The sequence below is a fragment of the Plecotus auritus genome (genome assembly GCF_963455305.1).
Source record: "Plecotus auritus genome assembly, chromosome: 4".
Taxonomy (NCBI): Eukaryota; Metazoa; Chordata; class Mammalia; order Chiroptera; family Vespertilionidae; genus Plecotus; species Plecotus auritus.
The window spans coordinates 176,617,200-176,689,288 of NC_137775.1; the positions used below are offsets into that span (position 1 = coordinate 176,617,200).

At 38.1% G+C, this 72,089-nt stretch overlaps 1 protein-coding gene across 1 annotated transcript; it reads right to left on the minus strand.

Annotated features, from left to right (window-relative positions):
* Nucleotides 1–2,667: 2,667 nt before the first annotated feature.
* Nucleotides 2,668–57,329, minus strand: MACC1 (MET transcriptional regulator MACC1). Its single transcript, XM_080664172.1, is given in 6 exon segments — nt 2,668–3,507; nt 25,047–25,235; nt 29,730–31,762; nt 34,494–34,569; nt 34,573–34,616; nt 57,203–57,329. Coding segments are annotated over 5 exon segments (2,547 nt in total). The 5' UTR covers nt 34,609–34,616; nt 57,203–57,329; the 3' UTR covers nt 2,668–3,294.
* Nucleotides 57,330–72,089: the final 14,760 nt, after the last annotated feature.

Below are 72,089 nucleotides of genomic sequence, written 5' to 3' on the forward strand. Positions count from 1 at the left end.
CTATAAGGCTGTCTCCAGCACCGAACTTCTCCCAGCATAGACACAGCTGATCCTTACAGCCAACTGGCCCGGAGGTCAATTCTTCCCAGTGATACCAACAACAATAAAGACTTAATTACAACAAGGCTGTACACACAGTCCACAAAGGGGTGCACCAAGAGTGTCCACCTCAGGTTAACTGGGGAAGCAGACCCACTGGGCCATATTGGAAACCTAGCACAAATATCTACCTTACCAACTCAGGGAATCAGTGAAAATGCGGGGTCAAAGAATCAGATCACAAACGAAAGAAATGGAGGAAAACAAACGACTGGATATAGAATTCAAAACCACGGTTATAAGACTTTTTAAGAATATCCTAGAAAAGGCCGATAAATATAACGAGACCCTCGAAGATATGAAAAAGGACCAACTAGAAATTAAACATACACTGACTGAAATAAAAAATATTATACAGAGACCCAAAAACAGAATAGAGGAACACAAGAATCAAGTCAAAGAATTGAAATACAAAGAAGCAAAAAACACTCAACCGAAAAAGCAAAAAGCAAAAAAAAAAATCCAAAAAGTTGAAGATAATGTAAGAAGACTCTGGGACAACTTCAAGCGTACCAACATCAGAATTATGGGGGTGCCAGAAGAAGAGAGAGAGCAAGATACTGAAAACCTATTTGAAGAAATAATGACCAAAAACTTCCCCCACCTGGTGAAAGAAATAGACTTACAAGTCCAGGAAGCCCACAGAACCCCAAACAAAAGGAATCCAAAGAGGACCACACCAAGACACATCATAATTAAAATGCCAAGAGCAAAAGACAAAGAGAGAATCTTAAAAGCAGCAAGAGAAAAACAGTTAATTACCTACAAGGGAGCACCCATACGACTGTCAGCTGACTTCTCAACAGAAACTATGCAGGCCAGACGGGAGTGGCAAGAAATTTTCAATGTGATGAATAGCAAGAACCTACAACCAAGATTACTCTACCCAGCAAAGCTATCATTCAGAATTGAAGGGCAGATAAAGAGCTTCACAGATAAGAAAAAGCTGAAGGAGTTCATCACCACCAAACCAGTATTATATGAAATGCTGAAAGGTATTCTTAAAGAAGAGGAAGAAGAAAAAAGTAAAGAGAAAAATTATGAACAACAAATACATATCTATCAACAAGCGAACCTAAAAATCAAGTGAATTAAAAACCCGAGGAACAGAATAATCTGGTGAATATAATAGAATCAGGGGCATAGAAAGGGAGTGGACTGATAATTCTCAGGGGGAAAGGGGTATGGAGGGTTCATGAAGAGAATGGACAAAAATCATACACCTATGGATGAGGACAGTGGGGGGGAGGTAAGGGCAGAAGGTGGGGTGGGAAATGGGTGGAGGGGAGCTATGGGGGGAAAAAGGAGAAATAATTGTAATAATCTGAATAAAGATTTATTTAAAAATAAATAAATAAAAATAAAATAAAATAAATTCCATCCTTGAATGTGTGTATGTAACTCCTTGGGCAGGCTTTGTTCTGTTATCATCAAATATAAATATAGAAAGCAGTAGAGATCGTTCTGAAACCCTAATCCAAGTTACCTTTGCCAGCATACCAAATGCCCCAGGGTGGATGTATTAAAAGCTCTGAAAAGATTCTGCTTTTACTTTTCAGCCAAATGGACATGTTTTATTCAGGATCCCCAAACAAAATCCTTATTCAGCTCGTCCACATTACCTTTGAAGGTGTGTCTTTCTTTCCTTCACTCCTTCACCCTTTCAGGCATTCCCTGCCTCGCCTGCACTCCCTCCCGCCGGCGGGCATCAGTGGTCTGAGGAACTCGGTCTTCCACCATCCCCAGACTGGAAGCAATGCCTCCTCCTCCTTCAGGCTCATCATTTCTTTCCCAGGGAAAACTCACTTGATCCCCCTGATTCAGATGATGGCCCCCTACCTGTATCTTTTGGCATCCTAGCCTCTCCATTGCAGCTATTATTACAGATGCCATTTACATTTAACTGTATAAATTTTTATTATTATTATCTGTATCAATCACTTGGCATTCCTGATGTCCGAGATCATGCTGGTTTTATTTTCCCATTATTAACCTCAAGAACCTATGTGCCTACCACAAAAAAAGGAACACTCACTCTATCTATCAATTGAATGACAATAAATGAATGAGCATCCAAAATATATAAATACTGGCAGGTGGCCAGAGGGTTGAACCCATGAGTAAGCACAGACCATTTCTTTCTGAACTCTCTGCCAATAGTTTGCCTTTATACTGGCCCAGATTCCTATATAATCTTTATAAAACACTCTGGTACACAAACACACACATGTGTTTGCATGAGCATGTGAGCACGCACACACACAGGTATCAGTGTTTTGGGTGGTTAAGACTATTACATTCAACAGTGATAAAGGAAGGTTTTATTTTTAAAAATAACACGTTATTAAAAATCCCTGAGACTTAATGAACTATTCTACATTAGGATCCTGAAGAGAGGTCAAGGATTAGCTGGTCCCAAGATGCTGGAAGAAGGTGGTGGAAACTCGTGTCCATGTTTGCAGGCAACAGATTTCTGATAACTCACACAGTCCCTTTGGCAGTCTTTCAAGAGGTGGTGAACAAGAGCAATGAGATTCAATTAGAATGAAATAGCTACCATTTCCCTCTAAGTTTTAATATGCATTTACTATTACATTCTAAATTTTAAAAAAATAAAACCAAGTTTTTCAAAGAGAAAACCTACTTCACACTAGCTTTTAACCTTGAGCATCCTATCCAGTTCTTAGTTTCTTCATATGGAAAATGAGAATAATGCTGGCAAACTCCACTGAGAAATAAGAGATCTGATATAGGAAGCCTGCAGCCCTGTGCACAAAGTGTGTGTTTGTGTCTGCTCTCTCCCTGCCTGCCTCCTGGTAAAACTGCATGGTTCACATTGAGAGCGTCTAGCTTATCTGGGTATCTGGGTAATGTGATTATGCTAATAGTCATTTGTTTTAACTTAAAGAAATTAAAAGTAACTTTGAAAGGGAAAGAGGGTTTTTCTTTCCTTTCTCAACAATAAAGCAGCCCAAATTTGCATCTGAAATAGATACAAAAATATGTCTGGTTATAAAACCCATTTTGGATTTTGTGTTCTGCTGTGCTTTCACATGGGAAATATTTTTTCAAATGGGAAAAATGTAAGTACTATTTTTCTGAGGACTTTCTCTTTCACACACACACACACACACACACACACACACACACGTTCCCCTATTATTCTCCCTCCTCCACAAGACATACCCTTCATTTCTATACTTCTTCCGAAGTGGAGAATGCAGTTGCTCTCAAAACCTCTAAAGAATGTACTAATAGTAAAGCTCCAGTTAAGTCTCGCCATTGTTTGGTCACAGGGTTTTTCATTCTGTCCAAAGCTGATTGAAGGTCTTGTAACACATCTCTGTAGCTATTTCCGTAGTGAGCACCCCAAGTATAGAGAAAATCATAAGCGGGTTTCCACATCATCTATAAAGGAAAAAAAAATAGACTGGAGTAGTGTGGAAGGAAAACAGGGAGTAAAACAGATGCCTAAAAGGGTTCAAAAGCCTCCTAAGAGTTAAAAGAAAATGAAATAGTAATTATACATGGACTTATTTAATGTCATAGAAAACATGTTTTAATAACTATCAGTTTCCTATTATAGCCTTGCAACTCTAAACCAAGGACTACAAGCAGGGTCTTATTTCCTCTTGATCCACCATCTATACATTGCGCCTTGCCTTGATGTGAATATAAAATTATTTGTGCAATATTTTGATGATAACATGTTATTGAGATAATCTTTTCACTCTCTGAGACACTTTTAGGCTTAAAATAATAATTCTTTTACTGTTATATGTATCTGTGTTGAGCTTTATGACCACATATAATAAGAAGGAAATATACAGTATTTCAATGCTTAAAGTCATTTTATTCAAGCAAGTCTATAAACAAGGGAAAATGTAGCTTCATAACCACGTCAAAGGGAAAGCAAAAATCTAATTAAAAATGTAATTTAATAATACATTATATGACCAAAAGAAAGATCAATATTCAATACTTCATTATACTTTCCCTCATTACCCACCCATACCAATGACATCATTGTTTCCATAGAAATAAATGCACGTCAAAGAGGATCTTCGTGCACAGGAGAATATGTAATGGTAACCAGGGCAACCAGGCTGAGAGAGAATAGAGACAAAGGCTGACCAAATAAGACAAATTGTATAATACACACACACACAGAGACACCTTAAAATAAATTTTCTCTAGGAAAACAACAAAATGAACCATGCAGTTATAATTGGAATCTTTGGAAAATAAACTTTATTACTTGCTACTTATTTGGGCTCACTAAACTAATTCATTTGTAATGTTATCACTTGCAAAATGCAGGAACACAGACTGAGCTAAATATTATGCAGAGTTGCCTTCTTAAAATAGGGCCCCCATTAAGGCCTTGGGATATAATTGTTCACCCTCCTCTGATATCCCCATATATGCTACTATGTAAGTTAAAAGAATGAAAGACCTATATTAAGGAATATCATTATGTTTCAAGTCAATCTATACAAAAGGCCATTCATCAGGCTCAAAAGATCATTTGAAGTTATTTGTCCATACTGGTATTACTTGAGTGTCGTGAACATCCATATCTTTACAAAATTTGATTCTGCAAAGTAGAGAAGGGAAGACAATTATCAAAATTATATCAGATCAAGGTGGTCAATTTGGGAACAGAAATCTTCCCAAATTTTTGTATAAGTTTTTACCCAAACCAACCTACCACTCTGAAAGAATGTGAATGAGTTGTTCTCTCATCTACTTATCTAAGCACTCATTGCAATCAAATCTCCTAAAAGTACTGGCCACCACTAATAGCTCAGCAGTGGGAGATAAGTTGAGGCTCATTAATAGAGCCTTTTTGCCAGACTCAATCTTGTCTGTTACAGCTCAGACGTAAAGAAGCACTAAGACAGCAGATTACTCTGTAGTTGGTAACCCTCTGTAAAAGATTTGACATCTGTATTCTATGTTGCATTCACTTAATTTTCCCTGATGCTCAACTAACTGGTACATTATTTTTCAACTTGTCATGTATTGTTTAAAATAATGGTGTTTACATGTAAAGGCATCTAAGACATTAACTAAGTCCCTTAGTGACAGAGTCTGACAAAAGATGTATTTGAGGATATTTAACAGTAAACAACAACTGAGAGCATTTCAGTACCAAGGTGATAGCAGAGTATCACAGAAAACCGATGTCTCTTAAGAACTGTGGACACAGACAATGAGGTGGTAAGAGTCTGGGGGGAGGAGAGGAGGATGGAAGAGGGCTGGAAGAGGTTAATGAGGGGAAAAGGAGAACCTATGTAATACTTTCAACAATAAATATCTTTAAAAATTAAAAAAAAAAGAATCACAAATGGGTAATTTTCTGGTTGTTCACTATTCTACAGATTCAAAATACCTTCACATCAAAACGGCCCCACTGACATCTCAGGGAGAAAGCTCTGCATCCCATGTCTTGCTGCCGCACATGGATTGCTCTCTATAGACAAGCCTGAGGGATTCTTAACCAGGAAGCAGCCCCAGTGCTGCGGGGAACAGGAAATACACCAAGGTGATGCAGGAGGTGGAGACTTCTAATTCAGAAGTCCATCTATCTACTCAGGCAGAGGGCAAGATAACCTCACTCATTATTCCATTTGTACTCATAGCAGGACAGTGTGGCCAGCTCTTACAACTTAGAAAAATGTGGATAGATTACTTCATCCTGACCCTAATTAAGACTTCCGAAAGTATAAAAAGACTTCTCAGAGGTCCCCTCAATGTCTCTGAAATGCAAGGAGGGATGTTGTCCTAAACTCATTGGAGATTTCCTAGAGTCTAAGCCATAAGCGGCCTAGAAATGGATACAATTGCAATGGGCTGAAAATGGTAAACTTCACGATCTGTACTAAAATATGAGCATATTTTGCATCCTATTTTTTTCCTCTTTGCAGCACAGTAGACTTGAATATTTCTTCAGTGCTAAATTTGATTTTCTATATCTATTATCATTGGTTGCTTGCAACACAGATGAAGAAAAGCACTATTGTAGCACAGATACAATGGAACTATTCAAAATACATTGTCGTTCATTATATAATTATTTCACTTTTTAAACCAAAAATTATTGAATACCTAGCAATATAAGTGATTTTGTTACATGAAGGGATAAAATTATTACTATAGTATGGCTCTTGTTTTTAGAAGCTTATAACATAGAAGGGAGATGGGTACTTGAACAAGTGCCCAATGTATAAAAAAACAGTTGGTAGTTAATAACAACTAAGAAAATGCAAAGATTACTTTCATATTTTAATTCAGTGTGAGATAGAAATGATAGTTCCATTAACTGAGGACCTCTATGGTGTTATAGAAAGAGAAATGGGTTTTGGTGTCATACTACCAAAACATGGCTTCACATCTGCATTCCATTGCCTATTGAATGGGTCAATGTGAGTAAATTGATCAAATTATCTGGTTATTTTAATCCATAAAATATGGGTACTAACTTCCAAGTCTTGTGTCCAAGATACTTCATGAAGTGTCTGGCATATAGTAGGAATGTGAGTACTTTTTGGGTGAGGTCAGGATAGAAGTAAAGGAGGGGCTATCTGATAAACTGAAATGTGGAGATGACCTCCAGAGAGCAGTGGAGGCTTTAGCATCACTCATGATAAAGTAATGATAAAAGGCATGAGAGTAGAAGAAAATGCCAAGGAAGAGGATAAAGGGATGAAAAATTTAACTCTCGATTAAGTCTATAATTAGGGGTACAGTATGAAATAAAAACAACAAAAAATGAAGAGAACTAGGAGCCAGAACGATAGAAAATGAAACAGGATGCTACATATTGCAAAGCCAAGGCCTAATAACACTCCAAAAAAAGATGGGCAGTGGTTTGCTGGAGCCAGGTCACACCAGCTCCCCAGAGCCCACCATTCACATAGCCTCCCAACTCCATGTTCAGTGATATATTGGAAGACTAAAATCATCCATGTTGGAGTATTTACACCTTGGAAATTGGCAACAGCTATAATTGAAAAGTAAGTTGTTAAACATCTACCAACACACCACTCACTGAGGACATCCCTTTTCTGTTACCTCCGCTGCTACCCCTAACATCAAGTAATGTGGAAACATGAAGGAAAACTGAAAAAAGCCAGGATTTGGGCAATTAGTCTTTGGAAACTTTGGAGAAGGCATTTTAAAGAGAGAGGTGTAGGGAAGACTTAAGGAATGAATAGGTGTCAAGAAACTAAAAGGCACACAAAAAAATGGGTCACATTTGGAATTTGAAAGTTAAAGAGAGACAAAGCTAGAAGGAGAAGCAGTGAAAAATAAAAGTATTTTTCAAAGGGAAAATATATAAAAAGTAATATTCTACAATGAAAAGGAAGGTTTGTTTTAAATCCTAACTTTGCTAGATGTAAAATTTAGGGTTGCTGAGAATTAAAGTGACAGCATATATAAAACACTCAAAAAAAAAAAAAGAGTTAAATTCCTTTAAGCAGAAAACCAAAGGGAAATATTAAAATTATTACAGAGCAGGGGTAGGTAATTAGGGGGCAAGTATCAAGAAAAAATTGAATGGGAATTGGATCAAAAGTAAATGTTATAGTTATGTATCTTGACACACTGATAAAAAATGTTAAATTTGGGGAACTATGTTTTCCTTTAATAAGCAAATGTCTGTCAGATATGGTAAAAATAACTTTTTCTTTATTGAGATTTGCCTTAACAACGCTTGACAAAGTCCAGCTTTCATCAATGCAATAAACAGTTGTTTATGATATAGATATGACATTTGACCTCAAGCCCTTAAATACTTATATTTTATTTCTTTTGGCATTTCTTATTATCTTATGTCATTTTAGTTTTCTTACTCAGCAAGTAAACATATATTATTAAAGGCAAAGACGCAAGAGGTAACTTGAATGTATTAATTAATTATGCACTTTATAAAGCTACTAGAGGCCCGGTGCACAAAATTTGTGCGCGGGGGGGCGGGGGGGTGTCCCTCAGCCCAGCCTGCATCTCTTCAATCTGGGACTCCTCGAGGGATGTCCGACTGCCCTTTTAGGCCCGATCCTACCAGGATCGGGCCTAAAAGGGCAGTCGGACATCCCTCTCACAATCCAGGACTGCTGGCTCCCAACTACTCGCCTGCCTGCCTTCCTGATTGCCCCTAACCACTTCTGCCTGCCAGGTGGTCACCCCCTAACCATTCCCCTGCCAACCTGATTGATGCCTAACTGCTCCCCTGCCAGCCTGTTTGCCCCCAACTGCCCTCCCCTGCAGGCCTGGTCACCCCTAACTACCCTCCCCTGCAGGCCTGGGTCCCCCCCAACTGCCTTTCCCTGCAGGCCCGGTTGCCCCCAACTTCTCTCCTCTGCCGGCCTGGTCACCCCTAACTGCCCTCCCCTGCTGGCTTGATCACCCCCAACTGCCATCCCTTGCAGGCCTGGTCCCTCCCAACTGCCCTCACTTGTTGGCCATCATGTGGTGGCCATCTTGTGTTCACATGGGGGCAGCCATCTTTGACCACATAGGGGCAGCCATCTTGTGTGTTGGAGTGATGGTCAATTTGCATATTACTCTTATTAGATAGGATGTTGAAAAATACATACACATCAAGGCCACAAAGAGACAACTGCAGCACCCACCGAACAGCTGCGAGCCCCAGAACACCATTCCCCAATTAGCGCAAACACATGGATTCAGAAGAGCTCTACACTCCACCACAGAAAGGTCAGATTTCGCCTGGGATAAGGAGAGAGAGAGCTATATAACCAGACACCCGGAGAAGAAAGACCATGGGGAGACAAAGAAACAGCCCACATATGAAAGAAAAGCAGGCATCACCAGAAAAGGAAGTAAACGAAATGGAGGCAAGCAACCTTCCAGAGAAAGAATTCAGAGAAATGGTCATAAGGTGGCTGTAAAGAATGGAAGACAAATTCGACAATATGAGTAAGAACCAAGAGGAAATGAAGAAGAACCAAGAAGAAATGAAAAATGACATCGCTGCTGTAAAGAACTCAATAGAAAGCATCAACAGTAGACTAGAAGAAGCAGAGGACCACATCAGTGAGCTATAAGACAAGATGGAAAAAAATACCCAAGTAGAGCAGCTTCTAGAAAAAAAAAATTAAAAAGCAGGAGGAGAGCCTAAGGGAACTTTGGGACAACACGAAACAAAACAACATCTGCATAATAGGGGTTCCAGAAGGAAATGAAACTGAGCAAGGAATAGAAAACCTGTTTGAAGAAATAATGACAGAAAACTTCCCTGATATAGGGAAGAAAAAACCCACACAAATCCAAGAAGCTCACAGAGTCCCAAGCAAAATGAACCCCAAAAGACCGACGCCAAGGCACATTATAATTAAATTGGCAAACACCAATGACAAAATAAGAATCTTAAAAGCAGCAAGAGAGAGACAGAAAGTTACATACAAAGGAACCCCCATCAGACTAGCAATGGATTTCTCAACAGAAACTCATCAGGCCAGAAGGGAATGGAATGAAATATACAAAGACATGCAAAGGAAGGGTCTGAATCCAAGAATACTGTACCCAGCAAGGCTATCAATCAAAATTGAAGGTGAAATCAGGAGCTTCACAGACAAAAAAGGACTAAGGGAATTTATTACCACCAAACCAGCAATGCAAGAAATGCTAAAGGGTCTGCTGTAAAAAAAGAAATAGGAAGCAAAGAAGGAACACAGGAGTAAAGAATAAAAATGGTGACAAATAAGTACCTATCAATAATAACTTTAAATGTAAATGGATTAAATGCCCCAATCAAAAGACATAGGGTAACAGATTGGATAAGAAAACAAGACCCATATATCTGCTGTCTACAAGAAACCCACCTCAGAAAAAAAGACGCACACAGACTGAGGGTGAAGGGATGGAAAAAGGTCTTCCAGGCGAATGGAAATGAAAAAAAAGCTGGGGTAGCAATACTTATATCTGACAAATTAGATCTCAAACTGAAGGACATAACAAGAGATAAGGAAGGCTACTTCATAATACTAAAGGGAGCAATCCAACAAGAAGAAATAACTCTGGTAAACATATATGCACCCAATACAGGAGCACCCAAATATATAAAAAATCTCCTGGAGGATATCAAGGGAGAGATTGACAGCAATACAATCATAATAGGAGACTTTAATACCCCACTATCACCAATGGACAAATCCTCTAAACAAAAAATCAGCAAAGAAACATCAATCCTAAATGACTCACTAGACCAGATGGAATTAATTGACATCTTCAGAACATTTCACCCCAAAGCCACAGAATATACATTCTTCTCAAGTGCACATGGGTCATTTTCAAAGATAGACCATATGTTGGGACATAGGCAAAGTCTCTTCAAATTCAAGAAAATAGAAATCATATCAAGCATCTTCTCAGACCACAGTGGCATAAAACTGGAAATCAACTACAATAAAAACAATCCAAAGAAATCAAATACATGGAGACTAAACAGCATGCTATTAAACCATGACTGGGTTACCAGAGAGATCAAGGAAGAAATAAAAAACCTCATGGCAACAAATGACAATGAAAACACAACAATCCAAAATCTATGGGACGCAGCGAAAGCAGTCTTGAGAGGGAAGTTCATAGCTCAACAAGCATACTGCAAAAAAACAAGAAACAATGGTAGTAAATTACCTAACCCTACAACTCAAAGAGTTAGAAAAAGAGCAACAAGAAAAGCCCAGTGTAAGCAGAAGGAAGGAAATAATAAAGATGAGAGTGGAGATAAACGACATAGAGACCAAAGAAACAATACAAAAGATCAACAAAACCAAGAGCTGGTTCTTTGAAAGGATAAACAAGATTGATGAACCTCTAGCCAGGCTCACCAAGAAGCAAAGAGAGAGGACCCAAATAAACAAAATCAGAACTGAAAGAGGTGAAATAACAACAGATCCCGCCAAAATACAAAGGATTGTTAAAAAATACTACGAACAACTCTATTCCAAGAAACTGGACAACCTGGAGGAAATGGACATATTTCTATAAAAACATAACCTTCCAAAACTCAATCAGGAAGAATCTAAACAGCTCAATATGCCAGTAACTATAGAAGAAATTGAAGCAGTCATCAAAAAGCTTCCGGCAAACAAAAGCCCGGGGCCAGATGGCTTCACAGGAGAGTTTTATCAAACATTCAAGGAAGAACTAAAACCTATCCTCCTCAGACTATTCCAAAAAATTCAAGAGGAAGGAACACTTCCAAGATCCTTCTATGAAGCCAGTATCACCCTAATACCAAAACCAGATAAAGACAACACAATGAAGGAGAATTACAGGCCAATATCCCTCATGAACGTAGATGCCAAAATCCTCAACAAAATTCTAGCAAATCGGATCCAGCAGTACATCAGAAAGATCATACACCATGACCAAGTAGGATTTATCCCAGGAATGCAAGGATGGTACAATATCCGCAAATCAATTAACATGATACATCACATAAACAAATTGAGAGATAAAAATCACATAGTCATATCAATTGATGCAGAAAAAGCATTTGACAAAATCCAACACCCTTTCTTGATAAAAACTCTCAACAAGGTGGGAATAGAAGGATCATACCTTAACATAATAAAAGCTATATATGATAAACCCACAGCTAACATCATACTCAATGGGCAAAAACTAAAACCATTTCCCCTAAGAACAGGAACAAGACAGGGATGCCCACTCTAAACACTCCTGTTTGACATAGTACTGGAAGTATTAGCCATTGCAATTAGATAAGAAGAAGAAATAAAAGGCATCCAAATTGAAAAAGAAGAAGTAAAGCTGTCCTTATTTGCAGGTGACATGATATTATACATAAAAACCCGAAAGACTCCATCAAAAAACTAACAGACTTAATAAATGAATTTGGCAATGTAGCAGGATACAAAATTAACGCCAAGAACACTATGGCATTTCTATACACCAATAGTGAACTTACAGAAAGAGAGACTAAAAAAGCAATCCCATTTACCATTGCACCAAAAAAATTAAGATACTTTGGAATAAACTTAACCAAGGAGGTAAAAGACCTATACATGGAAAACTATAGGACACTGGAAAAAGAGATAGAGGAAGATGTAAACAGATGGAAGAACATACCATGTTCATGGATTGGTAGAATAAACATCATTAAAATGTCCATACTACCCAAAGCAATCTATAGATTCAATGCACTCCCCATTAAAATACCAATGGCATATTTCACAGACCTAGAAAGAATTCATCTGGAATAAAAAAAGACCCCAAATAGCCATACCAATCCTGAGAAAGAAGAATAAAGTAGGAGTGATCTCAATACCAGATTTCAAGCTGTATTACAAAGCCACTGTTGTCGAAACAGCCTGGTACTGGCACAAGAACAGACATATAGACCAATGGAATAGAATAGAGAATCCAGATATCGACCCAAACCACTATGTGCAATTAATATTTGACAAAGGAGGCATGACCATACAATGGAGTCAAGACAGTCTCTTCAATAAATGGTGTTGGAAAAATTGGACAGATACATGCAAAAAAATGAAACTAGATCACCAACTTACACCATACACAAAAATAAACTCAAAATGGATACAGGACTTAAACATAAGACTGGAAACCATAAAAATACTAGAGGAATCCACAGGCAGCAAAATCTCAGACATATGCCAAAAGAACTTCTTCACTGATACTGCCCCTAGGGCAATGGAAGCCAAAGAGAAAATAAACAAATGGGACTACATCAAAATAAAAAGCTTTTGCACAGCAAAAGAAACCATCAACAAAACAACAAGAAACCCCACTGTATGGGAGAACATATTTGCAAATGTTATCACTGATAAAGGTTTAATCTCCAACATCTACAGGCAGTTTATACAACTTAATAAAAGGAAGATAAATGATCCAATAAAAAAATGGGCAACGGACCTAAGTAGAATCTTTTTGAAAGAAGACAGAAGGAAGGCCAAAAGACACATAAAAACATGCTCAAAGTCACTAATTATCCGAGAGATGCAAATCAAAACGACAATGCGATACCATCTCACAGCTGTCAGAATGGCTATCATCAACAAATCAACAAACGACAAGTGTTGGCGAGGATGTGGAGAAAAAGGAACCCTCGTGCACTGCTGGTGGGAATGCAGACTGGTGCAGCCACTGTGGAGAACAGTATGGAGTTTCCTCAAAAAACTGAAAATGGAACTCCCATTTGACCCAGTAATCCCACTCCTAGGAATATATCCTAAGAAACTAGAAACACCAATCAGAAAAGATATATGCACCCCTATGTTCATAGCAGCACAATTTACAATAGCTAAGATTTGGAAACAGCCTAGGTGCCCGTCAGCAGATGACTGGATCAGAAAACTATGGCACATCTACACAATGGAATACTATGCTGCCATAAAAAAAGAAGGGATTCTTACCATTTGTAGCAACCTGGATGGAATTGGAGAACATTATGCTAAGTGAAATAATGAAAAGAAAAATACCACATGATCTCACTCATTTGGGGATAATGAAAAACATTATAAACTGATGAACAAAAAGATAGATACAGAGGCAGTAAAGCATCAAACAGACTGTCAAATTACAGCAGGAAGGTTAGGGAGAGGTGGGGGAAATAAGAGATCAACCGAAGGACTTATATGCATGCATATAAGAATAACCAATGGATGCAAAACATTGGGGGGTGAGGGCATGTATGGGAGTGGGGTGGGGAGGGGGCAATGGTAAGATATGTACACATATAATACCTTAATAAAAAAAATATCCAAAAAAAAGATAAAAAAATAAAAAGGCCACAAAGAATTCTAAACTGTGTGGTAAATTAAAGAGAAAATGAAATAATTTTCTCTGGAAATGTTTGAATGGATAAAATGAGTAAAATAAACAATATCCTTTCCAAGGTAGCCTAAGTTACGTCCTCCAAAAGCTGGAAATGAGTGGTGGACTGCCAGGATCTCTTCCAGGTTTATGTTATCATCTGTCTATTCAGTGGTGTTAAAATAGTTCTTCTGGTCTTGCTCAATGTTATGATTTAAGGGAAAATATTCAGAAACTGCACTAATGCTTTGATAACTCAAAAGGAAAGCATGCTCCTGAGGTTTGCTTTAGTAGAATTATTCTTAACCACAAAATAATTCTGCTCAGCCGTCTCACTTCTGTCACAAACATTGGACCCTCAGGCATCATTCTTACCCCTCTACTCTAAGCTTTTTAAATGGTAACTTCATGGTGTTACTGGTTCATCTTTGAATCGGAAGCGTAAGGCTGATCAAAATGCAGAGTTGTTAATTTCTTATTTCTGTGCTTTGATCTCTTTATGGAAAGGGCAGCAGCATCAATAAGCATTTAATCTGAGTTGAGCAGTTTTCCGAAGTCCCAGCATTTGTGTGGGAGGAATATGTGTTGCTTTAGTTTATCTTCTAGGTACTAGAGGACAAAGACAAAGGTAAAGGGGCAATGAAAAAGTGATAAATGGAATAACAAAAGAAAAGAAACATGGATAGAGATTTTAATTTATTTTTTATTTTTTTAAAATAAATCTTTATTCAGATTATTACAAATTGTTTCTCCTTTTCCCCCCCATAGCTCCCCTCCACCCGGTTCCCACCCCACCTTCTGCCCTTACCTCCTCCCCACTGTCCTCATCCATGGGTGTATGATTTTTGTCCAGTCTCTTCCTGAACCCCCCCATACCCTTTTCCCCCTGAGAATTATCAGTCCACTCCCTTTCTATGCCCCTGATTCTATTATATTCACCAGATTATTCTGTTCCTCGGGTTTTTAATTCACTTGATTTTTAGGTTCAGTTGTTGATAGATATGTATTTGTTGTTCATAATTTTTCTCTTTACTTTTTTCTTCTTCCTCTTCTTTAAGAATAACTTTCAGCATTTCATATAATACTGGTTTGGTGGTGATGAACTCCTTTAGCTTTTTCTTATCTGTGAAGCTCTTTATCTGACCTTCAATTCTGAATGATAGCTTTGCTGGGTAGAGTAATCTTGGTTGTAGGTTCTTGCTATTCATCACTTTGAATATTTCTTGTCACTCCCGTCTGGCCTGCATAGTTTCTGTTGAGAAATCAGCTGACGATCATATGGGTGCTCCCTTGTAGGTAATTAACTGTTTTTCTCTTGCTGCTTTTAATATTCTCTCTTTGTCTTTTGCTCTTGGCATTTTAATTATGATGTGTCTTGGTGTGGTCCTCGTTGGATTCCTTTTGTTTGGGGTTCTGTGCGCTTCCTGGACTTGTAAGTTTATTTCTTTCACCAGGTTGGGGAAGTTTTCGGTCATTATTTCTTCAAATAGGTGTTCAGTATCTTGCTCTCTCTCTTCTTCTGGCACCCCCATAATTCGGATGTTGGTACGCTTGAAGTTGTCGCAGAGTCTTCTTACACTATCTTCAACTTTTTGGAATTTTTTTTCTTTTTGCTTTTTTGGTTGAGTGTTTTTTGCTTCTTTGTATTTCAAGTCTTTGACTTGATTCTTGTTTTCCTCTAGTCTGTTGTTGGGTCTCTGTATAATATTTCTTATTTCAGTCAGTGTATGTTTAATTTCTAGTTGGTCCTTTTTCATATCTTCGAGGGTCTCGTTATATTTATCGGCCTTTTCTAGGATATTCTTAAAAAGCCTTATAACCGTGGTTTTGAATTCTATATCCAGTCGTTTGTTTTCCTCCATTTCTTTCATTTGTGATCTGTTTCTTTGACTCCACATTTTCACTGCTTTCCTGAGTTGGTAGGTTAGATTTGTGTGCTAGGTTTCCTATATGACCCAGTGGGTCGGCCTCCCCAGTTAACCTGAGGTGGACACTCTTGGTGCACCCCTTTGTGGACTGTGTGTACAGCCTTGTTGTAGTTAAGTCTTGATTGTTGTTGGTATCACTGGGAGGAATTGACCTCCAGGCCAGTTGGCTGCAAGGATCAGCTGTGTCTACACTGAGAGAAGTTCTGTGCTGGAGACAGCCTTATAGGATTAGACTTGCCAAATTGCAATAGCCTCTGTGCTCAGCTTGGATGGGGTGGAGTCTCAGGGCGGAGCAGACAGTCTTGGCTTCCAGTCAGCCTTGCCCTTGCGTGTGCACGCCCCCAGACCTCTGCCTTCCCCGGCTCCCAAGTCTCTGCCCAAGGGTCCAGATTCCCCCCACAAGAGCATGGGTCCCCAGGGGCTCGCCTGGAACTGGGGTTCAGTGCAGTCAGAACTGGGGCTCAGTGCAGTCAGGAGCTTCTGACTCCCTTCCATTAGGGAAAGCCTGTGGCAACCTCCGCAGCCTTTGTGCGCACTGGCATGCATGTGCCTGCAGACCTCTGCCTTCCCCGGCTCCCAAGTCTCTGCCCGAGAGTCCAGATTCCCCCCCGTAAGAGCACGGGTCCCCAGGGGCTCGCCTGGAACTGGGGTTCAGTGCAGTCAGAATTGGGGTTCAGTGCAGTCAGGAGCTTCGGACTCCCTTCTGCTAGGGAAAGCCTGTGGCAACCTCCGCAGCCTTTGTGCACACTGGTGCGCACGCCTCCAGAACCCTGCCTGCCGGGGCTCTCCCGGGTCTCCCCCGGGTCTCCGAGTCTCCAGGTGCCTTTCTCTCTACCTGACAGTCCAGACTCCCCCTGTATGAACCTGGGTCCATGGGGTTTTGCCCGGGATTGGGGTTCAGTGCAGTCAGAACTGGGGTTCAGTGCGGTCGGGGGCTTCCTTCCCCCTCCCGCCAGAGAAAGTCAGCCAGGCTCTCAGCCACCCTTCCTCTCTGCACGCACAAGGACCCTTTGCCGTACCTCCAATTCTCTGTGAGCTTTTCTCTTTCCTTCTAGTTGTAGAATTTTCACTCAGCCAGCTTTCCTGTGGTTCTGGATGGTGTCCGTTCTGTCTTTTAGTTGTAGTTTTGAAATTGTTGTGCGTGGCAGCAGTTTAGGTGCTTACCTATGCTGCCATCTTGGTTTCTCCTTATGGATAGAGATTTTAAAAATGAAGTTTTCCAAATTTAGAGTGCCTATTCCCAGAAGCCAATAAGATTTTAGGTAATAGTCTAGATAGTGAAATGCAACATGAATAAAAGCAATTCAGATTGGAGCATAACAGCTATGTATTTCTTTTGAGCTTGTAATATATGAATAGCATAAAGAAAGCAATTAGTTTTAACTACCTTTGGATAATTACATTTTACTACATTAAAGGATTAATAATCCACTTACTTTCCTCATAAAACTCTAAAAGCAATGTTCCATTTTTAGTCCAATTAGTTGCAGAGATATTAAGGCACATTTGCCTTAATAATGATTATTTATCATTTACAATTTCCAGGTAGTCCTTCTAGCACCTAATTGGTAAGTTCATAAATGTTGTTGAAGAGGAAGTCGCCATTATCTTCAGAAGAGAACATATTAAGGGTCCCTATTTCCTCAGAGGGAAGATGATATTTGGTTAAAACTTGACATAAGATTCTCTTGGAAAAGACTCTAAGACAACCAAGCTTTGTTCTAGGAATAACCAACCACTTGGAATGCCAGGGGTTAAGAATGAGCCAGAGGAATATGGCAGACCCATTCCTTGTTAGTACATTTGCTCAAAATAATATAACACCATAAGAAAATGTGCTGATCAAACCATTCTCACAAATTCCTAGTTAGGAAGATTCCAGGCTGCTTCCTTGTCAGCCAACCCTCAACCTCCACCACAACTATATATTAGTAGAAACTCTGAAAATCATAGTTTAAAGAAACTGGGCTTCTCTAATCCAATCTTTCAATGTGGAGGTAAAATGAGAGAAAATACAGGGTGTGGCAAAAGTAGGTTTATAGTTGTGAGTACGTGAAACACAGTTTATTCTTGTATTATTATTTATTAGTTATTGCATTATTTTCCATACAAAGAACTGTAAACCTACTTTTGTCCCACCCTGGATAGTGGCAAGAGCTCTGGATTTAAAGAACCACATCATGGGTTTGAATCTAGACTTTTGACTTACTAGCTCTAGGATGTTGGATAAGTTTCAAAACATCTCTACACCCTTATTTCCTCCTACTGTAAAATAGGGGGTGGAGAGGAAGGGTACCTAAAGCCATAAAAGCACTGTCAAGTATACAAAGTAAACAGGCCCGAAGGGTCCTGGCACATACTAGGTGCTTGATTAATGCTAATTGGAGTTTGTACTTGAAATGAAGTTAATTAACAAAGTCGTGGCCAAACATCTAGAAAAGGAATCCAGGTCACCTAGCCATAAATCTAGGGCCATTTCACTAAGGTATTTCCATGCATCTACCTCAATATTAAGCAGTTTCAATAAGCACTGATTTGTGTCTTATACTTAGGTGGACTTTGATTTTCTGAAATTCATTATTGTTTGTGTTCCTTAGTACACCTCAATATAAAAAATCTAAATCAAGTATTAGTGTCTCAAAATCCATTCTAAAATCTCTCCATAATATTTAACCTAACGTGATTATTATTTCTACTTGATATTCAGAGTGGTAATGAGACATTCAATGTATAATTAAATAAAATATCACAGGAATATAATGCTTAACCCCCTTAATTTTACTGTGATCTCTTTTTTTCTTTGTTCCATCATTCCAAATAATGGAGTCTTTTTGGAATTAAAGACTGTAGGAGTAAGACGTAAAGTATTGTAAAAACTAGACAATGGTAATCTAAATATTATGTCACTATGCCAAATCTCTAGTACAAACAACAAAGATTTAGTGAATTGTTATGTACACTGGTAGGTACATTTCCATATAATCCCCTTTTTAAGGAAACTGCAAATATATTGTCTTACTGAGAAGAACAGCGAACTATAGATTTAAGTGCCACGGCTAGAACTGAACCAGTTCCAGCAGACGCAGACAATGCCACGTGTTTGTAAGCAGAATCTGGGAGTTGCCACATGAGCCAAAAAAAACCATACGAGTCCAAGGACATTCCTTTTACTTTTTGCAAGAGATATTTTCCAAGGAAAACGAAATGGTGTTAAGCCAGTAAGAAAAAGCTGAACAGCCAAGACTTTTTCTCATTTGTTTCCATGTATAACCATCCTGCCAGTTTCTCAGAAGACAAGCCTTGAAATAACTGCTGACTTTTCCCTTACCTGCGTTCTTTCTATTGTTACTCTCAGCCATTTTACTAAAAATTACCATTTAGTACCTCATTCTCTTTCCAAAATCACTCAGCGTCACCCAGTTGCCAATCTCACCTCTGCCTCTTAGTCAAAATAACAGATAATAATGTATTTAGTTATTACAATCTGCAAAGCATTGTCCCAAATATTTCACATATATCTTTTAAAATTTTATTTATTTATTTTAGAGAGAGGGAATGAGGGAGGGAGAAAGAGAGAGAGAGGGAGAGAGAGAGAACATTGATTTGTTGTTCCCTTATATATGCATTTATTGGCTGATTCTTGTATGTGTCCTGACCGGGGATCAAACCTGCAACCTTGGTGTGTCAGCATGAAGCTCTAACCAACTGAACTACCTGGCCAGGGCCACATATATTACCTCTTTTAATTTCCAAACATCTGATGAGTTAGAGGTATTATTTGCCTCAATTAAAAAAAGTTGAGTCCTACAAAAGTTAAGTAAATTTCCCAAGTCCTAGAGCTAATAGATGGTAGAGCTGCAATTTGAATCCAGACAAGAAATCTTAACCTCTATGCTGTGGCAATCATTAGAGACTCCTTCCTCCACCAACATAAAAAAAATATATATCTAACCACATATCCCAATAATTATTAGGATAAACTCTACCCTCTAGCCCACATATCCTCCTTAGTGGTCTCGAGAAGTCACTGAAGTCCCCATCTAGTCCTCTCCAATTATTCAACTGCTTCCCATCCTTCAGGATTAGGCTGTGTTCCCTGATGGTTCCTCCCAACTTTGATCTTTTCCATTTAGTTAATTCTGAAAGGAATTATCAGTAGAGCACAGTGGAAAGGACTGTGCATAAAATACCCGAATTTGAATCCTCATTCTGTCACTTAAGACCCACGTTACTCTGAATAACTTACACAAATTCATTCTCTTAGTTTGCATTCCTATAAAAAGCAGATGGTATAATGTCTTCCTTAGAAAGTTTGTTGAAATAAAAGATATTGTAAAGAAAATGTTCATACAATAGTTCATACACAATAAATTGCACAACTATAATCATTCTTATTCTTACTTTCACTTTTTAAAGCATCTAACCATATACTTCTTTCAAATATAATAGTTTATTACAATTCCCAGGCCAAATAAAACTTGGCTTTAAAGAGAAAAATCATATTTTTCATTGTTTGTGTTTTCTGTAACTCCTAATGCTCCAATGCTGAGAACTGAAGTCCCTGGGGATGTGTTAAGTATGGATGAATTAAATACTGAGAGAAAATATACAGAGGGAAAAAATACCAAACAAGCAGGAAGAATTCCATATAGAATTTTTTTTTAACTTATTGAACAATTAATAAAATTAGCTGGTTGAGGTTGACCTACTCTCCCATTTTTTATCTGGACTTAGAATAAAGGGCTCTGAACACTACAGAAGCCAGTCATAAATGAGGAAGGGCAGATTCCAGCTAGAAGATACAACAGAGAATTAGATCCTCCCTGTTTAAGTGTTGACCACAAAAAGACATAAACATACCTTGCCAGTTCTAAATCTATAGGTGAGTGGCTTCTAAGAAGGAAAAAAAAACAAAAACCTATTACAATTAGAAATATTGACTGTGTTGGGGCTTCCGTAGGGAGGGTGGCCCACTCTGGCAGGTCAGATAAGATATCAGCCTCAACTGATGGGTGTCTGTGGTTGAAGCGAGCATTGGTAAAAGGTATCTTAAAGGGGGAAGTGAACTTTTAGTGTCCTTGGTGAATAAGTGTCCATATTGAATAAGATGGAAAGCGCATTGATCTATTCTTAGGCAGGGGGCCAATGCGAGAGCGTTGCTAGGATATGGTCATAATCCCCGGAGGGCTAAGTGAAGAATACCTAATTTAGGCCTGTGAAAAACCCAACTGTTTTTAAAAATATGCTATTTTTCTAATATTTTATTGATTCCTATTTTGTTTAAATGGAAGATTTAAATATCTTCAGAAAAACTCTAATTTTTACTAACTTTCACAAGAAAACCTTGGCAACAATTAAACATCTTCGCATAGCATAAGTGTCTAACAGTCATAGTTCAAGTTTTATAGTTCTGTTTTTATGTAGGAATTGCAATGTCATTAGAACAATAGAGAAAGATTTATTAAAATTTAATTTAGGGAGATGATTAATTTAAAAAGTGACCTTCTCAGAAGTCCCCAGAGATAGACTTTTTTCCCCATCTTATAAAAGAGTAAGAAATGGCCAAAATACTCAACAAAAATCTAACAGACATACTATTAATAATCTCCATTCTTTAACTGGCCTAAGGCTTGAAGAAGATGTTCAGGCAAATTTTAGTAGTATCATAACTTGAAAAAAGGTGAAATGAGATGCTTAAAGCCCCATCCTAACCACATCTACCAGCTCTGTCATTCAGCCACCACACTGGATTGGGAGTGGGTGGGCAGAGTGTAAAGCACAAGGACCCCAAAGTCAAAGGCCTGCTCTCTAAACCTGGTTCCATAACTTTCTCACTACGCATGCTTTTAAGCAAGTCACAGCCTCCCTACATTTTAGATAATATTAGTGCCTACCCATAAGTTTTTGTTCAAAGGATTAAGTTAATCTTTGAAATGTTACCAGAATAATGCCTGGCACAGAGTTAGTGCTGGATAAATGTTAGATACAATAAAAATAGAACAAAGAGAAAAAGGGAAGTTGAAGAGAAAGGAAAGTGAGTGAAAGAGTCGGACTATAGGCATTGGAAATATTCGGAATGTGTGCCTTCTGAAGTGGTGAGATAAAGGAAATTATTATCTCCCAATTCCACTTTCCTTCCTCTGAGTCCCCTACCCAGAACTAATATCACTCTGTTTTCAAATCAACTACTTGTAAATTGATCATATTTAAGAATCATCTCCTTCCTGAGAGAAAAAATTATACAGCCATGTTTTTTCCAGGGGGACGGAAATTAGCATAGATTTACTCTTTAGTTTAAGTGGCCTAACAGGTAAAGCTTCCCACAGATTATTTGGGTGGCTTTAGGCCAATATACTATGGATTATTTTTTAAGAATATAATAACATGGATCAGAATGATGACTGTTAGCATTAACCACGATAAATTAAACATTAGCCCCTCAAAAGACACCTAGGGGCTTTCCTTTCTGCTTTTGAAAATTTATTAGCTTTGGCATAGACTTAGTTATTTGTGATTCGGGCTGTGCAAATGTAAATAATGGAAAAGTAGGCTGTTTGGCCTCCATCAAGATTTGGGGAAAGACAACTATAAACAAGCACAATTAGAGAGAATTCAGATGCTTAACAAAGCTGAGAGAATAAATAACCCTTTGATAAATAACTTACAACAAGACCTTTTTAAAAACAGACTTATTAAGAAAAAAAAATCCTGCTTTCAATTAGACAATTTTTAAAAAGATTTTTTTAGAGACCTTTTAGGTTTAAAGAAAAAGTGAGAGGAAGGTGCAGAGATTTCCCATATACTTCCTGCCCCTCATATGCATAGCCTCCCTATTATCAACAACTATCTCCAGAGGTGGTATATTTGTTACAATTGATGAATCTACAATGATACAGCATAATCACCCAAAGTCCATAGTTTAAATTAGGATTTACTCTTGGTATTGTGCATTCTATGGGTTTGGACAACTGTATAGTGACATATATCCATCATCATAGTATCATTGCCCTAAAAATCATGTGCTCTTCCTATTCATCCCTCCCTCCCAATCCCTGGCAACCACTGATCTTTTTACTATCTTCATAGTTTTGCCTTTTCTAGAATGTCATATATTTGGAATCTTATAGCATGTAGTCTTTTCAGGTTGGCTTATTTTGCTTAGTAATATGCATTCAAGTTTCCTCCATGTCTTTTCATGGATTGATAACTTGTTTCTTTTTAGTGCTGAATGATATTCCAAGTTTATTTTATCCATTCACCTACTGAAGGCATCTTGGTTCCTTCTAAATTTTGGTGATTATATATATTTTATACATATATATTTTATACATATGTGTGTGTATATATATATATATATATATATATATATATATGTTTGTTTTTTTTAACCCTCACCCAAGGGTATTTTCCATTGATTTTTAGAGAGAGTGGAAGAGAGAGGGAAAGACAGAGAGAAATATCAATGTGAGATAAACACATCAATTGGTTGCCTCCTGCATGCTCCCTGACCAAGGCCAGGGCCAGGAAGGAGCCTGCAACCTAGGTATATGCCCTTGACCACAATCGAACCCAGGACCCTTTGATCTGCAGGCCGATGCTCTATCTACTGAGCCAAACCGGCTAGGGCTAAATTTTGGTAATTATAAATAAAGTTGTTATAAACATTCATGTGAAGGTTTTTGTGTAGACATGTTTTCAATGCCTTTGGGTAAATACCAAGGAGCACAGTTGATGGAGGATATGGTAAGAGTATGTTTCATTTGTAAGAAACAGCCAAAGTCCCTTCCAAAGTGACTGTACCATTTTGCATTCTCACCAGCAATGAATGAGGATTCCTGTTGCTCCATATCCTCAGCAGCATTTGGTGTTATTAGTGTTCTGGATTTGTCAATTCGAATAGGTGTGCAGTGGTATCGCAGACAACTTTCTAATCAGTTAACTGAAATATCAGAGCAGCATATCCCTCTAAATGTTGTTGTTCTTGTTTCTTATAAATTCCTCATCTTTCAGCTCATTCAGTAAAAAGTGATTTGTAAGTTGTCAGGCACTTCTTAAGGTACAGAGATAAATGTAGTCGAAGAGGAGGAAATATGTCAGCCTCCAGCTACACTTGGCTGAAAGGTCTTGTTTAAGGGAGAGGTAGGCTCTAGGTTCCCGGAAGCCATGCTGCTGAGACTTCCACTGCACCTGCTGGGATTCAACTGACTTGATTTGACTCTTGTCCCTTCATGGAAAGTTTGCTTTGTCCTGCACACCCAGCTGGCATAGTTGCTTCAAAGTAAGAAGATTTTCTCCAGCTCTATTAATTTCCAGCTCTGTGCCCCAAAAGGAAGTGAAGAACATAGTTTCTGCCTCTTACCAAGTAATCACTAGTAAGAGAGACAATCTTCCCTTAACTAAAATACGTATCTTGAAAATGCTTACACTCATGTGAGAGAAAAACACAGAACATTTTGTAGGTGCTCATCACTGGAATATTTTTAAGTCATAAAAATTGTCACAATTTATTTGCTAAATAGAGCAAATATGTATTAACTTATGCCTAACAGTATACATTTAATATTAATAAAAATTAAATTTTATTTAATTTAATATTTGCAATGATAAATATTTACTTTGTGTTATGTGCTGTCATTCTATATTTGATGTCTATAGTTTCTATTGTACACAAAATTGTCAAGGAGACAAAGAAGCTCTTCGAGATCTTTGTTTATCATTACCATCCACCCTCTTAATGTTTATTGTCACCAAATATTGTTTATCACAAATTACTAAGTCTATGCCTAATGTTGATAAATACTTATCATTATATAATTTTCCCTTGCCCTGAGTCCAGTCTCCTTCCATCAAAGTTATGTGTTCTCTGCCTCAAGTTCTTCTAGGCCCTCCTAATAACTGGCTAGCTATCCAATTTGGTCAATTCATTTGATCAAAGACCATGTTAATATGCAATTCAATAAGATAAGCATCAATATATTTTACAGGCTCTCAATGCATATTTTAAAGGCCTTTAAAGAGTGATATGTGCATATTTCAGATAATATCAATGATTATAGGAACTGTGACTTCAGTTAGGAATCCTCTAGAACACAACCTCAATTTATCCATGTAAGTGGGTCAGGCCTGATTACATTTGATTTACTTAGTCTGCAATTTTTCACTATTGAATTAGACAAACAGAAATATTACCTCTGCAGCAACAGCTCCAGCTTTTCCTCGGTGAGGAATTTCATATGCCTCCACTTGTTGCTTTGTGAATCGTACTAACTTTTGAGCTAGTTCCCTCCAGCCTTTTCCCAGCTTGACAGCTGAAGTCAGGAGCGCAGCCTCTTGGATGATATGCGCTACTATCCCTTGGCAATCCATCTTCAGCAGGGCCTGCAGCAATAATTACATGTCACAATTAATAGCAACTAATGTGGGCTTTTTCCTAGAAATTCAATTTTTCATTACATAGTCTAGAAACTGGCATCCTATTTTTCACCACACATATATTTGAGTTTCCTAAATTTTAAAAAGTTGATTTACTTTTAAGCAAATCCAACCAGCACAGTACAGAGGACACAGCTGGACCAAAATTAGAGGAGATTTAGGACAACTCAGTGGCTAATTATAGGGCCTTGGGTAAACCACTTAACTATTATGTTTCTTAATATCTTTAACTGCAAAAGAAGAATGTTGAACTAGACACTTCTAAAGACATCCTGAGGTTCTAAGGGTCTATAATTGACCAATTCAGGAATGATAATTCACTCTTCAAAAAATAATTCCTTTCCTTATCAGAGGATTGACTACAGTATTTCTCTGTGGAATGAGCACAGTAGTGCCGATAAATATTCGATTTTTCATCAAAATGTGATTTAAAAATTCACAGAATTCTGCCATTGCATGAAAATGAGACACTACCACAACTTTGAACAAAGCTATTGATAACAATAACTTTTAAAAAATTAACCCTCTCCCTTCATCACCAGTGTAATTGTGCCTAATAGAAACCACAAGGTATTAAAGATAAAACATTTAGTCTTCTATAATGCAATATGGAAAATCATCAGACTCTTTCTTCCTTAATTAGGCATCTGAGCCTTGTCAATCATTACACATTTCAAACAAGTCCATGAGTTTCTCTTTGCCTTGAATATATTTTTAAAATATGGGTTTAAATCTATCTATATTTCTTTTTTGTTCACATAAGCAAAAAAAAAAAAACAACAACAACAACAACAAAACAAAAAAAACTAAAAAAACATGTTGGGTGGCCCCTCATCATTTAATAGCACTTAAAAACATTGCCTATCATTATGAAACAATAAGTAAAAATGAATGACCAAATAAGTCAACTATTAAAGTCCATAGATGGTTCTTTCCCATAGAACCATTAGAAGGACTACCCATGGTCTTTATACTAGTACATAGACTATATATTGCTCCATACATTTATGGTGAGGATTTATAATCACAGGGAGAAGTAGTACTGAGCCATCAGGCCCCTAGGGTTCTTTTACTAAACTGTGGAGTGGGATTAGCAATGCTTATCCCAGTTCCTTGTTTCAAAGGGAAAAATCTGCACTTAGAATTGCAAAACCCGAGTTTAAAGACCAGCTCCACATAGTACAGGACTTTAGGTAAATCTCAAAATACCTCTATTTAATGATTTTTAAAATAAATATAGCATTAACACCCCATCTAATTCCTATAATCATTATGAAAGTTGAAGCAGAGGCTCAAGTACTTTGTAGAGTATCAAATTTCAAGCATATAACGACAGTCAGTCTCAATGTCTAGAGATGACTAAAGAGTTTCGAACTCACAATCTTTATCTGCTCCAATTCAGCTACCCCAAATTAGGATACAATCCAAGAAAAATGTATACTTATTTGCAAATTAAGTTTCAAGAGGTGGCCTCTATGCCATTTATTCCCTCATCTTCTAGTCAGACAACCACACCTAAGCCCCTTCCATTCAGAAATTCTGAAGCCTCCCCTGGGGCACCCTGGGAGTTTTTAGGAACTACACCCTTGAATAAGCTCTCCACCAGCACTGTCTAGTTTGTCAGCAAAGCTATTCATGATCATACATCAACACAGTCAGATTTAAACTTTCAGACCATTTGGCCAATATTACATTTTTTGCCACTAAGTTCAACAAAGCAATTTTCAATTCAGATCTTCCAGCAGTACATGAGCTATGAGAGGTAATGAGCTACTGCAAAATACATGTGCAGCTTTGACCTTGTAGATCAGCCAATGACTCTAAATGCCCCAGATTAAGTGATACTGCAGCAAATCACCATAAAACTATACATTCAATTGCATAGGGGGCTTTTAAAATTTAACCCTTTCAGTATCACTGTAGAATCATCAAAATAATTGAAAGAGAAGAAATATTTTAAATATTCCTATTTCTTTATTATACACTGAGTGGCCAGATTATTATGATCTCTGAATGCATAATAATCTGGCCACTCAGTGTATTTGTATCTCAAATGGGTACCAAAGTATTCTAGACTTTTGCTGGATATCAACCACCTATTTGCCCTGAGCTGTCTATCAGCCAGTGCAAAGGGGAAAACTGATCAGGTGCACGATTTATAGTATCTTTGATATCAAATAAATGAGGTACTCAAGAGAAGTACACTGAGTGGCCAGATTATTATGCATTCAGAGATCATAATAATCTGGCCACTCAGTGTATAAATTATTGTTAATGTCATTGAATAAACTCATCTCCAAAAATGTATCTCCTAATTTTGCACCTTGATTAATACTTTGCTCCTCTACAAGAACCTGCCTCATCTACATGACCCACTCATCTCTTACAGGGTACCAACCTTACACAGTTATAATGGTATTTACTACACACACCAACACACATACTTAAACATTTTTACACAAACACAACTTTGTTCCAGAAAGACATAGTGGTTTTAAGCATGGCTTTAGAATCAAAAGTGCTTAAATCTCATCTCTGATACTAACCAACTGTGGACCCTAACTCCTCAAGACTCAATTTCCTTCATCTGCAAGATGAAGACTAGCTATACCTACCCCAGAGAGTTGTTATAATGACTGAATTAGATAGTGTTGATAGAGTGTTCAGCACAGTGCCAAACATATAAAGAACCTTAGAGTAGTGTTAACTATCATTATTATTATTACTAGTGACCTGATGCATGGATTCGTGCACATTGAAAGGAAATTAATTAGAAGGTGGCCGATGGGGCAGGACTGGGCAAGATGGGCCGGACATGCTCTTGAGCCAACCTCCCGCATTTCCTCCCTGGCCAGCCGCACCTGGGATGGCGCTGTGGCTCGAAGGGCGTCTGTGGAGTGAGTGGGGTCCCTCCGACATGTGGGGTCCCTCAGCCTGGCCTGCAGCAATAGGGCCAAATCTGGCTCTCCGACATCCCCCAAGGGGTCCCGGAGTGCGAGAGGGCACTCTGCAAAGTTGCTGTTGTATTGGGTGTGGAATGCAAACACAAGTGTGCAGTAAACCAGATTTGGGCCTGATAGTGCCCCAGCAATAACATAACCCATGGCTGAAGGTGGAATCATGCAGCCCTGTGAGAAATTGGGCTCCCTCCTTTCTGGTTTTGGGGTGCATCATCTGAGAACCACTGCTACCAAGTCACTGCAGCTTGGCAACTCCTGCATTGAGCACCTGCCCCCTGGTGCTCAGTGTGCATCATAGTTACCAATAGGGCAGACACTTAGCATATTAGCCTTTTATATATATAGATTAGAGGCCCAGTGCACGAATTCATGCACCAGTGGGGTCCCTCGGCCTGGCCTGCAGGATTGGGCTGAAACCAGCTCTATGATATCCCCTTAGGGGTCCCAGATTGTGAGAGGGTGCAGGCCAGGCTGAGGGACTCCACCAGTGCACAAGTGGGGCCGGGAAGGTATGCGGGAGATTGGCCAGCCTGGGAGGGATTTTGGGAGGGCTCCAGGGCATGTCCAGCTTGTCTCGCTCATTCCCGATCAGGCAGACCCCAGCAGCAAGCTAACTATGGGTCGGAGCATCTGCGCCTGGTGGTCAGTGAATGTCATAGTGAATGGTTAAGCAGACTTAGCCTATCATTAGCATATTATGCTTTGATTGGTTGAACAGATAACTGGACGACCGGACACTTAGCATATTAGGCTTTTATTATATAGATTATTTATACTTTCACATTTTAGAAATTTTTAGAAGTATGCTTTATTTTTTTTTTATTTTTATAAAATACCAAATTTTCCTTTTAAGGCAAAACAGTTGATCATCTTCTTTATAACTCTCCATGAGCCTTATACTAGGTTGAATGTTATGAGGAGAAAAAAAAATGATCCTGTGAGTCCTACTAAAACATGAGGATTAAGAAGAAAATAAGCAATGTTATTTTGGGGTTATGATGAATCACATACAGAAGAAGAATATTAAATTGCTAAAGTAAAGGACATTGATTATATGTTTTTTAAAAACCACTAAAAAGCAGACCTATAGCAAAGGCCAAGTTCATTAGTTTTGTTTCAGTTTGCTCTCATTCATGTAATTGGAATTTCTGATATTTTAAGAGTTATCCAAATATTTGGGAGAGAAAAAGAATCTCTTAACTATTATGCTCTAGCACAAACAGAAAATTTAATCTTCCTTTAAAAGATGATCCTATGGGACTAGTTTCTGGATCTAAGAAACTAATTATATGGTCTTACAGGAAAAGATATATATATATATATATATATATATATATATATATATATATATTAAAGTGACTTCAAATTATTTGAGAATGCTAAGAATTTTTTATCTTCTCTCATGAGTTTGGTTATAAATATCACCAAATTAATAACGTTTTCTATGGTAAATTAATTACTGTGATCAAGCAATACTCACCACAACAAGCTCATAAAGAAACTTTCTGGTATTCTTGTCTCCATGGCAATCTTCCTTTAACTTCTTTAAAACGTAAGAAACTTTTTCTGATTCTTTGTCTGCATGTGTTTGTTCAAAACCTCCCAGTGCCAGATGTGAGTAACCTAGGACATCAGCTAAAACTTTCCAATCATAAACTTTTTCTGACACCAACGTCAATATAACTGAATAGATATAAGTCAGTTTTTTAAAGGGCAGGACAATTTGTTCAAGAAGGCTCCTGGTTGTGAAGACACGATCTGACATTGATATTACTTGCTCTTTTGCAATCACCTTGACATTTTTGCAGTGTACAAGTCCAATTTTACCTCTCAGGACTCCCACATACCATTCTTTCACTCTGGACTGCCCAATGGCTTTTACCTTACCTTCTCCAAGAAGAGCTATTGTGTCCCCTTTGATATATTCAAGTAAGTAGTCAATCTTGTTTTGTCTTAGCACTGTCTTCAGAGTCACTCCATATTTGGTAAAGTTTAATTTCTTGTCTTGAAATGTGGGGTATTTAACATGCACTGCAGGTAATGAAGGAGCAAACTTGATTTCCTTCTCCTTCTGCAAATTACCTGGCAGATTTAAGTGTCTTTTTAGGTTTGGGGCTGGATCCGGTGTAGTGATAAAGAACTGTGTCACTGGTCTACCATTGGGAGGCCCCAACTGAACCTGGAAAACAAACAAGTGCATTTTTCTGGAGTCAACTAAAGAAAATAAAAATTGCTGATGAACTACTTGACTTGTTTGCAACTGCTTTTGTTTAAGTTCTTTTCTTTTTCCTTCTGTCTTTACTTCAAAACCAGGATCACATGACAAAACAGAAATACTTAAATCTTGTGGCTTGTCAAGTAAGAATGAATGCTTCCCCCAGAGCTGAAACACAACTGGAGAGGTGTTTTTTCCACCCTTCTTAATATCAGAGATTGTAAGCTTTCCCGGCATATAACTGTGTCCACAAACTGTGAAAACAGTAGTGAAACTGGGATGGATATATTTGGGCCCATAAATTCCAATTGAGGTGGTTTTGTGGATATAATCCCAGATGGTGGCAGCTGGTGACTGAGTAGCTTTAGCTTGTGCAGCAACCACTAGATACATCACCTGACTCAAATCTATTAGCTTGACTTGGATGGTGTCTTTATAAATGTAGCAGTTGTTTAACACTGTGAAAGGGCCTTCTTTACTCCGGCTGTGCAAACACACCATTTCTGTCATGACTTGGCTGAAAGGATCCTTTCTCACTTCAGCCCCGATTTTCATCTCCAGCAAAATGGCTTCCATTGTGTTAAGGTTGCCTAACATGATTTCCAACAGTGGGCTTACAGTGCATGAAAGATCATGATTAAGCATTTGTGGAGGATCAAGAAAAACCCTTAGCGATACCTCTTGGAATTCACCCACAGCTACATGACCTTGGGGCACATGAACAGTGATATCTGATTCAGGTAATTGTACTGACCCTCCTTGGTGGTTTAATTTACAAACTACCACAGTCTCCGCAACTTGTGTTTGGGCCCATCCAGGACTCTGATTAATTATATTCAAATCCAGGCAGGAGCGGGCCAGCTGGCGTTGACTTAACCAAGCCATTTTATAAGCCTCTCGATCATTTTGAAGCCATTCTAAGTCGTGTTCCAGGATCTGGTCAGAGTTACGTATACTCTGATGGGCATGTGCTGTGTCACCTAACATATCCAAAAGTTCTGAAACACTTTTAGATCTCACTGATTTCCTTGAGAAAGACTGCCTACACAATTGATGCACATCAAGTTCATCACCAGAGGAATCCAAAGAATTTCCAGTTTCGATTTTTCTTAAAAAAAGAAAAGGATCTTCCTTCAAGATGGAAATATTATCTTTCTTCTGGTTACTTCTTAGCTGAGTTACATCATCCAAAAATGGGTTAGAAGCAGACAGTTCATTCCAGAATGGATTTGTAGCTTTGGAAACATTATTGCTGTGAAGTGTGAAAGCATCTGGCCAATTGAGAAGCAAACTTGAGTCTGGACATTTGTGGCATTTTAGCAAAAACAAAGAAAAAAAAACAAAAGTGATTGTCATTCTGAGATACAATCAAGATTAATTTTATTATAACTTAAAAATTCAGTACTTTTTATTTTGCTTTTTTATTGCCGGTATAATAGGGACTGCAAGGTTAATGTTAAATTTGGATAATTTTTCATGCTGTGAGGAAACAGAACTAGTTCTACCAGTTCATTTTGACCATATGTCATGCTATTTTATCTTAAGACATAATGATTTTTAAATAAATAAATGCTTAACAATTTAGATATCAATTTAACACACTTCCTTCAAAAGGACCCAGACTAGTTATACTTAAGCCTTATAGTTTTGTGTTTGACTTTCACAAAAGAAAACCTCTGAATAAACAGAATAATTCAGTCAATTACCCAGATTTTTTTATAAACATTAAGTAGTTGGTCTCAATATATCTAGATTATTCATTAATTTTTTTCTTTTCTGATAATACTCAATATGTGAAAAATATCAAATATATCTGCTAATAATTAAAATAATTTAAAAATAATAAGCCAAATAGACAGTGCATTTTTCAGATTATTTCCTGACAACTTTGTTGATAAATTTTAATAACATCAAAGCCCGGCCAGCATGACTCAATGGTTGAGCATCAACCTATGAACCAAAAGGTCTCGGTTCCATTACCAGTCGGGGCACATGCCCAGGTTTCGGGCTCAATCCCCAGAGTGGGGTGTGCAGGAGGAGGCTGATCAATGATTCTCTCTCATCATTGATGTTCCTATCTCTCTCTCCCTCTCTCTTCCTCTCTGAAAGCAATAAATACATATTTTAAAAAAATTTTATATACAATAAACATCATATTAGGAATTCATTCAGCTTTGATTTTCAAGTTTAACATGACAAAGAACAGGTTTACCACTATGAAATAAAAACATTACTTTGAAAAGAGAGTATTTTAAGAATCAGCAACACATTAAAATAGTCATATATCAACTGTAAGGAATTTCTACATATCTCACAAATATTGAAGTCCTTTTTATGTTGAGAGCTACTCAGACTTGGTCATTTCTCAATAAACAGTGGTAATGATTCTGTGGACTTTGTGAGCCTAGTACTGCTTTAGGGAAAAATGAAAGCCAAGAGGCCAGCCAAAAGACAAAAATGAGTTTGACTAAACTGTCAGACTTTCTTTTGTTTAACATATATATAGAAATGTCAGACTGTTTTTACTTTAACATTTATAGAATTACTAGAGGCCCGGTGCACAAAATTCGTGCATATGGGGGTTGGGTGTACCTCAGCCCAGCTTGCACCCTCTCCAATCTGGGACATCCCTCTCACAATCCAGGACTGCTGGCTCCCAACTGCTCACCTGCCTGCCTTCCTGATTGCCCCTAACCGCTTCTGCCTGCCAGCCTGATCACCCCCTAACCACTCCCCTGACAGCCTGATTGATGCTCAACTGCTCCCTGCCAGCCTGTTTGCCCCTAACTGCCCTCCCCTGCAGGCCTGGTCACCCCTAACTGCCCTCCCCTGCAGGCCTGGTCCCCCCCAACTGCCCTCCCCTGCAGGCTTGATTGCCCCCAAGTGCCCTCCCTTGCAGGCCTGGTCCCTCCCAACTGCCCTCCCCTGCTGGCCATCTTGTGGCGAAAATCTTGTGTCCACATGGGGGTAGCCATCTTGTGTGTTGGAGTGATGGTCAATTTGCATATTACTCTTTTATTAGATAGGATAGAGGCCTGGTGCATGGGTAGGGGCCAGCTGGTTTGCCCTGAAGGGTGTTCTGGATCAGGGTGGAGGTTCCCTTGGGGCATGGGGCAGCCTGGGCGAGGGGCCTGTGGTGGTTTGCAGGCCGGCCACGCCCCCTGGCGACCCAAGCGGAGGCCTTGGTATCTGGGATTTATTTATCTTCTATAATTGAAACTTTGTGGCCTTGAGCGGAGGCCAAGGCAGGCCAGGGCAGGCCAGGAACTTGGCTTCCTCCATCACCGGGGAAACCCAAGCCTCCTGTTCGCTTTGTGGTTGCCGTCATTTTTGTTGGGATTTATTTATCTTCTATATGTGAAACTTTGTAGCCTTGAGTGGAGGGGGCCAGCCAGGGTGTGTGGAAAGCTTGGCTTCCTCCATTGCTGGGGAAACCCAAGCCTCCTGCTTGATCCATGGCTGCAGCCATCTTGGTTGGGTTAATTTGCATACTTGCTCCTGATTGGCTGGTGGGCATGGCTTGTGTGTAGCAGAAGTTTGGTCAATTTTCATATTACTCTTTTATTAGATAGGATTATCTTGATTGAAATAAGTTATTAGTAGCATATATTAAAATGTAGAAGATGCATTTTGAAAAAAAAAAAGTTGTATTTCCCTTATTTCCATACTTTCATCAAACCAGTTATATCTAACTCTTAAAACTACTTTTCCTCTAAGGATAAATTTAGTTCTTTTATGCTCTATAAAGATTTCATAGCTCACTCCAAACTCTAGAGATGTTTCAACCCCCAAATTCATTATATATTTACTGCATATGCACTCATTTAATAATGAATTTTGCCTCCACATAATATTTATTATAATTTGTTGCCTCTACTATTTTGCTCTTTTTAATGATAGTGTAAATATTTCTATGATAATGTAGGGATTTTCTAATTCTTTTCATCTTTTGTAGCACTTTTCAGAGGTAGACTTGCAATAGCTGCTGGTAATGGATGAAAACATCACAACAATTATACATTCCCATACCTGTGATATTGCAATTTTTTGATGATTTTTGGGCTTCCATGTCTATCAAATTTCCTTCAGATATGCTTTGTGAAATTCATATTAACCAAAAATGGGCTCTTTCACTGGTTAACATTTTTCCACCTACAAAGTGAAAAATAGACCAATATGTGTAAGCATTACATGTTGGCAGAGAAAATAAACTCAAGGTAATCACACATATTTAAATAGAAAAGTACATATAAAAATACTGTTCGTAGGTCCTCTCTTTCTGGTAGGATGCTGAAGTAGATAAGTATCAACACTCCATTGAAAAATACTCAGATCCTGGATTAATGCAAAAAGGAAGACCTAGAAATGCATTTGTAATCCTACAAAAAAGTAGTAATGAAAATCCCAAGGATAATTTTTTTAAAAGCAAAGTGCAAATTTTAATAAATCGACATTCTTTGTTTGATGACTGGAAGATGAAAAAAATCACAAAACTGGAATTCTTCCCCAAATCCTTCTACACATTCAATTCAGTTCCGAAAAAAAAATCACAATGTTATGTGTATATAACATATGACATATATGTGTGTGTGTGTGTTTGTAAGTCCTTATGCTATTTTAAAAGTATATATTTTACCTTGAGAATATTATCCTAATTGAAATAAGTCAGTCAGAGGAAAAGCTAAGAATCATATGACTTCACTCTCATCTATATATATAAAAGCCTAATATGCAAATGGTTCCCTCGGGAGTTTGACTGGGAGACCGGGAGCTCGATCGCTTGCTATGACATGCACTGACCACCAGGGGACAGCTCAGAATGAAGGAAGGCCCCGGCTGGCAGCTGGGGATGGGAGGCTCCAGCTGGCAGCCAGCAGCTGGCATTCAGGGGAAGGAAGGCCATGATCGGTCCTGATCGCTGGCCAGGCCTAGGGCCCCTACCTGTGTACGAATTTCATGCACCACACCTCTAGTGTGGGATATAAAACTGAAATTCATAGACACAGAGGAAGGGTGTTATCAGAGGGAAGGGGGATGGGGGAGTACTAAAGGGTAAAGGGAGCTAAATATATGGTGACAGAAGATTATTTGACTTTGGGTGGTGCACACACAATGCGATATACAGATCACATAGCATAGAAATGTACACTTAAAAACCTATATAATCTTATTACCAGTGTCACTCCAATAAATTTAATAAAAACTAAAAATAAAAAAGATCACAAAACAGAAAAAAAGAAAGCAAAGGGCTAATATTCAAAATAATCCAGAAGATCACGAAAGTAATGTGTACCACAGATAGCAGCATTCATTGTAAATAAGTGCTGAGTAAGACAATATGAAATTGGAACAGAATTAGACTAAGTACACAGAATACTCCCAGAAGTAGACTCACCCTCACAAGGGAAAAAATAGGAGAAGATATACCCATTACATATGACTAGAAAAGAAAAAAGGTCTAAATTCCAAAATATATCAAGGTTTCTACAAATCACTAAGCAAAATAAAAACATTGTAGAAAATTTTTGAGGGAAAATATCTGAACAAGTATTTCTCTCAAAAATTAAACACAATTACCCCTAAATATATAAAATATGCTCTATTTATTAATAATAAGGGAAATGCTAAATAAAACCACATGAGATACAATTACCACCAATCAAATGTGCAAAAATATTTAAATCTGGCAGCACCAATTACTGGCAAAGATGTCAGGCAAAGGGGAACTCTATACACTCCTTTTGGAAGTATCAATAGGCACAACCACATAGAAATCAATCTGGCATTGTCTAGGAAAGATGCTTACAGCCTAGTACCCACAATTCCAATCCCACTTATTTGTTGTAGTAAAACCATGTATATGTTCATTAGAAGAGATATACATAAGTGTTCATTATATTATATTAACAGGAAAGTGAAATCAACCATAATATCTTTTGTTATATGAATAGATAAATAAATTGTGTCTTAATATACAGTAGTGCCATGTAACTGTGAACATGGATAAATTACAACTAAAAGTATCAAAATTTACTAAACTGAAACTTAGCCTAGGTATTTTATGCCTTTGTATGCAATTTAAATGGGATTGTTTTTTAATTTCTCCTTCTGGTTATTCATTATTAGTGTATAGGAATGCAACAAATTTCTGAATATTAATTTTATATCCTGCTAAAAATTTTTTTAAATCAGATGTGAAAATCAGTGTGCAAAAATGAATAGCAGCAATGAGACATAAGTAACCTACAAGATCAAACAGCTGGAATTACTCATACACAGTACAGCTACCCCATAGAGCTGTAACTGGACATTGTAACCCCTTGTCACACTCAAGTATATTCTGAGACTATCAACCTTCTATTTCAAATTTACAGTCATGCTAATTTCCTCACTTCTTGTTCTCCTTCATGTGTTAACCACATGTCTTTCAACGTTGACTCTTCTTTTTTGTCATATTCATCTTTCAAGTGTTTGACATTTTATTTCCAAGAAGTTTATTTCATTTTTAAAAGAAATCAAGCCTTTTCTTGTATAAAGAGCAAATTAAATGAAGAGAAGACAGAAAGGGGAGGAAGGAAAAGGAGAGGAAAGGCATATTTTCCAAACATGATGAATAAGCAAATGCAAAACCTATCTCAGAAGGTGCCATACTTTAAAACATCAAATGGGGCAATAGCAGTTTTTTTTTCCTTTGATAGTTGAAACTACACGGAAAGATTGGGTGAAAAGCCGAATTATGCAATATGCAATTTGCACTGAAACCTCAAGTTTCCTGGCAGATCTTCAAAATTCTGTGGTTGATTTTACCAATTATAATGTCAAAATCTAAGAGTCCTTAGGACACCATAGGTAGCTAAGACTTTGAGATAAGAAAACTATGTTCACATCCTTCAACAAAATTAAGCAAGTAAAATATGAAAAAAATTTTAGATGCAAAAGTATATTTCAAAAAGAGAAAGTACATTTTCAATTGAAAACCAATTTAGATGGATCTACCTAAACTCTAATTTCTTGTGGAGAAATGAGCAGAAAGAAAATTTATAACTAGCATTCCTTTGAGACAAACAGCCCTTGATGTAAAAAATAGTTATGACCCAGTCAAAATAGTTAGGAATCCTCACCCACATAAACACCAGGAACGGTGCCTTATGCAGCTATGATCCTGGAGAATCATAACTTCTCAGAAACGAAGGCACAAATTGATGATTAGCTAAAATTCCTTCTGGTCACCCAAGCAGATCTTCACAATTGTTTAAGCCAGTGGTCCTAAATCTCAGCTGTACCAAAATCACCCGGAGTGCTTGATCAACACCATTTGCTGGACCCATCCCAGTGTTTCTGATCTTGCACCCAAGAATTTGCATTTGTAACAAGTGACCAAGTGGTGTGATGCTGTAGCTCTGGGGGCCATGTTTTGAGCATCACATTTTGAAAACCCCCATGTTAATTTCTTTCCCTGGCTAAGTGGATTTCTCCCTATTTTCTGGCTGCTCCCTCTAGTCTCCTCCCAATCTTTTTATGTACACACACACACACACACACACACACACACACACACACACACACACCTCACAGGACCTCATTCTAAATCTGGTTTTTTTTCCCTATGAATACAGGGAGAGCTGGTATAAGAGGAAAGCCCTTGACCAGAAGGCCCACCTGTGAAGGGCAGTGCTTGTTTACACAGGTGCAAATAGCCAACCACATTTATCATTTCCCTGTGTTTTCTTCCAATTAACTTTATATTCAGTGGCAAATGCTGTCCCTAAATAGAAATGTTTAAAACTTTGTCTAAAGAAGCATGAGTCAGTCTTCGTTGGAATGAGTAAGTGGGAAAAGAGCAGTCTACTACTCACTTAATTGGGAACAACATTCTTGACAATATGCCTTTTACAACAAACTTATTCTGATTCTACATGATTCATTATTTTTTCCATAAAAAGATGAATAAAATTTTGCTTTTCATTTAGTTTACTATTTAAACTAGGCCTTAAAAAACTGAGAACATTCATTAAGTGTACAAATTAGCAAAAAATCTCAGATTTTTTTTTTTTGGGGGGGGGAGGTAGGGGCGTGAGTTTACAAAATAATAACCAGGGAAGCAATACTGTTTAATAGAATTATTTCTTTAAAAGGTATTCTCTTGAAGTCATGTTTATGGTGGTTAGTATATAGTGAAAATTGCTATTTTTAGCTATTCAGTAGGTTCAAAGTATTTTCCAAATAGTCCTTGAATACCTCAGATCTCCTTTATGTTTCTATGATCTGTACTGTTTTTAACTCTTGACCTATGTAGTACTAAAAGTACTTCCATGCAGGCTATAACTCTTTTTTTAAAATATGTTTATTGATTTCAGAGAGGAAGTAAAAGGGAGAGAGAGATAGAAACATCAATGATGAGAGATAATCATTGATCTGCTGCCTCCTGCAGGCTCCCCACTGGGGACCGAGCCTGCAACTCAGGCATGTGCCCTGACCAGGAATCGAACCATAACCTCCTGGATCATAGGTTGATGCTCAACCACTGAGCCATGCCAGCCTGGCACAGGCTCTTATAGGTGACAGCACATGCTAAAATGTCAAAAGAGCAATTATTGGACAGGTGGATTCCTTCATTTTCTGAAGGCCAAACTTAACCAAATAGCTTGGCATTCCCTTGTATATGTAACTGCCTGAGTGGATCACAAAGGAACTATAACCAACTGATGATGTTCCTCTGGTGTGATTTTACTGGATGTTATCATGGTGTGTATGTTCTCATTGGATGTTACTCTAGGGCAGTGGTCGGCAAACTCATTAGTCAACAAAGCGGCAAACCGCGGCTCGCGAGCTGCGGTTTGCCGCGCTGTTGACTAATGAGTTTGCCGACCACTGACCTAGACTCTCGATTCCAATAATTACAGGCTGTTGTTGTTTCTTGTGATTATCCCACTTGCGGCTCGCGAGCTGCGGTTTGCCGACCACTGCTCTAGGGCATCTTCTGATGGGCAAGTGGCACTCTCTGATTGGTAGTGTATATACCCACCACCCGTTTATCACTGGTTGTTATTACTAAAGATTTAAAATACCTAACAGGAAAAATGATAGAAGTCACTTATCTTTTTAAAAGGGGGCTTTATAAGATTTTCCAGGGACCCTGATGCATTAAGCTGTATTAGCAATGCACAATAATTTTTTTAAAATATATTTTATTAATTTTTTACAGAGAGGAAGAGAGAGGAGAGGGATAGAGAGCCAGAAACATCGATGAGAGAGAAACATCGATCAGCTGCCTCCTGCACACCTCCTACTGGGGGTGTGCCCACAACCAAGGTATGTGCCCTTGACCAGAATCGAACCCGGGACCTTTCAGTCCGCAGGCCGATGCTCTATCCACTGAGCCAAACCGGTTTCAGCACAATGCACAATAATTTTGATGATGCCTCCAATCTTGTTAACTCAAAACATTCTGTCAATATGTTATCTTGTTAATATCAGCATGTCAAACTGTCTATCTCTTCCTTCACACTCAGGATCTTTTCATCACTGGCAGAACTGAAATTTGGAAAAATCATAATAACTGTGCAGAATAACATCATATTAGTGGGCACAAATCAGAAACAGAGAAACAGTAGATCAGAAATTATTTGATGTCCAGCTTAATGATGTAGCCAAAGAACCTTCCCAGAAACCTCACTCTGGAAGGGAACATGTAAGGACTCTAACCAGATTCACAAAAGGAACATTTCAGGGCTGTAAAATAACAAAAAAATATCCATCCTAAGGGCTATTATTTAGTGAGTGCTTCCTATATTCCCAGTACCATGCATGCATTTTCTCATTTATAATTTGCAACAATTCTAAAAAATTTGTTCTATCATTATTCCCCTTTTAAAGGTGAAGAAATCAGGTTTAAGGGATTTGCCCAGGATTGGATAGGTGTTAAGCAGCAGAGCCATGGTTTCAATTTAGAGATACCAGACTCTAGACAACAAGCTTTTGAAACCTACACTGCGCTTCCTACGCATAGATCAGACCTTCCCTTCCAAAGGGGAGCATCAAGCCTCATTCGTGATCCCAGGAGATCCTCACCAAGTTCACAGCAGGGCCCGCAACATGAACATGTGATCTGTGCAGTCACACAGGGTCGCATTCTCACAGAGGCTTTATGCTTGGTGTAATGGTCTGCTGTTGCCATCTTGAAATACTTAATATTGTGGTTAAGAAGAAGTCCCATATTTTCCTTTTGTAGTGAGCACGGCAAATTATGTAGCCAGTCCTGATTCATGAAGTTGGAAACCCTTAGCCTTCAGACCCAAGGGAAATGATTACAAGTATAAGTGCTCATGGAGAAAAGCAAAAAGCATTATTATAAAGATGAAGAAAGCTCACTTTACAGACGACAAAGTGAGCTTCAGAAAGACTAAATGAATCGCCCAAGGTAGCAGGTTCAGAAATCAAACTGTCATCTTCTGATCAGAACTTCTTAAGAAGGAGGATATGAGAATAACTAGTTCTACCCATTCCACGAATTCTATAAGAGTAAAATATGAGATCCTTTAAAACTCTGATGCTATTTCATGTCACAATAATAGCTTAGATTTTAAGACTTTGAAGCCTCATGATCCCCTAGAACAGTGGTTCTCAACCTTCCTAATGCCGTGACCCTTTAATACAGTTCCTCCTGTTGTGGTGACCCCCAACCATAAAGTTATTTTTGTTGCTACTTCATGACTGTAATTTTGCTACTGTTATGAATCATAATGTAAATATCTGTTTTCCGATGGCCTTAGGTCGCGACTCACAGGTTGAGAACCGCTAGCAGGGTCGTCTAAGACCATCGGAAAACACAGATAGTTACATTACGATTCATAACAGTAGCAAAATTACAGTCATGAAGTAGCAACGAAAATAACTTTATGGTTGGGGGTCACCACAACAGGAGGAACTGTATTAAAGGGTCGCGGCATTAGGAAGGTTGAGAACCACTGCCATAGAATCATATATCCCACCAAACAAGGACTATCTCCTCTTCCTCACTCTTCAGAGAACATTTTAGCAGCTATTGACATTATTTCTTGGGACAAGAGTGACAAAGGAGGCCCCGAAGTGCAGTAGGAAAAATACAGGCTTTGAAGTTAGACAGATATGGATTCAAAGCAAAGTTTACAAATGAATTCACTGGTCTGAGCATCACTTTTCTCATCAACAGAGTATAAAATATCTACTTTAAATAGTTGTTGCAATGGTATGTGAATTATATCTCAATGGAGCTTTTTGGGAAACATAAATTACTGTAAAGATTAAATTAAATACCATAAATCCCCAGCTAACACCAAATAGCTGCTTAAAATGATAATTTTTATGTTTTATTTTTCACATCTGTGCCAATTCTGTTGATTTTAGCAAGAGTAATGAGTGGCTGCTGACAAAGATGGTTAAGGAATATTATAAAAGAGGAAGAAGAAAAATCACTGTGGAATTTTAATTGCTATTTTAGCTTAATTGATTGTTCAACCTGATAATGTTCTTTTCACTTCTCTAAAGAGGATAATTGAAAACTTACTGTATTATATGGTAACCAATCTTTTCAGTCAACATTTTCCCCACTGCTACTGGATAGAAATAATTATGATTCCCAATAGGCTTTGCCAAGAGAAAAAAACCCTCTGACAAACATTTCGTGTACACCCACAGTCTTCCTTGGTTTGAACTTAGAACACTGGTGTGAATGAATCATTTATATATCATCTGGCAAACGGACCTCTTGACAGAGGATAATTATGAATGGTGAGTCTCTATTAAATGAGAACAGAATGTTCATGCACCAGTAATTACTGTGGGAAGGAGCACAGGAAAAGGTTGGTTGAAACTGATAAGATTAAGGAAAGGAACACACATTATGCCACATCATCCAATGTGTAAAGCAGGAGTTTCCCTTAAATTCTCAACAGTTTATTACATCTAATCTTTAATGGTTCAGGGAATCATAGTGGGTTTTTGTGGTCAATTTCGTAAACTGAGAATTGTGTGCAAAGTGTGAACTGTTTATCAAAGCAAAAACTTGAAAAATACTAATATGTGTTCATATCCGAATATATAGTCAGAGAGATAGGTAGATGTAGGTATAAATGTATGTACATATATTACTTAGCTAAACAAGAATATTTTATTAGTAGTAATGCCTCACTTCTGGAAATTGGGAAGTAAAAGATTACTTCCTTTCTGAGAGATAATTAAGTCTTCAAAATGTCACTTATTTGAAGACAGTATCATGTATTCATGAAGTGCAAAAGAAGTCTGAAGAAGGAAACTAAGAGAGACCAAAATTTTCCTGTGTCAGAAAGGAAACTGACTGAGGGGCTTGGAGGTTCCAACTGTGGGTGACTGAAGCCTGAAAGGGAGAAGGGTAATAAGATATAAGCAAGGAGAATACGCTCAGTGGGACACTGAGAGGTATAATTTGTCAACCCTACCATCTACTTGGCCCATACAGTCTTCAGAAATATTCATATTACTTACTGATGCAAAAAAAGTATAGTGGATAATAAGAGTTGTTGAGGCCTACTCAAAGGCATGAATAACAGGAAAACACAGCTGCTCAAATGAATGAATATAAAACAAAGGGGGATCATCCATCAAGCTGGGTTTGCCCAGGATGGCCTCATTTTGAAACTAAACTCTCTCAACCCAGGGAAAACCAGGGTAATTGGTCACTGTGATTACACATGTAGGGTATAAATACATGGCCATACATTGACGATGTGAAATAGTCAATGTAAATTCCTTCTATTTGAACAAAATTTTTAAATATTTAAAACCACTATGTAGAAATACAGACAGATATATTTGAGTTGTACAGAAATAACTAATTTTAATGTTTAAATTACATTTTTTTCATTCTATTTCAGGTGTTAAATTCTAATACAGCAAATTAAATACAAAGGAAACCATTAGGAATGGAATAAATAAAACTGTCTATCACGGTCTTCTTTATTTTATTGAATCAGTCTGAAAGATTGAGCCCCCTCACTTAGCGGCCCAAAGGAACTTCTAACCTTTCAGAAGGAGTTCCGCCTTTCCCTTCCTCTCCATTTCCTCTTTTTATTTAAAACAGTGAAATATTCAGGTTGGGAGCAGTGTGTCCCTCTGCTGAAACCCACACTGCTCTATGAGAGCTGGTGGATTCCTTGTGTTCAGCTGGAGAAACTTGAAGGAGCCTCAGAGTTGTGTCCACAGCACCTCCTGGTGCCAGGTCGGGACCTCTTGGGCTGCTGCTGTTCCAGAACTTGTGATGGTCTTGCTTCCAGCCCTCTAACCGGTTGCCCTAAGGAGTTTAGTGTTAAGTAGTGGTCCTCAACTAGTCCTCTGCATCAAAATCAACTACAAAACTTTAAAAAAAATACAGATGTCCAGTTTGATCCTAAGACCACAGTGTGGAACCCATGGCAGCTGTTGATCAGCCCTTGCCTCTCTTTCTCTCTGGGCCTTGCCAGCAGCCGGAGATGTTGACTGGCATAGAAACTGACCAATCAGAACCAAATCTGGGTGAATTGTGAGGAGCCAATGGCTGCCTAGGAGGCGGAGTTTTTGACACTGACTGGTATAGAGACTGACCAATCAGAGCCAAATCTGGGTAAACTGCAAAGGCAGAACCTAAGGTGGGGGCTGAGGAGGGATTTTAAGGGCAACAGCTGTTTGGTGTAAGGTGTAAGAAAGTGGCTCAATTTTTTAATGACCTGGTTTGGCAATATAGTGTATATGGCTAGCTATCAGTCCAGATGTAGGGATTATGTATTTTTGTTTGCCAAGAGCATGTTCTCCTGCTGAAAAAGTCTTCCCCTCCCCCCTCCCCATTTAAGCAATCCTATCCTATATAATCTATGCTAATTAGACTGGGTCGACTGGCCATCTTCTGGATGTCTGACTTCCTTCTGGACAAAGCCATGGTGGTGGGGGGCTGAGGCAGAGGCAGTTAGAGGCAATCAGGCTGCCAGGGGAGGGCAGTTGGGGACAAGATCAGGTCGGCAGGGGAGGGCAGTTGGGGGCTAGATCAGGCTGGCCAGGGAGGGCAGTTAGGGGCGATCAGGCAGGCAGAGGCAGTTAGGGGTGATCAGGCTGGCAGGGGAGGGCAGTTGGGAGTGAGATCAGGATGGCAGGGGAGGGCCATTGGAGGAGAGATCAGGCCAGCAGGGGAGGGCAGTTAGGGGAGAGATCAGGCCAGCAGAGGAGGGCAGTTAGGGCGATCAGGCAGGCAGAGGCAATTAGGGGCAATCAGGATGGCAGGGGAGGGCAGTTAGGGGCAATCAAGCAGGCAGGCAGAGGCAGTTAGGGGCGATCAGGCAGGCAGGCAGGTGAGCAGTTAGGAGTCAGCAGTCCCAGATTGCGCGAGGGATGTCCGATTAGAAAGGGTGCAGGCTGGGCTGAGGGACCCCCCCGCCAATGCATGAATTTTGTGCACCAGGCCACTAGTCATAATTATAAAGTGACAGCAATGTATTTGTTTTAGACAAACATATTACTAGACATAATAAAATACATGGCAGCTCAAGATGCCCATCCCTACAAGGCAATCCTTCCAGTGAAGACACTGCCCTAGAATTGGGATTTCAGGGTGATCAATGAAAAACCTTTTCCTGGTATAGCTAGGGATTACATCTAAGACCAGCTTTGCTCTTACGGTTTAGGGACAAATACTATCTCTCTCCGTATAATTTGTTGGATTCATTTTCTCCTTGATTCTTTTTTCTGTTGGAATTATAAGATCTAGATGAAGGCACTTGGGACATTAAGACAATGTAAAAACCCGCTTTTAGCATAAGCCTTGGTTCTGAGTGTTGCTTAGGCAAAAAAAGTTTTCTTATGCTCCAGGTGGCAATTTTTTAGCTCAATAAATAAATAAATAAATACACACACACACACACACACACACACACACACACACACACACACGTATATCCCAAAGAATACCTCCCTAGTTAGCATTTTCCTAGTAAAAGCATCTGGGTTTTTAATACATAAATTTTATATGGTATAAGTATTTCTCTTTTTAATCTATTGGCCAATATCTTTCTAGGCTATATATATATATATATATATATATATATATATATATATATATAATTTCCTGTAAACTCGAGGGAACGTTTTTAGCTAAACAATATTTTAAAAAGCTGAGTTTCCAAATCCAACAAGTAGAACATTAGAATTATAATTAGTCATGTCAAAATCACAATAGTATAGATAAAGGAAATATGAATTTTGAAGCTACTGGAACTAAGCAATATATTTTCTTACACAACTATATTAACTGTATGGTAGTTAGTGTGTGTGGGGGGGGGCTGTTTAGATATACATATAGTGCAATTTTATTTTTCTCACTTAAAAAATTGAGAATTTTAAATTAAAGAACAAATTACTAACTTTACACATGAAATTTCTGAGTCCCTTTGTATCTGTTAGATGAAGTTTTAAAACTGCATTGTTCAAATATACTCTATAATTATTTTACACATTTGGTTATAGTTTCTGCTCTGGGTGTGATAAAACTTCCAACCATGATTTTAAAATTGTAAAATCAGCTTTTCTTGTAATTTGCTCTATTTTTGCTTCATAGGCTCAGAGCTGCTGCTAAAACCATATAAATATGTAAAGATTATGTTTTCTTATTGAGTTTTCTCTTTATTTTCTGTAGCATTTCTCTTCATTCTCACAAATGTTTTCTAATCTAAATTATATGTTGTATTGCCATTCCAACTTCATTTTTATTTATTTATTTATTTATTAAATATATTTTATTGATTTTACAGAGAGAGGAAGGGAGAGAGATAGTTAGAACCATCAATGAGAGAAAAATCAATCAGCTGCCTCCTGCACACACCCTACTGGGGATGTGCCCACAACCAAGGTACATGCCCTTGACCAGAATCGAACCTGGGACCTTTCAGTCCGCAGGCCGACGCTCTATCCACTGAGCCAAACCGGTCAGGGCTCCAACTTCATTTTTATAATTGTATTTATAATTGGTATGACCTGAGTGGTATGATCTGACTGTTTGAAGGAGAAGAGAGTGATAAGCTGTACTGTATTTGTTGATAGGTCAAGTAAAATTGGAAATAATAATTTACTGTTGACTTTGGCAATAGGAAGTCATAGGTGACCTCAACAAGAGCATTTCTGGTGGAGTGGGGAAGTAGGCAAAAATGATCTCATGATGTAAAAAGAAAGGAAGAAAGATATTTTTATGATTGTCTAATGTAGATTAACTTAGATTTGCAGTAATTAATCGTAGCTAACAATTACTGGGCACAGGCAGGGTTATAAGTACTTTACACCTGTTATCTCTTCTCACCAGCACAATAGTGCTGTGGGGTAGAAGATATTGTTGTCTCCACTTGGCAGTTAAGAAAACTGAGATACACAGAGATTAATGAATTTGCCCAATATCATCCATCTGGAAGTAACAGCCAGAAGCCAAAGCCCAAGAATCTTGCCCTGATGTCCATACTGTCAGTGACTACATGCAGAGTAATCAGTGACCCTGAAGACACTAATGTGAAAGGCCTTGAAGATCTTCTGAGGGAACAACTACAAGAATCACCACCATGTGACCCGAGCTCCTGTTACGTCCATAATGGGGCTCCAATTCCTTAGAGTCTTGCTCCTTGGATGCACAGGTTGCTTTTCCTCATGTTGTCTCTCCAAACACCCTGGAATCTTAAAGCATTTTTTATCCTTATAAACGCAAAGCGACCTGCTAACTTGGATGTTTTGTGAGTTTTTCAATATAAATGAGTCATTTACCGACAATATTCTAAATGGTCCTGGAAATTTTCAAAAGAAAATATTGGTCCATAAATATAAAATATTTATTCACTAAATACTTAAATTATTATCTTAATAAAACTATAGGTTCACTGAGTGAATTTATGGCTGTGGTCATGGTGGAGCACCATAAAAAATGTAGCATCATATTGAAAAATGAGAGTAAATAATATAAACAGGAGCCCAAATACTGAAAATATAAAATTAGTCTGCTGTGCTTAAATCCACTGTGAAAATAATTAAAATATTATGTGGAAATTTTGAAAGGATTCACATAAAAAGAACAAAGATGTCTGAAAATTGGTTTGCAGAACTTGAATTATCCTGTTTGAAATAGGAAAGAATAAACTTATAAAGATTCCTTAGGGAATCCAACTAATAATTTTTAAAATTATGCATAAATAAATGTAATAAGCCAAGTAAAATATCCTGTAATGTGGACAAAATTGAGTAAATTATTAAACATACCTCTATTGGAATATTATGCAGTCAGTAAAGATAATCTTGATAAAAGTATGTAACAGCATGAATTATACTTATGAGACTATGATAAGATGAAAAAAATTAAACATGGTACAAAATTAAATGCATAGAATGATTACTATTGTGTTTTAATCAAATCAGAGAAGAAACCAAGATTGGGATGACATATTCAAAAATTACGAGTACTGTATTTAAGTGGTAAGAATCTTTATACTTACTTTCATATTCTTTTTTATATTTTCCAACTTTTACTGAGAGGATATATTTGATTATAAAAATATTATTTTACACAGAGAAATCAATCATGATTAAATCATAGGTAGTTTTTAAAGAGGGAGACATTTATAGAAAACCAGGATAAATAGAAAACCATAATGGGAACAAAAGAAAATTCTTAAAATGAAGATGAACTCTAATATGAATTAACATTTCTTGGCAATCCTTTCACCTTATAGGACCAGCAACTACTAACCCTATGACCTTTTCACTGCCCCTTACCTGCTAACTTTCTCTTTCTATATTCACAGGATAAATGACAGGAAGTCAAATCACCTCTTGCATGCCTCTTTAACTTTCTAAATACTATAAAACTTTCTCCTACTAACTAATGAACCATACATTGGTGAAATCTAACATTCCACCTACTTGTCCTAATACAGAAAGCTGTTGATCTTGCTTCATATTTTATTAACAATTTTCAAAAGAATCATCAGAGAGAACTTCCACCTGTTCGCAACACGTGCCTTGAAGTATTTGGAGCCATGTATTTAGATTTCTTTCCTACTAGAGGCCCGATGCACGAAATTTGTGCAAGAGTAGGCCTTCCTTCCTTCGGCTGCTGGCACTGGCTTCCCTCCAGCACCTGGGACCTGGGCTTCCCTCGCAGCCCCGGCTTTGTCCAGAAGGACTACCTGTCTAATTAGCATATTATGCTTTTATTATTATAGATTACTGTGGTGAGCTTATGGCATAGCCAGCCAAGTCTCCCCTTCTACATGTATGCAGGTCCCATTCCTGCTGACCTACGCAGAGAAAATGCATCAAAAACACTCTTCCATCTTTCCTACATTATAAGTCTATTCCCCTCTTTTGCATCTTTCCCATAAGCATAAAAACATGCTGATGCTTCTGACATCTTAAACAAAAATTCAACCAAACCTGTCTTGATTTTGTTTCACCTCATTGTACCCTTCCCTTTGCAGCCAAAACAGACATACAAAAACAAACAAACAAAAAACTTCTCTCCTTATCTACAAATACTTTCTTCCTTTCTTTTTACATCATGAGATCATTTTTGCCTACTTCCCCACTCCACCAGAAATGCTCTTGTTGAGGTCACCTATGACTTCCTATTGCCAAATTCAACAGTAAATTATTATTTCTAATTTTACTTGACCTATCAACAAACACAGTACAGCTATCACTCCCTTCTCCTTCAAACAGTCAGATCATACCACTCAAATCATACTATTCATCTGTGTTCAAGACCTTGACTTCTCGGCCAAGTAAAAGCCAAAGTCACATGGCCCTACTCAATAGCATCTGGCCCTGTTGCCTGTCTGGGGTCTTTCTCCTTCCTCATATGACTCCAGCCACTCTGGTTACTTGCTGTTCCTTGACTGCACAGGGAACATTCCTGCCTCAGGGCTTTTACACTTGCTGTTTTCCCTTTCACTAGATATTTCAACAACATCTCAGATATTTTTTAAAATATCACCTCATTAATGAGGAGTTGCCTGGCCTCCTATTTAAAAATAATAACTCAACACATATTTCTTGTTGCATTTCTCTGCCTTATTTTTTTCCATACCACTTACAACAGTTAAATATGCTATATATGTGGCTAATTTATTTTGTTATGTCCCATTTTCCCCATACTAGAATGCAATCTCCTTAAGGGTAAAGATTTATTTCTTTGCCTATTTTGTTCACTCTTGTATCCCCAAAACCTACAATAGTTTCTAGTACATAACATCTGTTCAATAAATAATTATACAGTAAACTAGAGGCCTGGTGCATGAAATTCGTGCACTGGGGGGGGGGGAGGGGAATGTCCCTCAGCCCATCCTGCACTCTCTCCTATCTGGGACCCTTCGGGGGATGTCCATATGCCTCAGGGATTGGGCCTAAACCGGTAGTCGGACATCCCTCTGGCAATCCGGGGCTGCTGGCTCCTAACAGCTCGCCTGCCTGCCAGCCTGATCACCCCTAACTGCTCCCCTGCTGGCCTGATTGATGCTTAACTGCTCCCCTGTCGGCCTGATTGCCCCCAACTACCCTCCCCTGCCGACCTGATTGCCCCCAACTGCCCTCCCCTGCCGACCTGATTGCCCCCAACTGCCCTCCCCTGCCGACCTGATTGCCCCCAACTGCCCTCCCCTGATGGCCTGGTCACCCCGGTGGAAGCCATGTGGAGCAGCAGCCAGGACCCACCCCCTGGCGGGGCTGAGGGAATGGCAGAAACCTCACAGAGCAGCAGCTGGCCCTGCCCCCGCTGTGCGCACCGCCATCTTGTGACGGCATTATAGCGTGAGGGTTAATTTGCATATTACCTCTTTATTATGTAGGATGTTGAATAAATTTTATTTCCCCTTGAAAATTGAGAAAGAAATAACTGGATTAACAGACCAAAATTAATGTGCGACAAATCAACAGAAGTCTGTGAAGGTGTTCTAGGTAGTTTGTGAATATACTGCAAATCTGCCATACAGATAGTTTACATGAATGGCTGGCTTTTGTTAAAAAAATGCTAACCACCCAGCCAGCATGGCTCAGTGGTTGACCTAAGCACCAGGAGGTCATAGTTCAATTCCCAGTCAGAGCACATGCCCAGGTTGTGGGCTCAATCTCCAGTGTGGGGTGTTCAGGAGGCAGCCAATCAACAATTCTCTCTCATCATTGATGTTTTTCTCTCTCCCTCTCCCTTCCTCTCTGAAATGTTTTAAATGCCAATCACAGTCCAAAAGCTCTGTAAAGACTAACCAAGAAGTGATAGTTAAATTACACCATCTATCAGTTCTAGACCAAAGTGAAGGAGGCTGCCTGCAAATATAAGATGGGGGAAAGAAACAGAGACAAATAGACAGACAGAGATCCAGGGAAGTATATGAGACTCTGATGTCTATCCTTCTACCTTCTAATCTGATTATAATCAGTGCTATATTAGAGGGTTAAAGTGGCTCATTATAAATGAGTGGAACAGACAACCACTTTCCTAAGTTATCTTCAGATTCTTACTTTGAGAGCTAGCAAATGTCTAATTTCTTTAGTCTACATACATCTCAAGATCTCATTCTGTGAATATTTGAATAGCTCACTCCCGATCTAATTTGGTTATTAATTTCAAGCATTTATTTGTTTTACAAGCTCACAGAGACAAGTCACATGAAGTGATATTCTAAATAAGCCCCAACTAGCTTTAATAAATAAGCTCTTAGTTTGATGGAGGCCAGTCTTTTGCATCCCAAAGTGACTTAATAATAAAAGAAGGACATCTAGGACATGAACTAACAATAAATAAGTGGTACTCTAAAAATTGAAAGGTAATTATCTAATGACCAGATTTCCAGTGCTGAAAAATAAATCAGGGCCATTTTATGTTTGCTCAGATATATGTATTCCAAATCATTTTTTTGTCTAGTGAACATCAAATATAATTACAGTGATGCCAAATTAAATGTTTAATTTTAAGGGTTTCCACTTAATTTCCTTTATCCAAAATATTTTTTCCTAATATTTTAATTATTGTTTAGCATAGTATATTTAAAGCCAAAAATTAATTAACAAATTGTTACTGGATCTTAACATTAAATAAAAGTTTTTTCTTGGCACAAATTTTTCAGAGCTGACAAGTGAATATAAGAATCAAGGCATAACAAATAAACATTCCTTTTTGCTGATTCTTTTGTTCAAAAAGGAATTGCCTGTGTCTTTTTCCACCCCACAGCCTGCAGAGATAATTCTAAAGCATGAAAACAGCAAAAAGCCAAAATCTGTTAGGTTTTTGTCAAACCAAGAAGCATGAAAGGATTTTCATGATAAGCCCTTTTCCTAATAATAAGCACTTTTTCTTTTTTGAAAGCCTGTCTGTGAACTCCTAATGACAGAATGACCAACAGACCTATTCCTATGACTTCTGCTGATATAAAATTCAATTTGACACCCACCAAACACACACACACACACTACTCCCAATAATGTTTGTTTTCTGTTTTATGCCAATACAGTCTTTCCTTGAAAACACAACTTATTCTATAAACACAAAGCCAACATTTGATGAACGACCTTTCTGTCACACCAGCTTCACTTATCTGAACATTTTTCCTTCGTGAACATTTTATCCATCTCTGCAAATGAATAGCAGCAACCCAGCACCTACTGTAGCACTCAGGGTCCAGTAAGAAAAAAATAGAAACCATATGAGGTCTTTCTATCCACGGGAAGTGGAAAGCTGAAAGAACAAAAAGCAGAAGTGAATTAACCTAGCTATGGATACCTGCAGGAAGCAGCTACTACCCGCACTGCCAGGGAAACAAAAGGGAGGAGGAGGTGGTAGAACCCAGAACCCGTCTGCCATTGTATTTCTAGAGTGCCTCAGGAAGTACTGAAACACTAAGCATGGGGTCCCTAAGTCCGATTTGAACCATGGATGAGGGCCCTGCAGTAGGTGCTTGGACAGCTGGGACGAGGAGTCTTGAACACACTCGTTGGGAAATACACTGGGACCTACAGAACGATGCTGGAACTGCTGAGGAGGTACCACTCAGCTGGTACCAAGGGGCTCTGCCGACAAGTGCTTGTATAGTCAAGGGGAACTCCACGTGGCAGGTGCTGGGGTACCTGAGGAGGTACCAGTGCTGGATCCAAGGCAGAGTTCTGTACTAAGGCTACTGGAATGGCCAGAAGATGCTGGAGTTCACAGCTTTTTGCTGCTGTGGCTAGAGGCCTTGAAGCTGAAAACAGAAAATGAGTTTCTTTCTCCCTCTTTCATTTCTCATTCTCTTGCCAGGACCTCCCATTTGTAAGACCAAACTGGAATCTTGCTGACAATAATAAGCTGCAAAGGTAATCTGTAGGGTATGGAAAATCTATAATACATAGAAGAGCATCAACTGGTGGAAATGGAGGCTGAAGGAGAACAGGCAAATGGCTGGCACATCTCCTCTTTTCTATGTCAATTTTTCAGTAGAATTTATTTAATCTGACTACAACTAAACTTGCGAATGAGAATTTGGCATCTCCTTTTTATCATTTAACTAAAAGAGAAAAATAATAAAAATAGAAGAGGAGGATATAATATATATAATACATAATATGTATATATATTACTATAAACTGTTTTTATTTAAGCCTACGGTTGAAGAAATTATAATTTTTCAAGTTTACTAAGGAACATTTAGTAATTTTATGCAAGTTACTAAATTATATCTGTCTTTTCTTACTGTCATAAAGCCATGTTAATGTTCTACTCAAACCAATAGATGATGTTGTTGAACAGATAATTTATACAAGAAGTATACAAGTAAGAAAAAATGTATTAGCCTGTGGTATATTAAATATGACCTCTAATTCAATTCTTAGCTATCCTCTTATTGAGATTCCCCATGAATCTAGATTGGCCTTAGTGATTTGCTGGACTAATAGAATGCAGGAAAAGCAATGTGTTGGGATTTCCAAGTCTATCATGCAAAGCCTTGGAGCCTTGACTAGGACTCTTAGAAAACTTGCTCTAGTTGAAACCAGCTGCCATTTAAGAATTCCGACTGCCCTGAGGCCACCAGGCTGAAGAGTCTACATATAAGTGCTCTGGTGGACAGTCCCAACTTAGCCCAGACTTCTAGTCACCCCTGCAAAGTGCCAGAGGTGAATGTGAAGCCATCTTGAACCCTCCAGTCCAGCCCATCTGAAAGCCCAGAGCCACAGTTTATACTATACTGAGTATAAAACCACCCAGCCAATCCCGACTTAAATCTCTTAGCTACCTATTTGTGAGATATAATAAAATGCTTGTTCTGAGCCACTGTTTGGGGGTAATCTGCTTATGTGGCAAGAAATAACAGAATATGCTCCTTTTAAGGAGCAAAGAAATGCACACTAACACAAATTATCCCTGCAAAATGTAACCTGGCTATGCTATCTATATGAGCTAAAAATAATTAAATCAAACCTCAGTACTAATGTGGCTTCAGGGATACAGTATGCTTATATATTACTAGTGAAACTGAAAATAATTACCAGGTTCTGACACACTGCTCAGTAATGACAGAGGCAAGGAAAGCAGCTTTTCTTTTTGTCTTCAAACTGAGAAAAAAAGTACAACAAAGTCGTGGCCCCTTCTCATTTCCTTTCTCCTTAGTTTTTACTGGAGAGAAACAGGGAGAGACACTTTTATCTGGCTTCATGGAAGAGGTGTAAAGAGCCTCTTAAGTAGGCCTCACTCCTTTCACAGCACCCAAAAGCTTATACCTGAATCACTCAGGTGCTACCTGAGAGTGTAGGCCATCTCTGGCCAAGATCCAGCGAACCACTCACAGCATACAGTTCTTGTAGTCTCATCCCCAAATCAATTCCAATAAAAATAAAGCATATTGCTCCAGCCTCCTAACAAAGTGGCCTTCAGAGTGATGGCTTAGCACTACCTCCTTGGTTTTTACTCATGATAAAGATGAGATGCCACAATATATAAAATTTCTCTATTATTTTTGTAAAAGTTTAGTCAGGGAATTTGCCCACTGTGTCATCATATAGAGCCATGTCTAGCGAATTATTCTCACAGTTTAGGATAGGGAAAGTTTCTTCCTCCTAATGTTTCCTCTTGTAAAAGACTAGTACCCTCTCATGCTTTGGGTTTTACCTTGGCTACTAAGGAAACTCAGGCTAAGTTTTTATGCATTTTTCAGTAACTTTCCATATCCCAGATGTTTATTTGTTGAATATTTAATTTCCTCCCTAATCACCATACTTTGACATTATTATGACATTATTGGCTTTATTGTTAACTAGAGGCCCGATGCACAAAATTCATGCAAGAGTAGGCCTTCCTGCCCTCAGCTGCCGGCACCAGCTTCCCTCTGGCACCTGGGACCCAGGTTTCCCTCTGGCACCCGGGACCCAGGCTTCCCTTGCAGCCCCGGCTTCAGCTTCGTCTGGAAGGTTGTCCAGAAGGACATCCGGTCTAATTAGCATATTATGCTTTTATTATTATAGATGGCTTTCAATTTTAATGTATATGTATTTATATGATTGGGTACTTCAAGTTATATTGGGGAAAGGTTATATATAACAAAGTGGGTTGATGTATGTATGTGTGTGTTGTATGCAATATATATTATCATTAATGGTCATAGAAAACTGAAAAGACCTAGCAGTAATTTAGAACTGAAAAGACATTAGCAATAATTTAAGTGAATGGTTGTAAACATAATTCTCTCATGCATGAACAAATTTCTTCAAAACCTAAAGAAATACATTTGGGAAATGAATATATAAAAGCAAAGTTCATCTGGTAGAAAGGAAAGGGGAGAATAACCCCCACCCCTCACTTTGTTACCACTACTTTCCCCCTAATGAGGAGCTCTGCTGTCACTCCACATAGCTCATAGTTTTCCATGGTACACATTTGAATATTATTGATCAACTTCAGTTTCTCCTTTTATAAATATAGAAAAATGGAACAATGGAGCTTCTAAAAACACTTCCATGATCGCCAGATGTTTATTTTTGTCACAGTTAAGAAGTCAACCCCACTATTGGTTTAAAATTAAAACTATAGTATTTGAGAAGGGTTCAATGATTTGGTATTTTGTTAAAAATTAAAGACAGTCTAAGAATTTTTAAAACTCAACAATGATGCAAACATTATTTTCTCTTTCCTACTTCTCCCAGGCCTATCCAGGGAGGTGCTGTACTTTATTCTTTGCAGATTTGCTTTCAACTGGTTCTGTCCCCTAAAATATCTCAATTTTTTTTTTTACCTCTGAGTAAAGACTTATACGGCCCTGCATTTTTTATATTTAATAAGCACAGATAAGATAAAGATTCTGTGGAATCTTAGTGATAACTTGCTTTTCTTTCTTACCATTTTAAAATGTTGGCCTTACTTTGATTTTTAACATTATACATACCAAATTCTATTGTCTGTTAGTAAAAGCTGCACATGTCTTTGTGTACCAGCAATCAATAAATTGAGGAATGAATAAACTTGAGAGCATGGTTTATTTTACAAATGTTTCCAGACAAAAACTAAGAAATATAATGTAACTATATGATATACAAAGATTTCAGACAAACTGCAGACACATCATATAAAGTTTTTTAAAGCCACATTTGATCTACAAATTTCAAAGTCACAATTTTTCACACTCAATTTTTCAGATAGAACAGGAAAGTACAGAAAAGTTAGAATTAATTTTTGTAGACTGAACATATTGGCTTTTATGAGAAACTAGAGGCCCAGTGCATGAAAATTCTTGCATTGGAGGGGGGAGGGTCCCTCAGCCCGGCCTGCCCCCTCTCACAGCCCGGGAGCCCTCAGGGGCAGGAGGCAACCCAGCCATCAGGGGAAGGCAACACCCCTATCACACCTCTGCTGCTGCCACTGTCAGCAGCTCAAGCCTCAGCTGGCCCTGGTTACCTGAGACTCGGGTGGCCCTGGATGGCTGGGCAGCCACCATCTGAGGCTTGCCTGAACCTCGGGCTGGCCCTGGGCAGCTGGGGGGCTGAGGGGACTCCGGAGGCAGGCGCCCCGGTGGGGCTGAGGAGACTGCACACCACCAACTTGTGGCTGTGGGCGCTGTCATCTTTGAGGGCGTGGCAATCAATTAGCATATTCTCTCCTTATTGGCTGTGGGTGCCGCCATCTTTGTCAGGGCATGGCAGTCAATTAGCATATTCCCTCTTTATTAGATAGGATGCTTCCAAAGCTACAATTTGAAGATAACACCACTCTATAGTGGTGAAACCCTGAAGTAGCAAAGTCATTAGGGAAAATTGTCTTCCAGTTACCACACTGGCTCATCCAGGTAGAAGAAGGAACAGGAAGGTCTGAAGTTTGGATATTAGCAAAGAAACCTCAAGAAGACTATATATATCTGGACGTACCAAAAGCTCAGGATACCAGGGACATGGAGGAGAGTGGTGGGGAATAAAGCAAACCATTGCCAAAAAGATATTGATCAAAGCAATGTCTTATTCTCTTTCATGAGTGCTGGGAAAAACCTGGCACTAATTAAACTAGTGCCTGAGTAAAGTCCCGGGGGCTTTTCTGAACTAGAATTAGGTGTTGGATGGGAGATCAAGAGGAATAAAGAACTCAAGTGTATCAGACTAGTTCAGGATATAAACAATGAACAAAGCAGGACTGCCAACAACTCAAGTTTATTGGATGTTGGTCTCCTAGAGGCTGGGAGGGGATGAAAAGGGATCAATCGGCCAATGTAAACACTGAGGCTTATCCAGATAAGTAAATATTTTGTCCAGGCTCCACCCTTTGGTTATGTAGTCATGTCTTGATAAACTCCTGAAGTCTGCCCCTGGTCCTAGCCTTTATCCTGGAGTTCTCCATTCTGATATCAATCTCATCTTTAATCTCTCCAGTTCCCTTTAATGAAGCAAGATTTTTATAAAAATCACCAATTCATAAGTCAAATGACATGTAGATTATCTGATTAATTCAATTAGAAGAATAAATCCAAGCCATCCCATACGCCTCAAGCAGTCTTGATATAGAACAAATCTTTCAAATGAGAGACCAAATAGGACTAAAAGATAATAATCTGAATTGGCAAAACAATGAAGAGTTCATGACAAAGAGAGATCTACAGAGGACTCCTAGTGAATCCTTTGTACATAGAAGTATGATGATGAGACTACGCAGAGAGAGGCTTTCTAAATTATTAAGCATTATAAAATACTTAAAAAGTGCAAAGCCCTCTGTAGATACCAGATTCTACATTAGTTATTCTTCTGGCAGTAAAAAGGGAGGATGGTAATAATAGTAATCTGAATTTATGAAGGGCCTATCACCTTAGACATTTGTGCTTTAGAATGCCGGCTTATCAATACTCAGGACTATCTTATAGGAAAAGTAGCCAATGCTATTAGCTCCTTTTGCAGATAAGACATTGAGACACAGACAGATTATGTGGCTTATTCAAAGTTTGCTCAAGGAAACTGGGAGTAGAAGGAAAAATCATTAGCTATGAAGGTGGGAATGTGGCCCACAGATAAAGAGTTGGCAGACTTGACCTTCTCCTGTTCAGATGCATGAAGAAAGTAGGCACCATCCCAGCTAAAGATATCTGAGGCATAAGGGGATTACACCATGAAGAGATCTGGGAGTGTGTGGAGTGTTGGAGGCAGCCGTTTAATGCAGGAGATGCCAGTGAAGTATACAGGTGAAAGCTTTGGCTTGCCTTGCTCAGCATAATGGCCATTCTGGCGCATTCTTGGCCTGAAGACAACCCCTTGCTCTCCCACCACCCTCCAACAACACTAGGGAGATCATCACATAATCATCAGGAAGCAATCCACTTCAGAGCCATGCTCTACTAGTAAAATGAAATGGCTCAAGTTAAATGGGAAACACCCAGCAACAACAGAGCATTTATTAACATGAGAAGTAAACAACACAATGAATGAAGAACTCACAGAGGTGAGTCAAGAGCACATAAAATGTCATTCAAAAATCATACAACAGAATCCACTTTCAATCCTTACCATCTTCTTTTAATAATAAAAGACTATTTTTAAATAAATAATTCTTCTTCTTCTTATTATTATTTTATTGTCTAAAGTTTTACATTTGTCTTCTTTTTCCCCAATTGACCTCCCCCCCCCCCCAGCCATTTCCATTTCAGGCAAGCCCCCCACCGTCTCAGTGCCTGTGTCCATTGGATATGCTAATATGCATGATAAGAGTCCTTTGGTTGCTCTCTAACAGACCCCCCCTTCCCCTGCCATTTGTCTCTGGATCTATTCTTGTTCTTTTAAAGAAAATATTTAAAATAAATTTAGAAATAAATAACAGTAGGAGTTCTATAAAATGAATCAATAAGAAAACTGTGAATTATATATATAGTTTCATAAAGGAAAAAGGCCTTTAGAAAAGAGTTTTATAAAACAGTTTTGATTTAACCACATCCTATACACTTATTAGCAAGATAATGAAAGAAAAACAAATGACTACCATTTTGTATGCACATACACACATGCATTTACACTCATATACTTATTTAAAAGATTATTAGAAATGGAAATCTATAGATAAACATAAAAATATCTTTCATTAACAAACACTAAGTTATATTTCAAAATAATAATAATAGAAACTGAAGAAAAATATGATAACATCCAAGAAAAAAAGAAGTTACTGGGAGACCTCTAGTATCAACATTCTCAATCAATTTATTCATAACAACAAATCCTGGAAGAAAAAATAAATTATTGTCAAATTGCAACAGGCAAAAGTGCATAGGTTAATTACAGGGAATTTCAACTTTAGGAAATGGCTTAACACAACTCAAGACATGAGAGATCAAGCAATTACATAAAAGGGGAGTCAAAACAATGCACTCAACAATCCGTACCCAATTTCCTATTTTGCTTGAGCCAGGAGAAATTCCCATTGCTGCGTAGCTAAAAGATATCCCTTGCCATGCTAGCCTAGAAACATGTTTGCATGACTATCCCCTGCTTCCAGGCAGAGTGGATATTCAGTGAGAATACCAGGGTACCACATACTGGCTAGCATCCATTCTGATAGGTCGGTGGATGTGCTATATCCTTTTTTAAATATTTGTAATTTCACTCTGCATCTAGGAAAGTGTCAACCTAAGTTGTTTAGCTCTTTTTTTAAAGTCTTCAAAGATGACTGGGTATTATTTGTAATGATGGATTTCTATTATTATGTTTCCTTATTAAAATTATATATTCTAAAGGGAGAGATGTGGCACAATGTCATCTGAACTGTAGGGAGAAGAAGGGTAAAGAGTGCTTCAAGTAAAAGGAATGTGATACACAGTACATTAACACAAGAGTGAACATTCGGGAAATGAAGTAGTGGTGGAAGGCTGGGCCATAGCAGTGGGTAGGAACAGAGGTGGGAGTTCTGGGGAAATAGCAAGAGGAAAGGATGCAGAGGCCAACAGGGTCAGGTCCTGAATGGTCTTATGAGTCATCCCCAGGAGCTTGAACTTTAGCCAATAAGAAAGAAGACACAGAGGAGTTAAATTAAGGGAGTAACATGATCCTGTCTATGATTTACATTTTAGAACAATAGAAAGCAAAAGGTGGAGCAGAACTAGAGGCAAGGAGAGGTGGCAGCTGCCTGAATTAGGAAAGTGGAGGTGATAATGGAGAAGGGGACAGGGCCCAACTCATTCATCATCTTCTACTCCTGAGGCCCCTCAAGCCATCCCTTGAGGTCTTACACTCAAGACCTACTTAGATTCCATTTTTGAGCGTCAGCCTCTAGGGACACACCACTTGGAGGTCACATCCTTAGTCCATGCACCAGTTGGACCTCTCAGACCTCCTATTAAGAAAGAGGGGTGGTGTTCATAATTCATTGACTGCTAATCATTAGTTTTTTTTTTAATTGCTCCTGTATTTTCTCTCTCCAATAAAACAGTTATCCCCATACACTGCTAGATGTTTAGTGTGAAGTGATAGTTTTATTATGAATTGCATTTCTCTTCATTTGTAAAAGACAACAGAAAGTAAATCTGGTCTCAAAGCAATCTGTGCATAACCAAGTCAGTGATTACTTTCTTAGAGAACCATATACCAAAGCGAAGAGATAATATAGATAAATGTTGTTATTTAGTACTTTGCTGTCGCTACTAAAACCTTTAGCATTCACTAAAAGTCTTTTAGTCGAATCTATGTCAGTGAATAAATTTTATGTGTTGTAAAATAGGAGGTATTAGAAACCAGATACAACATCGTGCTTCCCACAAATCCAGTAATGATAAGAAGAGCAAAGCCTCCTTAGGGATTCCTAGATTTCAGAATATTCCTACATGCATTTTGTAAGTATAGTGAAGTCAGTTTTATATTTTATACTTGCCTTGAGGGTTGACCGATGTGGCTTAGAAGAAAGAACATGGGGCCTGGAATGAAAGAACTTGATCACGTTTCTAAACCTCTCTGAACTTTGATTTTTACATCTATTAAGCGGGAATAATAACTATCCCTTTTCTAGCATGTTTTGTGAGAAATAAATGGTGTAATGCCTGTGATAAGGATCAAAAGTTCTGTGGTTTGGGGAATGTTCTATTTCTGCTTTGTCAAATCATGTAATCAGCAGCTACATGTAGCTATTGAACATTTGAAACATGGATAGTGCAAGTGAGGAGCTGAATTTTTTATTAGGTAACTTAAATTAATTTAAAATTTAAAAGACAGGTAGCTAGTGGTTTGTGTTTAATTTGTTCCTACTGTAAGTTAACTCTATGCTGCTCTGGAAATCCTTTGATTAGTATATTGTCCTTGTTTATAAATGAGTTTCTCTGCCTGGCAGCATGGCTCAGTGATTGAGCACCGATCTATGAACCAGGAGCTCAGGGTACATTCCCAGTCAGGGCACATGCCCAGGTTGCCGGCTCGATCCCCAGTGTGGGGCAGGAGGCAGCCGATCAATTCAATGATTCTCTCTCATCATTGATGTTTCTCTCTCTCTCTTTCCCTCTTCTTCTCTGAAATCAATAAAAATATATTAAAAAAGAATTTAAAAAAAGAATGAGTTTCCCTTATATGTAGGCAATGATAGGTATGTAACCATTTTAACACAATTTGTGAGACAAATCAGAATGCAATTATATTTTTGGCCACCACTTTCCTTTTAAAAATGCAATCACTGCGGGGAGTTTTTTCTAACACCACTGACGAAAATTCCCCAGTTGGCCCCAGGTATCTTATGGTCACGCTTAGATTTTAAAAAAATCCTGTGGTTACTTTAAGTTGCAAAATGCAGTTTTGATTCATAAATTAGAATGCCCCATCCAATATTTCCACCAGCATAGCAATTTTCCAGTGTAAGACAGATCTCCCTGCGCCCACACCCTGTGAGTCTACAGCCTTCTGAGGAGGGTACAGCACACGTCTCTTTTTCTTCCTCACCTCCTCCATCACCCAACTTGCAAGCTCCTGTTATTGAAGCCTCTAAAATTGGAGAATGATGAAGAAAAGGGAGAAATAAAACAGAACATTTTTAATCTACTGCTCTGACTGTAAGCTGGCTTTGCCTATGCAATATTTATTGCTGATACTGTGTGTAAGGGGTGTGTGCGTGTGTGTGTGTGTGTGTGTGTGTGTATTTATTGCTGATACTGTGTGTAAGGGATGTGTGTGTGTGTGTGTGTGTGTGTGTGTGTGTATGCACATGTACATGAATGAGTTTTGGGGTATCCTCACAAGCTTACAACTACCTGTACATTGAGCAATGCTTCTAATTCTTCTGTCAGCTAGGCCTCCCTCAACTCTCATTTTCTAACAGAAAACATACCAGCTTTGCAGGTTCCAGTTTCTCAGGTATAAAAAGCAACCTCTCTCATTTCCACCTCTCTACATTGAGTTAGCTGTCCAAAAAGCATTCTCACAAAAGCCTATCCGTGTTTTTGTCTCTTTATTTTTCTTTAAAACCAGGGAGTGGGTGAGGATATCAGGAATTATGAAAATATCTCCAGTTGGGATTTTAGTCAGATATATCTTTTTGGTATCTGACATCTATTGTCTTAGAATCTAAGACAAATTTTCCAATTTAACGTTTTTGATAACTGCAGCTGTGTTAATAGCAGCTAAAGACCGGAAATTACATTTAAAAATCATCAATATGATGCTCAGTGGTTGAGCATCAATCCATGAACCAGAAGGTCACAGTTCGATTCCCTGTCAGGACACATGCCTGGGTTGCAGGCTCAATCCCCAGTAGGGGACGTGCAGGAGACAGCCAATCAATGATTCTCATCATTGATGTTTCTCTCTCTCTCTCTCCCTCTCCCTTCCTCCCTCTGAAGTCAATAAAAACATATTTAAAAAAACAAAGGTCATCAATATGAAACCAATAAACAAACGAGGACATATCCATAACCATGTGGTAAAGAACAATGTGGTCTCTTCATATGCAGTGATATGAATCAATCACCATAACAGGAAACTAAAGGACATTCCATATGCTCAGAATGTTTATTACTGGAAGCTTTCCAAAGAAACTGAAAACTGCCATGCTGTCCTGAGGAGAGGACTCAGATGGGAGTCTGAAACCAGGCATTTCAGCTTACTTTATATACTACTAGAGGCCCGGTGCATGAGATTCATGAACTGGGGAGGCGGGGAGGCGGGGAGGCGGGGGGGCGGGGAGGGTCCCTCAGCCCGGCCTGTGCCTTCTCACAGTCAGGGACCCCTTGTGGGATGTGTGCCTGCTGGCTTAGGCCTGATCCCCAGGGGGCAGTCAGACATTCCTCTTGCAATCCAGGACTCTCGCATCCCAGGACCCCTCGCTCCTTACTGTCTGCCTGCAGTGGAGGCGGGAGAGGCTCCTGCCACTGCCGCTGAGCTCACCAGTCATGAGCCCAGCTTCTGGCTGAGCAGCGCTCCCCGGGTGGGTGTGCACTGATCACCAGGGGGCAGCTCCTGCGTTGAGCTTCTGCCCCTGGTGGTCAGTGCGTGTCATAGCAACCAGTTGTTCCACCATTCGATCTATTTACATATTAGGCTTTTATTATATAGGATATGCTTTTATATTATTTGAATTTTTATGATATGTAAGAATTATTTTAAGTTTTTATTTAATATCTTTGTAAATATATTTAGATACATATTAAGGCCTCCAGTCAAGTTCAATTTTTAAAATGTTATGTTAAGTCTCTTTATTGGGCACAACTTTTTTTTTCAGCACAGACATCCTAACACAGCTGTGTCTAAACTCCAGTCCAAGTGACATGCACTTTTAAAATCATTGTCTAACTATTTATAACAATTTATAACATGAACCTTTGGAAACTTGCATGAAACATCAAAAACAATAAATGTATCTGATTTTTCAGTAAATAGGTGACCTATAACAAACATGCTTTCTTTTCCCAGATTACAGACAAAACATAAAACCACAATCATACCTTTTACATCTGGAAAATGATGCCAGATATTAAAAAGCAAATAATATTTTTATTGAATTTTCAGTTTATTAAAATCATCCACAAAGAGAATAGCCCAGTGAGTAGGACCTGCTCACTTTGCTATTTTCAATTAGCAAAGGATAAAGAGGCTACTCCTAGCATCTTAGTCTGAAGTTCTAGAACTAAATTTTTCAAGGAGAAAGATTCAGCAAATAAAAAAAAGTTTAATATGTGAATTAAGACAATTTATTTTATTTAGAATAGGAAGAAGAAGAAGGAGAAGGAAGAGGAGGAGGAAGAATAGGAGGAGGAGGAGGAGGAGAAGAACAACAAGAACAAGAAGAAAAATCCACATAGAGTTGTACCTCTGATAAATTTTCATGAGTTCAAAATTGGGCTACTTTCTAGAAGTGTAAGAAGTTTGGTCATAAAATATTTCCTGTCATCTAGTCAGGAATAGAAATTTAAAACTATGTTATGGAATTAAACAAAGTTAGGTACTTCCACACAAAAGGAAAAAGAAATTGTGAAAACAAAAACTTACAAGACAACATAAATCACAGTATTTCAATAAATATTTTAAAAGTGTATTTTTCAGGACAAAGCAAGAGTTGAAATTAGCCCAGATCCCAAAGGTCTTCCTTGTCCTCTCCCTGCATGTCTTGTCTGTGGCTGATTTGGTCATGACCAAGGCAACCTAAAACTGCCCCTCCTCCACTTTTTGAATTGTCCTAGTGGTTTGCCTACTATTGCTTTGATCATTTCTTCCATGTTTTCATCGATGTTACCTGTTTATTTAAACATTCCCTATGGATTTCTTGTTCTTCTCACTCTCAGTAATCCTTTTGAGCTATTGCAGCCTTTCCCATGATTCCACGCTCCCACCCCCCCCACCCCCCGCTTTTTTATGGGAAAAATTCAGTGATCTTGGTCTCCAACCTAGATCTCTGCCCTGAGCTACAAAACCATAAAGCCATCTTCAGAACATCTCCATGTGAATGTTGTCAGGTCCTATGCATCACACATCAGCATCTCCAAGGTAGAACTAATTTGCTCTTCCTTCTCTACTAACAAAAATGCCTATTTCTTTTCCTTAAATCTGCCTTTATTGTTGGTTTTATCAGGTATATCAGATCAAAATTTTGGAGCCCTCTTGAACTTCATCCTCTCCCTCATACATTATATTCCTGTGCTTAATAAATCCTACTACCACAGTCAGTCTTGTGCCATGGCAGTGTTCTGCATTCGCCCTTATTACCTCATTTCTGGAGCCCCAGTGCCCTCTCTGTTGCACTGGCTTCCCATTTTCTCATCTCTTCCTTCCCTAAGCCTATTTACCCACCACCTCTGAAGTCATCATATTGAAACACAGCTCTAATCATGGCATTCAAGTGTCTGTCCCTGACACTCTACTGAAGCTGTTCCATACAAAAGTTCCAGTGAAATGTAAAAGACAACTTTCATTCTTATTAGGCCTCTCTGTGACATGTGACACTGTTAACTTCTCCCATCTTGGAAAGTTACTTTTTGTCTTCCCTCACTCTATACTTCACTGGATTTCCTCCTATTTCTCTGGCCTCTCCTTGTCAGTCTCTAGTATGGCTATTTCTTCCTCTGATTAAACTTTAATGCTATTATGTCAGGAGGCACCATCATGAGCTCTCTTCTCTTCTCCTGAAGCAGTCCTTAATACCTCTGGGAGAGCCCATCCACACACATGACTGTAGCTATGCCTGGGTATCACTGACTCCCACAACTATCTATTTTAACCTATATGTACTCCTGACTCCTAGACCTGTCCAACTACTTAAACAATTTCTTCATGTGGATGGTCACAGGCACGTCAAAGACTAATAGTCTCAACTGAACCTGTTTCTCCTATCTTCCCTATCTAAGGAAACAAGGATACTACCATCCACCCAGTTAGTTACCTATGTCAGAAACTGGGAGGTAATCCACAATCAATTTTACCCCTTTCTTGTTCCTGAGACACTGTCTCCAATCAATCAATTTCTGCAAAATTAATTTCTCTAAAATCTTTTGCAACATTCCATCAATAATGTGACTTCATTTGTGCAGGTTCTATTTTTTTCTCACCTAGATTTCTATGATAAATTCTACCTAGTTTGCTGCCTCCATCTTTTCTATTCTCCCTTCACAATATTTTAAGGGTATATTTCTAAAATGTAGGTTTCATTAGTTCAATCTCTTATGAACATTCCATAAAAGCTTTACATCTTTTGTATGATATAGTCAGAAGTTTTAGTGGGTAATATGACATATAATTCAAATTCTAGAAATTTACCTTTAAAAGTAATCAAACATGTCTAAGATGTTTGTATAACAACGTTCAATGTGGCACTATTCACAATAGTAAACATCGGCTACAGAAAAAGATTAATAGCAGAGAATTGGTTAAGTTATAATATCATATATAATGAGCAATTTAAAATTATGTTACAGAAGACTATATAATGATATGGAAATACATAGTATATTGTCAAGTGAATTAAAATGCTCCCATAACATTTTTTTATAAATTATTCATCATTAATATCTATTATAGCCATAAAAAGACATAAATATATACACTATTTCTCTGGCCTCTCCTTGTATATCAAAGATGTATATCCTCCAAAATTCTGATTGTGGTTCTCAAGTTTTCTAGAGTGAACATGCCACTTTTTAAAGTCAAAATAAAACAGCACATAGTTGCTATTTTATAAAAGACTAAACTCAGTTGTTAAATTTCTTCAAGCCATTTTTTTTTATCCCCAAAAAACATCTTGGAATATCTCTCACCAGGGTCATCCCTCTTCTCACCACAGTTCTCCAGCCTGGGTTAGGAATCTCTGTGTTGCACAACCACTGCCTTGTTTAACTCATGGCATTATCAACTTTTTTTATACGTATTTTTCACTTCCTCTGTAGTAGGAGCTCCTCCATCCCTATATCCCCAGCACTAAGCAAAGCACAGGTAGAATAAATGTTTACCAAATAAGTAAATGAATATTGCCACTCCCCTCACAGTGACTCACACTGATTCCCCAGTGCCTTCAGGATAAGTGCACACTCCTTAAACTGATATTTCAAAATCCTTCATAATTACAGACAAGCTTTTTTTCATTCATATTTTTGGCCCTATTTCCTAAATTCTACATGTTCAAGTATATCCATCTATGGGGAGAGATGGTGTCTTTCTTGTTCATATTATATCCCACACTTTAGCTCACACACAGATTTCAGAAATTATTTGTTGAGTTAATGATTGGATAAATTAACTTTACCAAATATATCGTGTACTTTTCGATTTCCCATATTTTCTAGAAAGCTACTCCCTTCATTTTTTTTTTTTTTTGCCTCTTTAACTTCCTTTCTCTTGTCTCCAAGGCTCAATAAAGTTTGATCACGTATAAGGATTATTTCCCAATCTTGCTACAGAAATTAAATCCCCCCATTATAAATCTAGCATTTACTTGACATTTCTGATTACTGAATTATACACATTTTATTTTATTTAAATATTAATTAGATTCTAAACTTTTGGAAGTTAAGGACAGAAACTAAGTCTCCATAAGTTCAAGAAGATTGAAATCATATCAAACATCTTCTCGAACCACAATGGCATGAAACTAGAAATCAACTACAATAAAAACACTCAAAAACATTTAAACATATGGAGGCTAAACAGCATATTATTAAACAATGAATGGGTTACCAACGAGATCAAGGAAGAAATAAAAAACTTTCTGGAAACAAATTAAAATGAACACACAACAACCCAAAATCTATGGGACACAGTGAAAGCAGTCTTGAGAGAGAAGGTCATAGCATTACAGGCCTACCGCAAAAATAAGAAAAACTTCTAATAAACTAAAAAAGTTCTATAACTTAAAGAATTAGAAAGAGAATAGCAAGAAAAGCTCAGAGTAAGCAGAAGGAAGGAACTAATAAAGACTAGAGCAGAAATAAATATTATAGAGACTAAAATATATATACATATATATTTTAGTAATATATATCTATATCTATATCTATATCTATATCTATATCTATATCTATATCTATATCTATATCTGTATCTATGATCAATGAAACGAAGAACTGGTTCCTTAAAAAGATAAACAAGATTGATGAACTTTCATTTATTTTTTAAATACATTTTTATTTATTTCAGAGGGGAAGGGAAAGGGAAAGAGAGATAGAAACATCAATGATGAGAGAGAATCATTGACCTACTGCTTCCTGCACATCCTCCAGTGGGGATTGAGTCCACAACCTGGCATGTGCCCTGACTGAGAATTGAAACATGACCTCTTGGTTCATAGACTGACGCTCAACCATTGAGCCACACTGGCGGGGCAAGACCGATGAACTTTTAGCTAGACTCATCAAGAAACAAAGAGAGAGGAGCCAAATAAATGAGAGCAGACACAAAAGAAGTGAGGTAACAACTGACCCCATAGAAATATGACAGATCATAAAAAAAAAAAATGCCAACAAGTTGGAAACCTGGATGAAATGGACATATTCCTAGAAAAATACAATCTTCCCAAACTTAATCAGGAAGAATCAGAAAACCTGAATATGCCCATAACTTCTGATGAAATTGAAGCAGTAATAAAAATAAAAATAAAAAACCTCCCAGCAAACATAAGCCCTAGTCTGGATGACTACACAGGAGAGTTTTACCAAACATTCAAAGAAGAACTAACACCTATCCTCTTCAAACTATTCCAAAAAATCCAAGAGAAAGGACCACTCCCAAGCCCTTTTTACAAGGCCAGCATTAGCCTAATTCCAAAACCAGATAAAGACACTACAAAGAAATGAAATTACAGGCCAATATCCCTGATGAACATAGATGCTAAAATCCTCAACAAAATATTAGCAAATTGGATATTATTATTGGAAAATCAATAATATCCTCCATAGACTATACAATGTTCCTCCTTTCTAACTATACATAAAAACAGCCTATTCAGTTTCACTTCCTAATTTCTGTATTTGACATTGCCTCACCTTCAGTGTTTCTCAAACTTCAGGCCTTCTGGTGCCTCTTCATGATATTTCCATTACCAAGTACTATCTGAACTATTTTTTACCTACTATTTTCTGGAAAATTCACCCTCATTTCAGCTCAGATAAGTCTTTTAATAGCAAATTTCTATCAGTAACATAAATAGAAAAACCAGTATCTATTGTAATAAATAGTTAATAACTATAAGAATAAATGTTTTTCTAAAAGTTATTAAGTTATAACTAAATTCATTTTGCCTGCTAAAATCATTGTGCCTGCTACTACTCTACTGTTATAAAAGAGGATTACACAAGTGTTAGAAGAATTTTAAAGTCATATCAACAACAAAAACGCTCTCTCCTGGAAGAATTAAAAGTAATTTTAAAAATATAATAACTTTCTCACTGTGAACTCAAAGTTATTAATAGTTATCGGTATTGCCTAAAGTCATTTTATCTGTAAAAATTTAGGGAAGCACTGCTATACATGAGATATTCTCTACATCTTTTCCTGCTGATTTCGACTCTGCACATCCTTCCAGACCTGGCTATAGGTCCACCACTTCCCAAAGCATCCTCATAATATTTATACATCATGAGCCCCCTTCCACTGGCATGCTGGGTATACATTTCTTTGGTGTTTTGGGAAGTCACTCCACTCTGCTTTTGAGAGACTTATATATAAGTTTTCCAACTTATTTTTTTTCTGGTCTCCAATGATTAAAATTCAAGCAAAGATTTATGGAGGCTTTTTAATCCCATTATACTGAACATCATATCTTCTAAGGGAGTAGGAATTAACCAACAGTGATACCAGGAATGGCATGAGTGATTGATGGGTTAGCATTTCCTCTCTTTAAGTTTTTATGAGTACATATCTCCTCTAGTGGACCAGGATTCCCGTGAGGACCATGCCTCAGTCACTCTTTAACCCCAAGTCCAGTGGAAGAACATTTTAGGATTGTTCAAAGTAATTGTTAAATTAATAAATGACATTTCCTAGAGAGAGTAGACCATAGAAGGCATTCAACAGCAAAACCAATACTGCCCTCTCAAATAGTAAACTGTATTTCTCAAGTGCTTCTGCAGCTTTCCTTCTCCTTGTTTTCATTCTCATACTACCCTGGACTTGCTTATATAGCTCATCAGAGAATTTTCATTTAAATATATCACATGCAAAATGTTGCACACTCGTCACAAATAATGGTTGTTGTCACAAATACCACAGAGGATACTTAGTTTTAATAGACAGGCATATGACTGGTTTTTCAAGAAAATGTTTTCCAAAAAGTCAATAATGACATGCTTTAATGTTTAAAATAAATAAAACCTAAATTGTCTTTTGTACTCCAAATTAGTTAATACAGTTTAAAATAAGATGGTGTTTCAGAGATCCTGTCTTAATAGTCTTTATTATCCTGGGGGTATAGACACAAAGATAATCTGTTTGTAAATAAGCTACAGGCAATGTGAGAAAACTGCAATAAGTAATACATTTGGTTGCATCTAAAGTTTTCAAGTAAGTTGTAACTTTGTAATAATTATGACTTCATAATTACTATATCTATCAGTATCTATGAAATCATATTAAAAATAACTGTTATGAATTAGAGGTAATCACATAATTAAGTTAAGGAAGGTATAAAAAGGGTCACCACAAAGGTCAAGACAACTTTAAGAATATACCAGAAATACATCATAATCACTATTAATTATTGTTATGTAAAAACTAGGCATAAACATAGGTGATCCAATATCAATCCTGAAGTTAGATTCACTGAAAATAGACTTGAACATTTTTTAAGGAGTCAGTGACACCTTAGTAAATGGAAGGCAAGAGAATTTTCACTACATTCTCTGTCTTCTTGTTAAAAATTGTAGTGAAAATATATATAATACAAAATTTACCATCTTAACCATTTATGAGTGTACAGTTCAATAGTGTTAGTTATATTTGTGATGTTGTGTGGCCAATCTCCAGAATGTCTTCAAATTACAAAACTGAAACTCTACACCCATTAAACATTTCCTATTTTCTCTCTCCTCCCACTCACTGGCAACCACCATTCTACTTTGTGTTTTTATGAATTTGCTACTCTAGATATCTCACATAGTTAACTCATACAATATTTTTGTCTCTTTAATCTGTTTCTGGAATTCAATTGAAACTTAATTAGGAAGAAACCAAGTTTATCCTCCATCAGTTATTGTCTAACCATCTATTTAGTATAATGCACTATGCTAATTTTACTCTAGTAACCCAGTGAAGTAGGTTTTATGCCAACTTTACAAATGAGGAAATTTGTAAATTGAAGCAATAATAATAATAAAAAAACTCCCAGCAAACATAAGCCCTGGTCTTCAACAAGGTGAAACATCTTGTCAAAGGTCACATATTTAAAGCAGAGGGGCCACTGAATCCAACTTCACCTGACTTCAATGCCCACATTCTCTTCAATACAACTGGCTGTCTTTTGAAATAGTTAAAATTTTCAGAGGTTTTCAACCATCTACATATTTGAAGCAAATCCAAGTGGTTTTTTTACATTTGATTTTGGATGTTGCATGTCTCCCTCCTCTTTTTATAAATTATTTTATGTTATATCATGTTTCAAGGTATTCTATTCCATGTGTCAAAGTTTATTCTAAACCATGTCCAACAAACTCACAAAATATAAAGCTGTGCTTGGAAAGGAAGAAGCATTTAGTTTCTTCAATTGTTCTGGAAATGACACAATTTCCTATGTGTATTATATATCAATAGTGAAAATAATATTAATTTTTGAAAACAACACTTACAGTTGTGGAAATGAACCCAAGCCTCTTTCTTCAGTTCAGGAACATCATTTTAGTGAATGAAAGTCCCTCTGCTTAAGCCCAGGGCTCTCTTCAAAGGTGTCTTGCTCTGCGTGTGGCACCCGAACTGCAGTTTACAGAGCCACCTGGGACTAGAAGTCCTCCCAGTGTAGCTCCAGGCTGCCCAACCAGAAACCCTAAACGGCAGAAGACTACAACACCCACAATTCATAATTCCTCACCTGAAACCAGGAGAAGGGGGTGGATGGCTACAGTTTCACTTTAGGAAGAAAGAATAAGTAGATGGAAAAGCAAAGCACTAAGTAAGTAGATGGGAAAGCAAAGCAATAAGTAATCAGGTGGGCATGTCTAAGAACAATTTACAAATATGGTCCTATTTCTTAAAAGG